Raw genomic sequence first — 72,089 nt, forward strand, 5'->3', positions numbered from 1 at the left:
TATAACTTACTAAAGTTAACTAAACACTCACTGAAGTCACTTTCCAGTAAATTTACAGTCTCCTCCGCCCGAACAGGCCATGAAGGCTCAACGGTACTGACCGGCCGCCGTGTCATCCTCACCGTAGGTGTCACTGGATGGTGATATGGAGGGGCATGTGTTGAGCACACCGCTCTCCCGACCGTATGTCAGTTTCCGAGACCGGAGCCGCTACTTCTCAATCAAGTAGCTCCTCAGTTTGCCTCACGAGGGCTGAGTGCACCCCACGTGCCAACAGCGCTCGGCAGACCGGATGGTCACCCATCCAAGTGCTATCCTAGCCCGAAAGCGCTTAACTTCGGTGATCTGACGGAGACCGATGTTACCACTGCGGCAAGGCCGTTAGCCCATTAATCCTCTTATCTCACACCATATTTAGGACGCTGGGCATGATTGCTGGTCGTTTAGTGTGTTCTGTTCCTCTATGCACTAAATTTCACCTTTCCACATTAATTTCGCTGCACGGCGCATGCAAGACAAAGAAAAATAGCACCAATTCTTGTTTCTATCTATAACAAATGCATACAAAACAGGCGTAACTACCTACCGTTCAAACATTTTACCGGTATGTGTGCTACAAGTGGTCACCTCATAATTGTTTCGGCTTCAACTAACCATTCGCACTGAGAGATCTCGATTCGAGGACAAAGAGGGTTGGCGATATGCCGAGATGTTGCGATCATTATGTATCTGCATGTAACAGCGATCTACTTATAATAAACAAAGAGTCCTTTCGACAAGCTTCCTGTTAGAAACACTCGTATTTAGAAATGAATGTCTCTCTAGAACGCATTTGTATACTCGTATGCATTTGAAAACTGCAATGTTATGGAAGCCTACAGACTGTAGCAAAAATCAACGAATTTTTTTCAAGCTGCGATAGCTCACACATATTCTTTTGAAACGTTGTTTGTGAATTACGTGTATGAATGAGTTGCCATGGTACACAACACACCGCTTGCGAGTTGTAGCTGCTGAGTGACAGGGTACGTACAATAGCCTGAAACCGTAAAACTGAATGAAAGTGATATTAAAACATGGAGATGCGTGTGTGCTACCGCTTATCAGGTTTACTTACGTGCATTTGTTTGCAGTCGATTTTCGAGTGTTAACGAAGCCAAAGACTACAGAAGAGATAATCGCTGAAGAACAACAGCACGTAATAGAAAAAATGACCATGTCTTCTAAATTTCATAATACCGGATGGTTGTAGTTAAATTGATGTTCATTAGTCGTAGTTCCAATTTCTGCCATCAGATGAAAATTTGGCGCTGTAAGCAGTCAGAAAAAGAAATTTTTCCACTTTTGACGTTAGTATACTGCTTGTCGCTTGGCGACGCATATTAATTTTTGTTGTGAAGTAACTAATGGTGTAATGGGTTAAAGAGGTTGAAGTCTGCCGTAAAAAACGCAATGGCTACTGAGAAGAGAGATCACGCCCTGCTGCTAAAATTTTTTCATCACAACGGCAGCAATAGCAGCTCTCTCTTGGGGGAATATCGCCGACGAAAACAACTACGAAGAGCATCCATGTCAATAAATGAGCTGAAGAATATGATCACGATGAAGAAATTGATGGATTAGGTAGTGCAGCAGAGAGAAGGAGGTGGCCCATTCCCATGGCAGTTGTTTATGAAATTACTGCAGCTACAGCCGACGGCGAAGCACATGCCTCATATTCTACGGCAAGTGCTCGAGTTGGGCCGGCCGTTGTGGCCGAGCGGTTCTAGGCGTTTCAGTCCGGAACCGCTGCTGCTGCTACGGTCGCAGGTTCGAATCCTGCCGCGGGCATAGGCGTGTGTGATGTCCTTAGGTTAGTTAGGTTTAAGTAGTTCTAAGTCTAGGGGACTGATGACCTCAGATGTTAAGTCCCATAGTGCTTAGACCCTTTTTTTTTTTTTTTTTTTTTTTTGCTCGAGTTGTGTCATGGGAGTTGTCTCACCCCTGTGAACAGTTTGTGAGTGTGTGGGTTTCATTTTGTCAAGTTGCGCAATGGATTGATCCAACAAGTACCCTTTGGCTCCTGCACAAAACAATTTCCACCTCACACTACTACAGAAGTCAAACAGACGCTCCTAATGTACCAACAAGAACTTCTTGAAAAACATTCAGCAACAAATATCTTCTGGAATCGTCCGATGTAAGGAAAAGACACAAAAATATTCTATATTCTTACGTAACTAGTGGAATACTTGGGTACTAGAGTATTGCTAGTTAGTGTAAGAGAAACATTAAACGAACGAAAACTATTATTTATTGGAAAGAAATTCTGAGAAATCAAGTGAAACTTTTTCTTATAAATTAATAAATTTCCGGGTTCTTTTCAGAACAGTAGATTGCCCATTATGGATAGGAATGCTATTATTTTACAAAGTATGGAAAGGTTTTTTCCTCCCTTTTCTTTAAGAATGTTATTTACTCGGCAGAAGGGCTGTGAGCCACGCCTAGACAACTTGAATAACTTTTCTAGGTACAGTCAAGGCTGTCGCATGATAAATGTAATGTACTATTAGGGAGGAAAAATGGGGCTCGCATACGCTGTAGCGCACAATACTATGAGCTGTGACGACTGCTGGCTGCGTCGTTCACCTATGACAAATAACACAGCTATCTCTTTCTATCTGGATTGACCTTCACCAATCAAACTCTCCCTATGCCTTGATGAAGTCAAGGACTACTATCTGCCCCTAGTCTAACTATTGGCGTGGTACACTGGTCGGATAACCAGTCCACCAAGATGCCACTAAATATTCGCACGCAGGCATTTACCTAGTACTCTGTCCATGTTCACACTGCACAATAAGTGTGGCGGCCAACACAGTGAACAATGCTTAGTCACGAACGATTCAATATAATCAGTCGGACTCGCCAACGATAGAGGTGCTCTCCCAGTGAAGTACTGAGGAGAGACTTTGTTCCTCGCTCTTTGCATACATGTACGAGCGCACTCGCTTTCGTTACGTGTTCCCGCTCCAAGAGCGACAACAGAATGGCCCCTTTTTCTAGAAAAGTTGCAAGGGTGTATTATTTGCTGTCTTCCCTCATTCCTCTGGCTCTTTGCATCAGAAAAATTCCGCCAATCAGCGTTGCTTTTTAAATGGGAGAATGTCGTTTCATTTAAGTCGACCAATGCGGAGATCTGTAGCGTCTCCATTAAGCGTATACTGTCCTCCTGTGAGAACTCCATAACTACATAGTTGGTCCGTCAAAACGCGTCTTCTGGGCGCTCCCATGCAATGTAGTGGAATTAGCTTTTAGGTCGAATATGGGGGTCGTTATCCCTTCCTCTGGCAAAAGCTGTCCTCTCTCTGAGCTGTCGCTCCGGCCGAAGTAAGTGTGTTGACTCACCCCTCTGAAGGGACAGGCCTCCCAGTGGGCTGGATGCCTCTTTAGAACGAAGATTCCTGTGGCCGCCATGTTGTGTACGCCAGCCTCGACTTTTTCAACCTCGGTGCGCACTTGCGATTTATTTATTAGATTTGCATATTGCTTACATGAATTTATACAAAATTGACTCTACCTCATCGAGTTTGGTTTCGAATGAAGCATCTTCATGTGCAGAATACGATTGTGAGGACGGAATATGTAAGAAGAAGTGAAGGTCAGGAGACCACGCCACCTTACAAGTTCAAAAGATTTTGCGGTTCATTTTACAATGGTATCCCTACAAGATTCACAATGTGCGCCAAATGAAGCCCCATACGGGCTACAACGCCATGGCTTTGCCCTTCGTCTCTTGGCACACCTGGAACTGGATGACATGTGGTCTGGTAATATTCTTTGGACAGACAAGGCCCATTTTACTCTGCACAGGGCCATCAATACACTGAACTGTCACTTATGGCGTTCTAGTAGGCCACATGTTGTACAGGAACATCCCCTGCACTTAGTTCATGTTACTGTGGCCTCGTTTCACAAGCTTTTCCATTCTCCATCTGTTATTGTTCAAGGAGATGAGGCCCCACGGGCCTGTAAGGCGAACAGTCACATCTGCACATTATAAGGAGCTCTTTGTGCAACATTAGATTCTAGCTCTGCAAGAACCCAACTGTGTCCAAGTCGCTATTTTGATGCAAGATCGAGCGACACCACATGTCGCTTGCAGTTGCAACATTTGCTTCGAGAAACTTAGGCAATTTAAAGATGTGTGGCCTTCCATATCCGCTGACTTAAAACCGTATTACTTGGGGTTGTGGAGATATTTGAAAGATCGCGTCATCAGGGATGTATCCGAATTGTTGTTGATCTGAAGGATAGCATACAGTGACACATTTCTCCTATTACACTGTATATACTGCGAGTGACTCTCGATCATTCCATGTTAGTGATACAAAGCGTTGCTGCATCAGTAAACTGTACTGAACACATGCTGTAACTTGTGACTGAAACCTGGTAGTCAGGGAAGGCAGGATTCAATTAAGATTGTGAACGGGGCCATAATCAGTTACTATTGATTCCCTTTTACAATTACAAACATTTATTTTTAAAACGTAATTCCAGGCTCAGCAATAAATAAAGATATCACACGTTATTAATGAAGGAATAAACAGCTGTGTAATTAATAGTGCTTTCAGTGTGTTACAATTTTCCAAATGAGCATGAGATACACACACAGCAGAAATGTTTTAAAAACAAGCCATTGCGATCCCAATTAGAATTATAAGGCAAGTAACTATAGTCACAGCTGAAGGCCTTTAACGCCAAGAACGGCAATTATAAAAAAATTTAATAAACATACTGTAAAACAGCAATGCAATAGCAATGGTTAATTTAAAAAGACAGGCAAGTGATCACCAAACAGGTGAGACAAAATGATGGTAAACTTGGTAGCACCATCATTTAAACCTGCTGTAGCGCCAAGAATGGCAGTTATATAAAAAATTTAGAAACATACAATAAAACAGCAAATACAATAATAAAACACCAGGGCCAGTCACAGACGCTGCACCAGGAATCTACCACTGAGTGTCAGGCAAAAAAACACTTTCGCGACCAATGAGATAAGCAGCCAAGAGTTGCATTCACTTCACAAGATGGTAGCTCAGACCTGTGGCAGTCTAACGAATGACTAATGATAATCTTGCTGAGGCTACCTGACGTCCATTGAACCAAATGCAAAGATGCAAAAATACGACAATGCCGGAACCGGCAGACTGCACTACACCCCCGGAATATTGTGCTTAGAGCGTCCGGAACGAGAAAGGAATCACTACCACCAGAGTAGAAGAATCACCGACCGGCCTACAATCAAGAAAGCTGTCAAAACTACACGCCTTACCGGGCACCAGTGCCAAGGCGAGGAAACGTACACTGCCGTTACATACACTAACCTCCAGGGCAGGTAACTGGGGCGTTAGCGGCCACGAGGCAGGAAAAATACCGCTCGTTGAACTTAACAAATTGTAATAAGCTGAACGTAGTAAATAGTAACAAGAAGTCGAGGGAAGCTAATCACATCCGCCTTCCCCGAGCACTCCACTCGCTGCTCTTCGCCTCAGCGACACTGCTAGCAGAAACACGACCCAAGTCATTGGAGAATCACGAGATGTCGCAGAGGTGGATGTTTCTCTACTTGAATTGAAATGCACCCATCTTAAAGCCTGCAGGATCCGGTTTGCGACGAGGTCGTGCACCCTCGTGACCACAGCCCTTCCATCTGGCAGTCCATGTACGCCGCCAGCGGTCCCAGCGTGGTCCCGCACTGCGCGGACCTGGCTCCTCCTGAGTCCCCAAACGAACCACCACACTCACACGACACGGAAAAACAACCACGTCACCCCAAAGATAGGATAACAGTTACTACATATCGATAACCACCGCTGCTGCCACTAGCGGACAGGAAATGCTTGCGAAACGAGTGGCGCCAGTCAAGACGAGGAGAAGAAAAACAACTGCAACCATGCCAACTAAAGTATACGGCCTGGCCTCCAACAGCGGGCGGAAACCTACAAACAGCACCAACGCGAGCCGCAGCACGGCTCGATGACCATATCCTAATAAACGTATCAGAACCACCAGTATCAAGTGTCTGATCGTTCTTCTAGTTTTCCTGCACTGACACCATTTTCTGACTGATTACGTGTACCCATTACTCTTTCAGAATACCCCGTGAGGGCACTGGTTAATGAATATAACTGGTACATTTCAGCGTCCTGCGATATACGCATCAGCTCTCGGAACATCATCAGTTTAAGTGTAACCACCCAGTTCTCGGTCAGAAGTTAAAAATTTCATTGTGACATGGGTGTGGATTATGTGATCCTTGCCATTTTTCACACTGGGCTACTATAGTGCGGACACACACACAAAATGATACAGCATGCCTACATGTTGCCGTAACCTTTTAAAATGTGCATGCTGTTCCACACAACTGTATTTTAACACTTCCTCGAACCTCTTCATTTGTCAGATCTGACATACACTGACGTGACAGAAATCATAGGAGACCTCCTAATACCGCATAGCGCCTCCTGGTGCACGGCGTAGTGCAGCAACTCGGCATAGACTCAAGTCGTTGGAAGTCCTCTGTAGAAATACTGAGCCATGCTGCATCTACGGATGCCCATAACTGCGACCGTGTTGCCATTGCAGGGTTTTGTGCACGAACAGACTTCATGGTTAAATTCCCACAAATGTTCGATTCGATTCATGTCGGGTGATATGAGTGACCAAACCATTCCCTCGAATTGTTCAGTATGTTCCTCAAACCAATCGGGAACAATTGTGGCCCAGTGACATGGCGCATTGTCGTCCCTAAAAATTCCATCATTCTTTGGGGATATAACGTCTACGAATAGCTGCATACGGTCTCCAGGTATCCGAATATACAGAGGACCCAGTCCATTCCATGTAAATACAGTGCGAATCATTATAGAGCCACCACCAGCTTGCTCAGCGCCTTGTTGACAACGTGAGGGAGTCTGCACCACGTCCCAAAACTACCGTCAGCTCTTACCACCTGAAATCGTGTCTCATGCGATCAGCCCACCATTTTGCAGTCGTCTATAGCGCGATCGATATGGTCACAAGCCAGGGAGAGGCGATGCAGGCGACGTTCTCCTGTTACTTAAAGGCTGTCGCGTAGTTCGTCTGTTGTCATAGTCCCTCAAGTCTAATTTCGCCGCTCTGTACTAATGGATAGGTTCGTCTTACGTCCCACATTGATTTCTGCGACCATTACATGCAGTGCTGCTTGTCTGTTAGCACTGACAACTCTACGCAAGCGCTGCTGCTCTCAGTCGTTATGTGAACGCCGCCGGCCACTGCGTTTATAAAATGACCTTTTTTTAATAATACGAATATTTATATATGTGTTTGGAGAGAGAGAGAGGGATTCATTTGTGATTGAGATTTTTACTTTAAGTCGCAACTGGTATCTGAATTTTGATTGCAGCCTCCTTGAATGATCAGCTTCTGCACCAGTTGGTGACGTATTGCAATTTGGAGGAAGTTATTGTTCTTTAAGGTTTAAAATAAGACACTGTCAGTTACTTGGCCGTCTTGTGGATAGCTTTGAGCCCACGTTTACGTAGCTTTTCATACCTAAGGGACCACTGTTGTAAGTAAATAAGATTAAACAGCAATCTGCTTATCTTGAGAAAAGGAGATTGCCTAGCACACAAACTTCCTTCAAACTACATGTCCTGCTACATCAAAATTGGTCAGTGGAGTTCAGCACCATAGTAATATACAAGAACATAATCCAGTCACTGTAATTAAGAAATTATGAGAGGTTGTTACTTATTGAATGAAAACTATAGAGAACGCATTTCTTTCCCTGTATTTTAGTGAACTTTGTACACTTACAATTCTATCGACTGATAGACGGCGACGACAATGAAGTTCACCTCCTTTTCCAAAAACAAGCTATTTCTATTCTTCACTTCCAGAGAATTTGTATACATAAATGTTTGGCAACTCTTACGCATACTTTACTCGGTTTTATCACTAAAATATCAATTTTCATGAAATGTAACGATACGTTCTGAGCGACGGCCTAGCAACATGTCCTCTTTCCACAAGATACAGATTAACAGTTCTTTTTTTTAAAAAAATAAATCGTCTTTTTTTTTACAGTCCATACTCAAAGATTCACACCTACTGTCGTTGCTGGGATTGCGCGCTAAAGAGTTTGTTGCTGTCCAGCTGCGCTTCACTTCACTTCAAGTACTTTTTGGATCACATTTACGGCATTTACATACATTACTGAGCTTCTCAGAATAAAATCAGACACAAATTAGTTTAAGAAAGGGGGGGCAATGAGGTTCACATAACATCGCACGTTGTTCATAGTGAGAGCCGCGCGGTCTGTAGCGTCTCCTCACGGTCCGCGGGGCTCCCTCCGTCGGAGGTTCGAGTCCTCCCTCGGGCATGGGTGTGTGTGCTGTTCTTGACGGAAGTTAGTTTAAGATAGATTAAGTATTGTGTAAGCTTAGGGACAGATGGCCTCAGCACTTGGTCCCATAAGACCTTACCACAAATTTGCAAAAAATTTCATGGTGAGAGGTGATGCTTGAAATGTAGTATTCTCGGCACACTCTTCTCACTGTCGATCTCGGAATACTGAACTCCGTAACGGTTTCCGAAATGCAATGTTCCATGCGTCTAGCTTCAACTACCGTTCGGCGTTCAAAGTCTGTTACTTGCTGTCGTGCGGCCGTAATCACGTCGGAATCGTTTTCACACGAATCACGTGAGTACAAATGAGAGCTCCGCTAATGCACTGCTCTTTCAGACCTTGTGTACTCGACACTACAGCCATCTCTATATGTGCATATCCCATGACTTTCGTCACTTGAGTGTATTTTCACTAGTACTCTATGCATACAATTTTCAACATCCTCGTGTAGCATCACATTTCCATTAGTTCTAGTCTTTAGTTGTCTGGGTTAGCAAAGTCCATATTTCACTTTCTCAGATTATTGGTCCCAATTGTTAATTTCATGTTATTGCTTCATTTAGAGGAGAAAGTGCTGCACATTTATTCAGTTTTCAGGTATACTAAATCAAGGTTTGTGTGCCGTTAGGAGCGGCGGTCGATAAAACGAATTCAACAACCACTCCTTTTATGTCGAAATATACAATCCCGGATAATCTGAAGTTTCTAGCTGTTACTTGCTGCGGCCCTAAAATTTATGAATAATGCTTTACAAAAGAAAATCGAATTTCGCTTAGTTGCAGCTTTAACACGGATCTATACTGAGTGTCATAATAGTTCGGTTGTCGCTCATCAGTCATTCCGGTGACGCGTTAGCGCACATAGTCTCCCAGCAAGCGATGTTCCTGTTCTAGAGCGGACTGCTGCTTGCACTCGGAAGGCGTCCCGCTAAGAATGCGCCAAAGACTAATTAGCGCCATCGTCGCGCATAGGAAGCCGTACTTACTTCCACAAAGTTCTGATAAGTTCTTCATCAATAGAGAATCAGGATATTTCCAGTAATAAATCCTTTAGCCTCCTCTTAAAACTAATAGCTAAAATTATTGCAGTTGGCAGTACGTTGCTGAAACGATGCATTCCTGAATAATGGACAACTTACTGAACTAAAGCAAGTGATTTTCGAGTCTCTGCACAGATTGTTTCTATTCCTAATGATGATTCCGTGGACAGAGCTGTGAGTTTTAAATGTAGATCAATTATGAAGAAAATTCTACTAACAATTAAATACACTGACGCCTAAAAATTGCAAAACCAAAAAATAATTAATGTAGAGTGATGAAATTTATGGAATAAATTTTCGTATATAACATATTTAAGTGATTAACAATGCAATATCACAGATTAATGTGACCCCGTGTAAGTCATTGCAAATATGAACTGCTGGTTCACTAATAAGTGGTGTACCGCCAGAATGTTGAATGCAAGCATGCAAACGTGCATGCATTTTCTTGTAAAGGTGCCGGATGTCAGTTTGTGGGATGGAGTTCTATGCCTGTTGAACTTGGCCGGGCAATACAGGGATGGTTAATGCTGGCTGCGGATGACCCTTGAGTTGTCGTCCTATGATGTCCCATATGTGCTCGATTGGAGACAGATCTGGTGATAGAGCAGACAAAAATAACAGTAGAATAGAGTTGGGGTTATAAGGACACATTTGATATCAAATTGATATGCAAGTTAATTAAATTGATCAATCAATCAGCCCCCACCGCCCACCCCTACCCCGTCCTTGCCCCTGACCACGCCCACCCCTACCCCTGGATGACGTCACGTGTTTTTCTCAGACTGCACCTGGGCCTCTCCCCCCTCCCCCCCCGCCCCCCTCTCCATCCCTCCTTCCCCAACCTACCCTAATGGCGGGAATTTAGAATTTTGGCGGGAATTTATCTGTCCCAAGGCTGTGCCAACATTCCACGCCACCCTCCACCCGGGAATTGGCGGGAAATTACAATTGGCGGTGCCATTTTCGGGATTCAAACCCTGGTGCTCCTGGGCAGAAAGCCAAAGTGCACCCCCCCCCCCAACACAATTAAACCACCAGAGGCATTTGGCATTGACGGGAAATTAAAAATGGCGGCGCCCTTTCTGGGACTCGAAGCCTGATTTTACTGGATGGAAAGCCCAAGTGGACACCCCCCCCCCCCACCACCACCACCACCAACACATGGAAACGGTTCAGATGCTGGAGAGGAAGTTTAGGTTAATGTACTTTATTTATTTTGGTCAAGAAACTGACACAAAGATCGGTCCTAGTTGCGTAATTAATCACAAAGATCGAGCCTAATTACACAACCATATGAATAGCGCGACAAAAGGATGGCATAAAATCGCAATGCAACTCAAAAACTGACGATGCCGTACAACTGGTGTTATGCTGTTGGAAAAATTTTGTAATACCACTCGAAACTAGTGACAGACACACTCAAACTTTACCCTAAAGTTACCGTCTGGTGGGAAAAAGGCAGAGCTGTAATGTACTACATTTATTCTTTTTGGTGGGAAATATGTTCAACTGACGAGATGCTGGTGTTGTACAGAGAGGATTTTAAAAAGTGTATTACCTGTAGCCGCTGTCCTGCACCCGTCCAAGAGCACAAGATGTCTCCAGATGCGCGAATTTTGAGAAGGTTAGCACCCCTTATCAGTGTTTAGTAGATATGAAAGTGTTGTGATGATACAATAGACGGTTAAGAACAAGAAACGGGTAGTTTTTATGCGTGATGGAGCTCCAGATAGACGGAGTTTGTTGCATTTTACGTAAATCAACTGCGCTATCAATTCGAAAGTATTGTTCCAGTGTGTGGGGTCTTTACCAAGGAGGTACTGGTAAGAGAGAAACACATGCTCTCCTAAGAATACAAGGTTCTGCACTTAAAACACACTATAATGTTGTATCGGTGCGGCATCTGATGTATTAGTCGTATGGAATGCAACGCTATTACTATCCCAATGTAAGAAATATAGTTCCAGAGCAGGACATTCTCCTTGCAGGTTCTCTACGATAAACTATGGTGATAAACTGTAAAATGAAAAACTAGTCCCTTAAAACATTGATTCCTTGTGATAAAAGTACAATGTAACTTTCCAGAGTTGTATAGCCCCCACTGTTCACACCTGACCAAAGTTCAGAATTATATTATGCTCCCATCAGTCCCATGTAAAACATCGTTAGTAATGGAGAATGCCTCTTACAAAGAAAACGACAACGCATAGCACCGGTGTTTGACATGTAAAATTACTCGTCATGCTGCCACTAACTCCGTAAACAGGACATCTGCCAAGCAGATGTATATAAGGGGACTGTAGTACCTCAGAAACAGCTGTCGCTAACTTAAAATCACTGTAGTTATGAAACTGAATACTCGATTTTAAGCCCAAGGTGCGGCAGGGGAATGGAATACATTGCATAACTCTTCGTTCGCCTAGAGGAATGTGTCGAAACGGGATGGAAGTCCTCTGATGACCGAGAGGTTTGCTGTTAATGATCGCAAGTAAACAGTGCTCTAAGTCACACACAAAACACGCAGTTGTATGCGAGTCGAACCTTGGTTACGTCACGACAGAACAACGGAAAAAATGAGCAAATGACCAGCAGCAACATGCCCCTCTCTCTCTAGAAGGTATCATCAGTCTACCATTAAATCATACCTCTTTACAGCTCCCCTCAATCGATCACTCCATCCACTCCCTGCCACCCCTTAACGCACATGCAAGTAAGTTTATAGGCAGATGTTTCTCTTTTTTCCTGTAAAGTATTAAAGACAATAGGCAACTCGTGCTTATCACTATTACCTCAATAGACATACAATGGAAAGTTATCTCGACGGAAACTTAAAAGACTGTTTCCCCGGTTCCAAGTGCTTCCCTCAGCGTTTTCTCGTATTGCTCATGCTGTCTTGCACTCGTTCCCTTGTAGCATAAGAAATGTTCTGCACTAATCAAAAGACATGTAAGTACTCCCTGAATTTCCCCGCATTTCGGTGTATTTTCCCTCAATTCATACGTATTTTCCGACATTTTATCGATTTTATGTCACTTCTATCCATGCCATCACTTCTCGTTCCGTGTTCTAAAATTGCTTGTAAATGTAGCACAGTTGCCAACACCTAGCGCAAAAGCACTATTTTCTGGTCGGGTGGAGTAGTATAACACTGTACTCTAATGCATCCAGTTTTATTTGCGCTACCTCACACGTGTTGTGAACAGCACCGACCGGCGATGGTCAACACCGCAAATGTAATCATGTACATGACTGCAAAATGAAGGAACAATGCTTTTCGAAATGGACCACCAGGACATCCGCTACCTTGTCGATGAGGAAGATGAGATTAACCTTCGAATAGCTGTTGGAAGTGCTCTACAATACCGCAAACTCTTCCAGTTTCCATATGTTTTATTTCTACAAGCCTGTGTTGTGGTAGCTGTACAGTTTATACCATGTGTTTTTCATCTTTCTGTGAGAGCCAGAGGATCGAAATGTGTTAATGTCAGTTTAGCAGCAGCTGAAATCGTAGAAAAAACGAAGCGTATGGCTGTGTACACTGAGTGGGTGTGTTACAACCTAAAAAACAATATATTAAACTGCTTATGAAGGAACAATACGGGATCCCTCTTGTGTGATTGATAGTCTGTTGGATTTGGTCATCCTGCAGTGCAGGCGATGAAACTGTACAACTGTCTGTCCAAGCGACTTCGAACACGAGCAAGATGCAGAGGGACTGTCTAAAAAACAGTGCTGCAGTGTTGTTGCAGCAGATAGGTTCGAAAAAGGGGACACGTTTCGAGATATGAGAGTGGCACGAATATGATTCACCAGTGGCTTTAATCATTAAAATACGTCTTTACAGGATCCAATACAAGTACTTGTAAGACTGCACAGAGTTGATTCGAAATGGCAGACAGTATTTCCACACGAAAGCGTAACGCTATCAGCGACTCTTGTGTGTGCCTGTAGACTCAAATGGTTCAATGGCTCTGAGCACTATGCGACTTAACTTCTGAGGTCATCAATTGCCTAGAACTTAGAACTAATTAACCTTAACTAACCTAAGGACATCACACACATTCATGCCCGAGGCAGAATTCGAACCTGCGACCGTAGCGGTCCCTCGGTTCCAGACTCTAGCGCCTAGAACCGCACGGCCACTCCGGCCGGCCCGTAGACTCAAGACTGCTTTGTATGCAGGGGAACGGTAACATAGACGCAACGATCGTGTTTCTAACAGTGCAGTCCTTATGCGAAATGTATGGTGTGGGCTGTAGAATCCCTCTGCGGTCAGTTTCAAATGTCGGTTCTCAATATTGCTCCTCGAAAAGAACATCGTTTTCCCTCCACCGAATAGCATTTGACCTACCTGGTGAGTGTAATACGACCATTGAAAAAAAAAATTAATCGCCATGCAGACCTATCAAATTGATATCAATGACTTGCCACCTGGCCGGTGGAAGAGATGGCTAGGGCACCACAGAAAGATTCTTGACTGGTGTTTCTTTTTTTCGTGGCGGTATCGTTTAACGAAATTTCAATCTCTCACCTACACAGGGCAAGACAGGCTCTCACGATTGTTTCGTAAATGCTAGTATGACAGAGCATCGCATTGGTAAAATGGGACCTGTCATAGTGTACAAAACAGCTACATCCTCTTGAATTATAGCTTCTCGCTGTGGAACATAAACTGAATGTGTTTATTTCCGACATGTAAGCCAACGGAATGAAAGATAGACACTGAACGTGAGAGACGCTCTCAGGTCAAGTAATTTGTTCAAGAAGCTGAAAGAAATTGCTCAATATAAATGTTTTTTCTTCGGAGTTTTTTCTTTACTCCGATGATGGTTTCAAGATAACAAGGACATTCTGTGCAGATTGGTAATTTTCGCAGCAAAATATTTGAATTTTTTTCCTGATTTTACACATGGTGGACATGTCTCTGTTGGTCATTTGTGATCGGTGGCGGTGCACTTAGCTGGACGTCACAAAATAATGAGATGCAAATCGTATCTTGCATTTGAACATAAAAACTATACCAATTTTGATCATAAAACTAAAAGAAAATGGACTTTGCCTATTTTCGTGGAAAGAGGACATTTATTACCATCACGATTATATACACATTTTTTTAATAGTTGCTTTACTATAGGAGTCGTATTGATGTTCAATAGTCTAGCGCAGAATGGCGGGCTGCTGTGGGCGATTTCATTAGGAGACCGCGGCTCTCCCTCGGTCGGGGTGGCAGTCATTTATCACAGTTTCGTTGTGAGGGATGCCAGCGTCACACTTTGTACTGAAGGCACTGCGGTGTGAGGCTGCGCTGGCTTGAGGCGAAAGGGGCTTCCTGTTTCCCAAGCAGGCAACTTTGGAAAAACCATCTGGAGTGTTCTCCGGATGGGCGGGATCGTGCTACTAAATTTCCCTTTTGTGTTGTCTAGGACCATCGCCTCAATGCATGCCGCATAAGCGAGCGACCACAGAGGGTTGCGGAATGCCTGGTGCGGCCAGCGACCATAGAGAGGTATAGTGGGGCTGCGAGACGCACTGCAGAGCATCAAGAGGTTTGAAGAAGCATGTGTCCTTCCCATGGATGGAGAGAGTCAGGGGGGAGGGGAGGCGTGAGGAGAGGTGAGAGGGCCTCGGTTTTCAGCAGTTTGTGATTTACATCATGGAGAATGCTAACTACTGGCCCCTTTGCAGTCTTTTCCCTAGTACATTTGCTGCATTACGATGTCTTCATTACGAGTGCTGTTTCTCTTTCACGACATTTTCGAAGTGTAATTTGAACTGTGATGCATTTTTTCCATCAGTTGTGATAGCGCGTATTGACTTCAATTACCTGGGCTGCAGGATGGTTTTCGAGTAGGCATCTGTAGCGAACTCTGAGGTCAAACAGCAATAGATACTGTATGCTTACAGGTAATACACTTTTTAGACTCCTCTCTGTCCAACACCAGCATCTCGACAGTTGAACATATTTTCCTCCAAAAAGAATAAAGATAGTACCTTAAACCCCTGCCTTTTTTCCTGCCAGCTTGAAGGTGCAGGGTAAAGTCTGAGTGTCTCTGTCACTAGTTTCGAATGGTATTGCGAATTTTTCCCCAAGAGGATAACATCAATTGTATGGCGTCATCAGTTTTTGAGCTGCATCGCGATTTTATGCTGTCTTTGTGTATGCATATGCTTGTATAATTATGCCCAAACTTTTTGATTAATTACGTAACTAGGACTGATCGTTGCATCAGTTCCCCGACCAAAAAAAATAAAGTGTGCTAACCTAACCTTCCTCTCCTGCATCTGGACAGTATCCATGGGTTTGTGGGGGGGGTGGGGGGGGGGGGAGTGCACTTGGGCTTTCCATCCAGTAGAATCAGAGTCAGAGTCCCGAAAAGGGCACCAACGTTTTTAATTTCCTGTCAATGACAAACGCGGTCGCGCGGTTCCAGACTGAAGCGCCAAGAACCGCTCGGCCACACCGAGCGGCGACGGTTGCAGTGCCAGGAATGTGTGGGAGCTCGCGTGCCAGAGTTTGGGCGGCAGACGGGCGACGCCAGGCGACGTAGGCGGCAGCGGCGGCTTCCGGCGGCGCTCGTGTCGGGCAAGACAAGGAGGCAGGGCGCGAGGCGCGTGCCGCACGCCGCACGCTCGCCCACGCACCTGGCGGGGGCCGTCTGGAGCGAGCGCCTCGTCCGTGTCGTTACTCCCTCTGCACAAAGGCTGCTGCGCGCCCTGGTGCGCTGTGTGACGTCACCTATCCCTGACCAGGAGAGGTCCCCAGCGGTGCGATCGACTTTTGTCAAACTATCTGCACGGTGACGCAGCTGAAAATCCCGGGTATCACACACTGGTGGGCCCTCGTTTGCGAGCAACTGACGAAACAAACAAAAAAAAAAACAGTTTTTTGTGTGGTACTCAATAGCGTTGAAAAAGTTGATTTACATAGTCTGGCTGCGTGGTCTTATGGAATGCCGACACTGTAGCTCAGCGTGTTCGGTGAGAGGGTTAGCTGCCCTCTGCAACAAAAAAACTCAGTGAATGGGTCAACGATGAACTTGAACCGGTGCCTTGGGACGTCCATCCCGAACTAATGCAACGAACAGCTTCACTTGTAGGAGGTTGTGGATTCGAATCTCATAAGATGGAGTAAGCTTTTTACTTTTCTTTTGTATCTTTATCGAAACTACCTCGATCATTATTTTTATTCAGTTACTATTTCTTTGTCACTTCATTTTAATCACAGTACTAACTTTTTCATTTCTTTATTATTTCCTTACATCATTCCATTGCCAGTCGGAATTTTTGTGAATGTGAATTTAATTATATTTATCTATTATTCTATTCAATTATTTGAAAATTGCGATCAATCATTTAAAAAACAAAAGATGAAATGTTCTATTTATAATTGTACAATGGTGTGAAACGTGTAGCCGAGCGGTTGTAGGAGCTTCAGTCCGGAACGCGCTGCTGCTACGGTCGCAGGTTCGAATCCTGCCTCGGGCAGGTGGATGTGTGTGATGTCCTTAGGTTAGTTAGGTTTAAGTAGTTCTAAGCTCTAGGGGACTGATGACCTCAAATGTTGAGTCCCATAGTGCTTGGAGCCATTTGAACCATTTGAAACGTGTATTTTTGTTTCCAGATGGGCAATTTTTTCCACCGAATCGTCACACGGAGATTTAAAATATAACCTAAATACCTATTGCTCTACGGACAAAATAACACAGATGAAAATTTGCATGAAAGACGGGTTTAGAAGTAAAACGAAATTCAAGCAAAATGAGAAATCGATATAATGAGTGCAATAATGTGGACGACAAAACCGGTTGATTAAACTAAAGAAAGTAAACCGAAATTAATATATAAAATTAATTAAAAAGGTATGAACAAAGATTTCAAGTTGAGAATGAATGATAGAAAGAAAAATGAAAGGCAGTGAAGGAGTTGATATTTTCATTAAAACTGTATGACGGAGGAATTGAGTTAATAAATTACATTTAACTTAATTAATTGAATAAAAATGATGATGAAAATCAGTTCGATAAAGATTTAAAATGGAAAAAAGATACTCTATCAAACGAGATTCTAAACTACAACCTCCTGCATACTTTGCTGTTAGCCTGTCTGTTATACCATGCAACCACACTACAGCACGCAAGCTTTTAACGCTGTAGAGTACCACACAAAATTCTGAAATTTTTCTTCTTCAATTACTCACAAATGAGGACCCACTGATTCGTGAGCTACAGTGCGAGGACATAAAGAAGAACAAAAATTCTTTGACAATGGGCGAACAAACATTTCAGCTTCCCTTTCTTGAAAGTCGCCTCTCATGTTTTATTACACTATACTCATTTAAAAAATGCCATTCCTTAATTTCAATCATCATAATAGATGTTTTTCGGAACCCTGTAACTCTGTCGTTCATGATTTAAATAATGAAGGACTGCACTAGTTACTTTTTTTTTTTTTGTTTAATACGTGTTTCGACAATTTATTCTCTGTATCAAGAGGAAATATTTACACAGGTATTTCATGTAGTGTTCGTATGTATGTTGTTCTGCCTCCCTTGCCCTGAAATTGCGTTTTTATAGTTTACTTCAGTAGGAATGATTCAGTTCGCCTGATTTTCCGAAACAGCATAAAATACCTATGTAAATATTTGTACTTCATCATGAGAATAAATTCTCGCAAAACATAGTGCAAGTAATGGAAAAATATGTAACCATTGCAGTGTTTCATCATTTAAATCACGAAAGCTGTTTCTGCTAAAGATCGCGTGGTGAGTTAAGATTTTTAGCAACAGGCGAAAGCTATTCCAGCTTGCAATATAGTATTCGAATCATATGGTGTACCAATACATGTATTATTAAATAAACCTGTGAACTACCATATAATTCACGTAAGGAGAAATTTATGAAGGATAAGTTAGGTTGTTTAGACTACAAATAAATACATTTATTTCACTTATACAATTTGAACATTCTTGGCTTTTCACATCGTCATGTCTTTCCTTTCTGTTTATATGCAAGCTAACATCATCCACTGATTGTTGAATCTATCTATTTCTAAGATTACATCTGCTTATTACGGTGTCCGCATTCAGCGTGCTTTGTGTTATGAAGAATTTCGTGTTCTTTGTACTTTACAATGATCACTGCGGTGGTAGCCACGCAGCAAATACACTTGTCATTTTACAGTCTAAATGTACTAAAGCAAGTGAAGCTACACTAATACAATGGCGAACTATAATGAAAGCTAGGCCCTCGTACTAACTTTTATCAAAGATCTTTGCTAAAATCTTATCTACTACAGTGTCAAAGATTTGACTGAAGGGATTAGATAGGTATTTATCGTTGGCCACAAACACTGCGTGATGCCGGGATTGAGAGATGGTCATGTCAACCAAATTCATTAAAGAAATCCGTGTTAATTTGGCTAATACACTCAATTCCCCCTTTAACTACCACAGTTCCTATCAAGCAGCAGAAAATTTATGGAGGAAATTATGATAGACCCTATTTGTGATCAATTTAAGAGTTGCGCCTTCGACATAATTCCATTTGTAATAAATTAATAGCTGATCAGTCGTATCTGGTAAAGGCCCTTGATAATAAAGGTGAAATTCAACTACTAAATAATGCAAAGATTTTGGTATCACAGACTGATTTATTGCGAGAATTCCTAAAGTATTACCAGACACAAATATTGACTGGGGTATACAGACTTAAAAAAGAGACAAAGAAACTGGTACACCTGCCTAATATCGTATAGAGCCCTCGCGATCACACAGAAGTGCCCAACATGATGTGGCATGGACTCGACTAGTGACTGAAGCACTGCTGGAGGGAACTGATACCATGAATCCTGCAAGGCTGTCCATAAATTCCTAAGAGTACGAGGATGTCTTTTGAACAGCACGTTGCAAGGCATCCCAGATATGCTCAATAATGTTCATATCTGGAGAGTTTGATGGTCAGCGGAAGTTTTTAAACTAAGACAAGTGTTCCTGGAGCCACTCTATAGCAATTTTAGACGTGTGAAGTATCGCATTATCCTGCTGGAATTGCCATCTGAATGCACAGTGGACATGAATGGATGCACGTGATCAGACAGGATGCTTACGTACATGTCACCTGTCAGTGTCGTACCTAGACGTAGCACGGGTCCCAATCACTCCAACTGCATACGCCTCACACCGTTACAGAGCTTCCACCAGCTTTAACAGTCCCCTGCTGACATGCAGGGTCCATGGATCCATGAGGTTGTCTCCATACCCGCACATGTCCATCCGCTCGATTCATTTTGGAACGATACTCGTCCGAGCAGGCAACATATTCCCTTTATCAGCTGTCCAATGTCAGTATTGATGGGCCCAGGCGAGGCATAAAGCTTTGTGTTGTGCAGTCAGCAAGGCTACATGAGTGGGCCTTCGGCCTCCAAAGACCATATCTACGATGTTTCGTTGAATAGTTCGCACGCTGACACTTGTTGATGGCCTAGCATTGCAATCTGCAGCAATTTGCAGATGGGTTGCTATTCTGTCAGGCTGAACGATTCTCTTCAGTCTCCGTTGTCCCCGTTCTTAAAGGATCTATTTCCGGCAGCAGCGATGTCGGAGATTTGATGTTTTACAGGATTCCTGATATTCACGATCACTGGTGAAATGGTCCTACGGGATAGTGCGCCGACTACAACACCACGTTCAAACTCACTTACATATTGATAAACTGCCATTGTAGCAGCCGTAACCGATCTAACAACTGCGCCAGACTCTTGTTGTCTTGTCAGAGGCGCTGCAGTCATGGACTGTGCGGCTGGTCCCGGCGGAGGTTCGAGTCCTCCCTCGGGCATGGGTATGTGTGTTTGTCCTTAGGATAATTTAGTTTAAGTAGTGTGTAAGCTTAGGGACTGATGACCTTAGCAGTTAAGTCCCATAAGGTTTCACACACATTTTAACATCTTTTTTCTTGTTGTCTTACATAGGCGTTGCCGACCGCAGCGCCGTATTCTGCCTGTTTACATAGCTCTGTGTTTGAATACGCGTTCCTATACCAGTTTCTTTAGCGTTTCGGTCTATAAGAACAATGAAACTCGGGTAATGAGATATTGGGTGGATTCGCTTACAGGAGTGGGATCAACTTTCACGTTATAGATTCCTACAAACATTGTACCCCCGACTGTTACGAACAATAACGATCGGGAATGAGAGCCCTTGATAGAGAGCACACATGCAGTCTGTGGCTGTGTATGGCGGCCAGGTGGCAGCATAATTTGGGATATATTAAATTAATTAGCCTCTTGCCAGTGCTGTGAATACACTATCACTTGCAAGACTGGTCTGGTGCAGGCAGCTCGGAGTAAAGGGATAATGTTGGAGCTGCTCTCAGTGGCCGTCCGCGCCCATGGATAAAGAAGGGGACAAGCTACGAGACCTTGGCGTCTTTAGAAACTACCTTGCTGACTTCTTTCGAAACTACATTGATGACGTCAGCGAAACATGTTCTCGGGCCTGTATTTATCGCCAGCCACGTGCCTGAGTTCGATAAAAGTAAAGTCCAGCCCACATTGAATGATCCCTGGGATGAACACGGATATTATTCGTGTGATAAAGATTTATCAGCGCCTGAGAGAGACTGAGAGGGGCCTCATTGTGGGTCCCCATTTGGCAGGCTGGTCGAGTCTTGCAGTATCCAGATTTATGGAGCATTTGGATGTGACAGTGACCCAGTGTTGGACTGCGAGAGAACATGAGGGTCATGTTACGGTCGACCACGTCCGAACACCACAATAGAGGTGTCTCGTATTGCCCACCAAGCACATCGTAACCCCTTCGCACCTCGGCCTGCTTTCAGACGACGTGTAAAGGTCTCTTTGCAACATTATGTGTCGTCATGCCACATTGGCCAAAGACAATCACCAGCCGGACTAGGAAACTACCGCCCCATACGTAAGTTGGTGTGAGTACCGCAACACGAACGGTTGCGTCTGGTGTGGTGAGGTTACTGGTAAGCGTGGACTTGTGATAAATGGCGTCACATTCTGATCGCATGATGAATCGTGGTTCTGGCCTACCTCGGATGACGATCGTCGGCGAGTATGGTGGCTTCCTGCAGAGAAGTACCATTCATCCAATACTTTGGAAAGGTACAGCTGTGTTGCTCCTGGCGTCATGGTGTGGTGAGCCATCGGGTGTGACTTCACGTCACGGCTGGTAGTGACTGAGGGAACTCCGACGGCACAACGGTGGTCATGGACGCCCTACGTCCTCATGCGCTACCTCTTATGCAACAATATCGTGGTGATATTTTCCAAACAATGCTTGTCCATACGTCACACTAGTCCCTACGAACTGTCTGCGTGATATTAAGGTACTCCTGTGGCCTGAAAAATACTCAGATCAGTCGCCAATAGGATGTGTGGGACCATCTTGGACGTCAACTGCGTCCCAGTCACAGTAACCAGGATACCAATAACCAGTTAGAGGACTTGGGCCCCAGTCTTCCTGAGAAGAAGAACGGACAGCCTTCAGCGTCTTTGTGACACCCTACGTAACCGATCAGTGCACTCATCCTGTCTAGAGTGGGTGCAACGTTATAATGATAACTGAGTTTCTTGGTAAATTTTATTCTATTTTGTAATCACTGAAATAACACCACATACCCTCTAAACCTGTGAAGCTTCATTTGATTTCCTCCTCCCCCTCCGAATGCTTCACTTTCTTGGTCAGGCAGTGTATGTTCTATGTAAATACCGATAAGTCACAAAATTCCCTCATGTATTTCATAAACAAAAGACGCTCACTGACTTCGTGCTACGCCGGAGATCTTCGCAAAAGCGATCGGCAACCCTTCGGGCACCTCAGGCACGCGTGCAGCCTACATGGCCCCTGCACATCAACGTCGCAAACTCGCCCGGTCGCAGTAACGGACGGATACCAGGCGACGCTACCAGGGGTCGCGACTTCCAAGGGGACTACTCGCGTCCACCTCTCACGTGACCAGAAGATAGTGCCGAAAGTGTCCGCTGCCGGACGCTATAAAGGTCGGCGCCAGAGCTGCACAGGTCCCTCCTTGGTCCCCCCCCCCTTTTCGTTTTTTTCCTCTCCACCCTCCTTGTTTTTCCCCCTCCTGCAGGTCCCCCCCCCCCTCCAATCTGCCTTTGGCTCGGGAGTGTCGTCTTTGTGCTGCCACTTTCGTGCAGTGTTCTACAGTGAGTGTTCTACAGTGCGTGTTGTGTTTTTGGGACCTGTTGCGAACGGCCATCATACTGTCGCTGGGTGTGCCTTTTATCTCTTGCGAACAGAAACCAGACTGTCGCCATGTTTTTTAATTGTGTGTTTACTATGTTACTTGTCTGATTCCTGTGTCTTTTATCTACATTGCCAACCCCTTTTGCTTTCTGTTTTAACTTTCCGCAATTTTACGCCATTTTACACTTTAAATCACCATTTAATGGCCTGTTTTACTTTGTTTCTTTCTTCTTCCTTTATTTAAAAAAGTCTGTAGGCTGTAGAGCAGCGTAGTAAGCTGCTGCCAGCCCGCCCCCTTCGGGGGGAATTGAAAATCAATACAGAATAAAAAAAAACTGCACAGGTCAGTTCTTCCCATTCCGATAGTCTCTCCTAGCCTCCGGGAGGGTACGACTCATTCCATCGCCTCAGGACGCTCGCGAAGTCCACAGTACGGACCGACGCCTCTATATTCAGTATCTCTCCTTGTTTTGCAATCAGACTATACTCAGGACAGACTCTCCTCTTCCTATGCTGGTATTATTCAGGACAGCTTCATCGTACCTAGAATCTTTTCAAGAAATTGTTCAAATGGCTCTAAGCACTATGGCACTTAATATCTGAGGTCATCAGTCCCCTAGACTTAGAACTACTTAAACCTCACTAACCTATGTACATCACACACAACCATGCCCGAGGCAGGATTCAAACCTGCGACCGTGGCAGCAGCGCGGTTCCGGACTGAAGCGCCCAGAACCGCTCGGCCACAGCGGCCTGCAATATTTTCCATAGAAGTGCTTTTGCCTATGAAGATCCTAATAGTGTTACTTTGTCAGACTCTGGTACCACCATATTGTCGAGTTTTCATCCTTGTAAGACACTATAGTTGTGATTTTGTTATTATTGTCGAAGCCAACGTTTCTTTCCTTGGTCAATAAACTTTTGTAAACTTTGTTCACTGTTTCCACCATGTCAGTGTGAGCAACACCTCACATCGGACATGTTTAAGCACTGTTGGTAGCCGACATTTGGGTGCCGTTCACAGATATTAAATGTATTAGAAGTCTACACGACCTACCAAGACTTAAATTCACTGTAAAGTGATTCCCGTCGTCTCTCTAAAATGTGTTTAAAGACATCCTTCTCCTCACCACTTTGGGGTTTGTGAGGTCACAAAACGAAGTATTTATAACAGAGTTAAGCTGCCTGAAGGCTAGCGCCAGTTTAATTTATAGCAGTATTAACTTAAAGAGTTTTCTATCGCATATTAAATTTGCTTTAATGGGTATTAATGAAGTAGTAACCAGAACTGAGTTCACTATTGTTTCCATAAACCTGTCTGCCGTCTTAACAAAATAAAATAAATAAAATTTTTGCGAAATGTAAAACGACTGAGAATTTAATTGTAGGCCTTAAGTGTGTCATCTTAAAAGAATTTTCATACAGACTGCAAAACTTGTCTTAAATTTTGCTAGTTAGTAATATTTCAGAACTTAAGGAGATTTTAATATTATTTTTCATATTTTATATTACTAGTTCACCTGATTCGTTTGCGTAAAACAAGATCTTTGTCCTCTATCTTCTGCTGAATGTATATGTTACTTGTCAAAACCGTCGTTTAAATCAATTTTATTACTGCGTAACAGCGTCCTTTGTTGATATGTTATATAATTTTGGAATTAACCAAATAACGAAGATCCCCATGGAACCTGTTATCCTATTCGGTTTTTAGATGTTATACAGCCCTAATTCATTGTAGCAAATTTTGGGGTGATAAACAGGTTTCAAGATCGAATATTGGATTTCCAGCAGAAATCCTAAAATATAATTTCAGAAGAACATCAAGCAATAAGCAATGTTGTTCTGTTGTTATAAATATGTCTTACGTAAAGAAAAACTGGAAATTACTTGATATAAATTTAGATACGGATCAAAGAGATTCTTGTTAGGTGTCACAATCGACTTTACACAATAATCCATAACTGATTATGAAATTATATCACAACTGACACACCGCCAGAAGACTTACACTACGTGATCAAAAATATCAGGAAACCTGGCTGAAAATTACTTACAAGTTCGAGGCTCCCTCCATCGGTAATGCTGGATTTCAATTAGTTTTGGCCCAACTTTAGCCTTGATGACAGCTTCCACTCTCGCAGGCATACGTTCAATCAGGTGCTGGAAGGTTTCTTGGGGAATGGCAGCCCATTCTTCACGGAGTGCTGTACTGAGGAGAAGTATCGATGTCGGTCGGTGAGGCCTGACACGAAGTCGGCATTCCAAAACAAACCAAATGTGTTCTATAGGATTCAGTTGAGGATTATGTGCACGCCATTCCATTACAGGGATTTTATTGTCATGTAACCACTCCGCCACAGGCAGTGCATTATGAACAGGTGCTCGATCGTATTGAAACATGCAATCGCCATCCCGAATTCCTCTTCAACAGTGGGAAGCAAGAAGGTGCTTAAAACATCAATGTAGGTTTGGCTGTGATAGTGTCATCCAAAACAACATGGGGTGCAAGCCCCCTCCATGAAAAACACAACCACGCCATAACACCACCGGCTCAGAATTTTACTGTTGGCACTACACACGCTGGCAGATGACGTTCACCGGGCATTCGCCATGCCCACACCCAGCCATCGGATCGCCACATTGTGTAGCGTGATTCATCACTCCATAATTGTTTTTCCACTGTTCAGTCGTCCAATGTTTACGCTCCTTACACCGCCGTTTGGCATTTACTGGCGTGATGTGTGGCTTACAAACAGCCGGTCGACCATGAAATCCAAGTTTTCTCGCCTCCTGCCTAAGTGTCATAGTACTTGCAGTGGCTCTACATACAGTTTGGAATTCCTGTGTGATGGTCCGGATAGATGTCTGCCTGTTACACATTACGACCCTCTTTAGTTGTCGGTGGTCTCTGTCAGCCAAGAAACGCGGTTGGCCTGTACGCTTTTGTACTGTAAGTGTTCCTTTACGTTTCCTCTGCACTATCACATCGGAAACAGTGGACCTAGGGATGTTTCGGAGTGTGGAAATCTCGCGTACAGACGTATGACACAGGCGAGACGCAATGACCTGACCACGTTCGAAGTACGTGAATTCCGCAGAGTTCTGCTTTCTCACAATGTCTAATGACCACAGAGGTCACTGATATGGAGTACCTGGCAGTAGGTGGCAGTACAATCCACCTAATATCAAAAAATATGATTTTGGGGGTGTCCGGATACTTTTGATCACATAGTGTATATCGACTCTCTCTCTCTCTCTCTCTCTCTCTCTCTCCCTCTCTCTCTCTCTCTTTACGAAAGGTATCGGTTTGTTAGGTTTGGAATCGTGGATGAAAATATTTATAAGTCGTGACGTCGCGTATATTTCGCACACTCGTAGTAGCAGCTAAAATATATGCTAACAGCAGTCAATGTCGGTACGTAGCCAAATAATTCTGAGTAAACGTACTAGGTTAGGCTCTAACAATTTACTTATGTTGTCAAGAAACACGACTAACTCAAAAACACGCGTGGTTTGCTTAAAACCATAGCAGTTAATGTCCGATAAATGAATATTGTTGCAGAGAGACACGCGATTTAATCAGCTACTTAGCTGCACTATTACTGTCAGTCTGACGTAAATTTTTTTGTTAAACACTGACCTCTTATTCTGTTAATTGGGATCTGAATAAAATTTACAGCAGTGAAAACAAGATTTTTTTACCAGTCAGCGATTTACTCATACACAAGCCTGAGCCTCTTAGTATTATTTATTATCTTTTCGTTCGTCGTGTACATTTAATGAAAACTTTTCTGCAAAAGTATTTGTTTCCCAATAGCAAGAGCATTTAAAGTATTTCTTACTGTTATCTTGTGGGTGAAGTCTGAAAAGCGTGTGATGAATTATATTTCACGTAATGGCTGCCAACGCGCCATTACGACCACAGAATAGCGATAAATATATTCACATGGAGAGAGAGATATGTAATGAGATTACAAGGGTTCTGAAAAAAACTTGGTACAATCAACAAAATCGTGCGTTAAGGAGCAACCTCGTACAAAAGCGTTTAGTAGGTTCGAGAGCTGGCACCAGTGTGATCAATTTATTCATCCGTTATCACTCGATTACGTAGAAATTCCATGAAGTGATACAGTTATCGCCTTTGTTATACTTAGTATTTGTTACACAGAAATATATCTATTATTAATATTATTATGTTAAAAAAACGTAAAGGTGGAGAGTTTTTCTCTTTCCAAAATTATATTCCATCACTGATAGAACACTTACATACTTAAAAACGCATAGTTTTCTTCTTTGTTGACATTGTTCACTTGTGTTTATAGTGTTTATAGTAATATTTTTGGAAGGTTTTCCAGGAGACGGCACAGACTGTAAAAAATGGTTCACATGGCTCTGAGCACTATGGGACTTAACGGCTGAGGTCATCAGTCCCCTAGAACTTAGAACTACTTAAACCTAACTAACCTAAGGACATCACACACATCCATGCCCGAGGCAGGATTCGAAGCTGCGAACGTAGCGGTCGCGCGGTTGCGGACTGACGCGCCTAGAACCGCTCGGCCACAACGGCTGGCAAGCACAGACTGTAGCGAGGCTGTTCATCCAAATCTGAATTGCATCAGTATGTCTTACAATAACATCTTAGTGACGCTGAACCTTAAGACGCACATTCCATACTCCCAAGGTACAATGAATCACAAAATTTTAACTGACAGCTGAGCAGCATGGCTGTCCTCAAGACAAATTTACACAGGTGGGTTTAAGCAAAGGAAACTGAGCTGCCGCCTAAATAAGACTACCATTATATTCTGGCTGAAGCCGCACGGCTGAATAAAGGGAAATGAGAAGTAGATACTTTGTGCAAGAAAGCTGTGTACACGAGTTTAGTCTAGTATGATAAAGTTCCACCCGACGATTTCGTACATACCATAATTCATGCAGCGTAAGTACCTAATCTCCCATCACGTGCTTGGCACCAAAATGACACATACAGCAGAAACCTTATAGTGACAATGACACGATTCCGGTGCAATCACAGGAGATTTCGAAAGCATTTCTGTCGACTCAACGTGATCCCATTTTCCTCACAAGAAAGCTGTAGTGAGGAAGACGTTAACCACCTTTTCTTTGGCGGCAATAGAAAATACGATACTATTGCAGCGTGTTATGTATACAGCAATGCATTATCAACGAGCTCTTAGTAAATTAATAAGTATGCTTTGTGTTATCAAACCTTATTTTAGTTTTTTTTTTTTTTTTTAGATCATTGACTTAATTTCAGGCAAAACTGTAACTGTTGTTACATCTAGCGTTTCAATGTATACAGGCTGTTACAAATTTGAATGTTAAAAATCATTCACAGATTGGACGTATGGGTAATATCCAACAGCCATTAATAAATACACAAAACGAAAAAAAAATAAGTTTTCTTGCACGGCTATCTTCCGCAGTAGCTTTCAGAATCAGTTATTATTGGTTTTTCCGTCTTGAGCTTACTGTAATTTAATTACAGAGAGCTTGTACGTCAGACGCGTTTCGTTTATATTTGTAAAGCATCTTCCGTGGTTATTGGTGTTTCTCCATATATTCTTCAGATCACTGCTTCTTCTCTCCATGCTAGCAGCGGATGATCTCCAAAGTCTTCATTCACATTCAGACTTGCCAGTTTTTGTCACAATGGGGTATATCTTGCTCTGAATTTTAGTATTTTATACTGTGCCTTTGTCATTCTGCACAGAATGGGTGAGTAACACACACAACTACAGTCCGATTTACCAAAGCAAAGCATAAGAAACCAAAATTTAGATCAAGAAATATTGCAGCCTGGCAAAAAATTGCCAAGTGTATATGTGAAACGAACTCTTTCGACGTCAGCCGCTGTTAGCAGGTAGGGAAGAAGCAATGGTTTGGAGAATATCTAGAGAAACACCAATAACCACGGGAAGGTGCTTTATAAATGAAATCAAAACGCATCTGCTGTAAAAATTCTCTTTAATTTAATCGCAGTAAGCTGAAGATGGAAAAACAAATAATAGCTGAAAAAGAAAACAATAAATATCCTAGGAAATACAGAAAGACCTGCTGGTGCAGTTGACATCAAATGTAAGTAAGTGTAATTTATTAGGCATAAACACCAAAGACATAAATTGATGTTTATTTACACTATTGACACTATTGGTTACAGTACCTTTCAGTGGATACAGTATAAATCGTTGCCTGCCGGATTTGGGTGGGAGTGGAGTTGGCGTGGGAATAGTGTAAGCGTGAATCTTAATCAAGAATTTTGATTTATTACCAAATACTTTCAATGACATAGCGTATGTATAAGCAGACTAGTCAAGCACTACTCTTCCAAATTAGCCAAATTCTGATAAAGCAATGTAAATTTGAAAAAATAATTACTTATTCCACAGTCAAAGAGGCACCAATGAACATACAGTAGACAGCTTAACCTTATTTGCATGTCATTCATAAGAAACATTACTTCATCCCATTAAAACTAGCTTTACAGAGTGGGCGCTGATATAATTCTGAATCAACATTACTAGCCCACCAGACAGTACAACATCTTAATCGCACGTTGGACAGACAAGATAACAAAATCTACAGTGACACACAAATTAACTTATAATCAGTTACGCAGGTACATAGACTGGCGAAAGATTCACTAAAGCTTATCACTAGGATACAATATACAACACCAAACACTCGCCGTACTTTATAAAATCAACTACAATTGTAAAATAATCAGAGCACACCGATCTTTTCAAGCATAGGGCAGCGCGGTGCATCTGGTGCGGACGATGCTTATGAAAACCGAAAATTAGACGCGAACTGATAAGAAATTAGGATCTCCCCAGAATCGAGAGAAACGTATGGAAAACACTAACAAGAAGAAGGTAGACGTTGAGAGACGGCAGTGAATAGCTAAAGGAGCTGCAGAGGTTAGAAACTGTAGGGGAGCAGAGACTGGGATACATGGAGCAAACAGTTGTTGATACTGGGTGCCGGTATTACTCTGAAATGAAGAGGTTGGCACAGTAGAGGAAATCTTGTCGAGTTGCATCCGAGTATTAAAGAAACTGCCGGAAAGCGTAGTTTTACCTCACAGTATTGTTTAATAAGCTCGTGAGTTTAGTAAGTTTATGAAGATGCTCGACAAACTCCGGCCTTAGCTACAAGAGAGATAGTTTTACTGCTAAAGTTCTGGAAATTCAAGAAGACTCATGCAACATATTACTTCATTCGAAATATGTACAGCGAAATGACGACAAGGTGAAGAGATCAGGCGTATTGGAAGTTTCTCATCCGACGCACCATGCGTGAATAGAGCAGGCAAAAATGGGGTGGAGAGATTGTGGTACCAAAACTGTCCTCCGCCGCACATCGTAAATTGGTTTTCGGAATATAATTGTAGTTGTAGGGCTGTTAAAGCTGTCAACAAAAAATGGTTCAAATGGCTCTGAGCACTATGGGACTCAACTGCTGAGGTCATTAGTCCCCTAGAACTTAGAACTAGTTAAACCTAACTAACCTAAGGACATCACACACATCCATGCCCGAGGCAGGATTCGAACCTGCGACCGTAGCGGTCTCGCGGTTCCAGACTGCAGCGCCAGAACCGCGCGGCCACTTCGGCCGGCAGCTGTCAACAGCCATAAAGTCTATCCGAATGCATAGACACTCGGATAATGCGTGAAACAGTGTACCGCCAGTAATTGACGGAGGCTGCGCACACTCTCGACGTTTAACTGTTGTCCAAAGTCGCAAAACAGCGCGTCATCAATCCCAACACTAACACACAACTCAATCTGTCGCACTAGCAGATGTGTATACATACGACCTGTGACCAGACTTCACGGAGAAAGGTCTTTATGGCAGCAGAGTGACGTAGAATGTCATTACCCTGTGAGGGTAATGACATTTTTGCTTTTTTGGGGGTTGGTGATGGAGGAGGTTTCCAACCGGGCTTTGCTGTTTGCTCTAAGCTTACTTTTGAAAGAAACTCCGGATCTTCCTCTATCACTAACTTCAACCACGAGCAGACATGTGTGCTGATATTATTCTGTTCCTGATTCACCAGTCTTGGAACCCACCGTCTCATTCGATCACGAACTTCAATAAATCTTCAGTATTTCAGAAACTATTTGCTAGATTATTTGTCAATCGTCTCTCACAATTACAGCAGCGGTGTTGATGTAACTGGAGTGTTGGTACCACCTTCCATTGAAACCCAGTCTCATCCCTCCTTAAACAATTCACATCATCTTCGAGCTGTGTTGCAGGGAAGAACAGACTCTCCATAGGTCTCCTATAACATTGCATTAGCCTCGACTAAAGATTAGGTGAGATGAAAGCAGAATTTCAAAGCCGCATATTCCTCATCGCTCGTAACCTCCATTGTTGCGGTTGGCTGTGCTCAATATGTCTCCAGTTGCCCAACTCTCAAGAGGCGATAGCCAGCGGTGTCAACAATGAAATTAGTACGGCGTGTGTGTCACAGATTTAAGTAACAGAATACCATAAGACTAAATTCTAGCGTGAGCAGTTATGATCTTAATAAATTATGTCATTCCTTTTTGAACAGCCCTCATTTAAATATCGAAGCAGAAGAAAAGAGGACATGCAGGTTGACCCAAAACTGTATTAACATTTGATAATTCAATACGTCACAGAATAATGTAGTTAGAGAGATATACATTGATATACATGCTTCAAATGACATTGACTTTAACTGAAACCAAAAAATGTACACAAAATAACCTAAAAACGGGGCGTCATAAGACACAAAAACAAAAATTAGGTTAACAATTGATTTTTAGCAAAGATGATGCACAAGAAGTCGGCCGTCAGTCACCAAGAATACCTGTAGTTGAGGGACAATATTTTGAACAGGACTGTACAGCATATCAGTAGGTAGAGTGAGAAACTGCCATCCGATGTTGTTTAGCATCTCTAATGAAGTCGGAAGATAGCAATAGACTTGCGCATTCAGATAACCCCCCACAACCTACAATCACACCTGGGAGGCCAAGCGTCACAGACGTGGCAGATTGGCACGCGATCCTCACAAACGATGTGCGCATGTGTAGCAATGAGGGCTGCCAAACAACCCGTTTGAGCCGGGATTGTCCCTAATTTCCAGTAGACAACCCGACTCCTGATTGAACTTTGTCGAGGTAGGTAAAAATCGCAATCGAACATAAATGGACAATGTTACGCAACATATAAATGTCTGCACAATAAATTATAGGTTTAACATTGAGGGACCGTCTAGTAAAAGTTACTTAAATTTAAAATTCTGCTTTTAGAGTTAGAGTGCTTAATTGGCAAACCTGACTCAACAGTTGTTGCTTTCGAGTAGCGAGCCACAATTCGATAATGGCATTGCTTAGTCATTCTCTCCAAGAACAAGTAAGCAGGGTTGTGCAGTTTTCTTCCTGTATGGCATCCTCGGTCGTCTTGAAGTCAGTAAACGTGGAAACATTCAAAAAGTTACTTGCGGCATGGTACAGACTGTCTTGACAAACAATTTGAGTTTCAAGATAGAGTTTTCAGTTTCAGAATTCATAAAAGCGACTTATCGATATGATCTTCATGTAGACGAGGATTTGAAGTTCGAAGAATGTTTAGAATTAAACACCTTCCTCAAGGAAGAAGATGAGAACTTTTTTAAGTTGAAGTCTGATGATAAGTACATGACATTGTTTCGTCGTTGAGAAACCTGTTGTCTGTCTCGTTTCAGAGCTGCTCCAGAACGAATTTTCAGCCTGATGAGGAGCATTTGGCGGGCTGGGAGTAACCCTTTGCCAATGACTACATTAGTAGCTAAATTAATGGTGAAGATGATTAAGTCATCTACGTGTCTGTAGTTTTTTTTTTGTTTTCTCGACGAGGAAGAAGGGAAGATAATACTAAGAAGGTTGAAAAGTGAGCAAAAATATCAATAAGGTAAAACACAGTGCTTTGGTATATTGTGTTTTATATTTTAGCCTATGTGTATTTTGACTAGGTTTTGTTAAACAAAAATCCCGATTTTGTACAGAAAAAACCTGGCAACAAGAAACCTGGCAACCCTGATAGCAATATTGGGTGGAGCTCCATCCTGCATAAAATTCCTACTTTCCAGTAGGTGTTTATCCGACAGGCTAGAGATGGTCTGATTACTGCTTTCAGTACAGCTTATTTTATACACAATTCTCACGCGGTGTAACTGACGAATTGCTGTCCAGCTCCATCTCTTGGCCGCTTTTTCATTCGTTTCTGGTTTCAATTAAAAAAGAAAAGTAATTTCTGTCATGTGTATCAATTTTTATCTCACTACCTACGTTATTCAGTGGATTAGTGCACTTGCAAATGTTAACTGACTTACTACTCACCCTGTATTACACAACAGATAAGTTCCCTCAACAAGCCGTATCTTGTGTAAGTAGGCTGTTTAGGTTTTTATGTTGGTAACGCCACGTAGCGCTCTGTATGAAAATCACTGACTGTGCTGTGTGCAGTCTGTGGCTGGTTGACATTGTTGGAATATTCGCTATTGTAGTGGTGGGCAGCTGGATGTGAAAAGTGCGTAGGGTTGCGCAGTTGGAGGTGAGCCGCCAGCAGTGGTGGATGTGGGGAGAGAGATGGCAGAATTTTGAGAGCGGACGATCAGGACGTGTGTCCATCAGAAAGAGTAAATATGTAATATTGTATATCATGAACTTATATATATGATGACTTTTGAACATTATTAAGGTAAATACATTGTTTGTTCTCTATCAAAATCTTTCATTTGCTAACTATATCTGTCAGTAGTTAGTGCCTTCAGTAGTTCAAATCTTTTATTCAGCTGGCAGTATTGGCGCACGCTGTATTGCAGTAGTTCGAGTAACGAAGATTTTTGTGAGGTAAGTGATCCATGAAAGGTATAGATTATTGTTAGTCAGGGCCATTTTTTTGTAGGGATTATTGAAAGTCAGATTGCGTTGCGCTAAAAAAAAATATTGTGTGTCAGTTTAGTGATGATCAGAATAAGTAAAGAGAGAAATGTCTGAGTACGTTCAGTTTTGCTCAGCTGTTTGAAAATCAAATAACGTAAGAGGTTTATCAGCACAGTAATTCATTAATTTTTCTAAGGGGACGTTTCACTAGTAGAACTTTAAGCGAAGAAATTCCGCTAAAGAAAGCGTGTTTTTGCCATACCTATACACATTATGTGACACACCTTCATCCGAGTAAGGACTTCTCCAGCGCTGCCACAAGAGACGGCCAGACCGTGAGACTAGGAGAGCGCTTGCTCGCTTCCCAAAGCCCGCCCTCTCCGCTCTAGCAACCGCTCGCTTCCGTTAGCCGCGGAGCTCTTATTCCAGACAATACGAGCCGCCCCTCAGAACCGTCATGTGAAAGTCGGCGCCTGCGACTGCCTGGAGGCCATTGTTCGCCCGCGGAGGACTGCGGACTTCGGTGGGAACCAACTCCGCGCCGGCCCGCGTGGAGAGCCGCCAATCTGCGGGTCCTCGACCCTCGCGCTGTTGCGTCACCACCAGCCGGGCCTCCATTGTCCACCTGTCAGTCTGGCGACGCCATCGACGCATGTACCGATACACACATTGTTCACATTGGTATTCGCTGCTCCAGGGACCAATCTACCAACGCCATCTCACTCGTGACACGAGTCGCTCCGAAAGATTGTGAGATTACGGCTGAGCCTCGTCAGACCCCCTTGGATGCCATAGAGAGCTATACTGGGTGACAGCTCGTTCCCCATAGAATAAAGGAAATTTAATTACAGGTGTTGCCCAACGGATAACTTAATGAATTAACTTTATTAAACAGCGGTGGCTTCAGCGTGCGCAAAACATTGGTGCTCTAAGTCACAGTGTATTAAAATAGGGAGTTCCATCAAAGTACTGAATGAAACAACGGTCACTATAAAACTCTGTGCACATCAGGTAAAACCCAAGTGCACAAGGACATGGATTCGTTACGTTCGTTAAGTATTACTACAGATTACAAGGGAATTAAACTACAAAATCTTGGGAAAGGTTAGGTAATGAGGTTGAGGTGAATATGTTAGTCAGGTAAGCATCTGGGCGAACGATTAAATTCGCGGAAATCGCACAGTGATTGCCAAACGTTAATCAGAGACGAAAGATGGTTCAAATGGCTCTAAGCACTATGGGACTTAACATCTGAGGTCATCAGTCCCCTAGACTTATTAAACCTAACTAACCTAAGGACGTCACACACATCCTTGTCCGAGGCAGGATTCGAACCTGGGACCGCAGCAGCAGAGCGGTTCCGGACTGAAGTGCCTAGAACCGCTCGGCCACAGCGGCCGGCAGAGACGAAAGAAAGAACTACATAAATAAACAAGCATCCACCCACTAACTGAGTCTATATTAGGTTCAATGTGCTTGAATCAGAAACGTAAAAAGCCTGACGTCTATGTGAAAACTCTACATACATCCTATCATTCGATTTGTGAACGCTGCAGTTGCTGCGGTTGAATGCAACTGGCGCCTGTGCGTGGCTGAAAATTCTAAGTTATCTGGACTGTGTAATTCACCATATAGAAAAGTCAAAACAACATTCGTTGGAATTAAGAGCAAGTATGATAACATTAAGAATGCAATGGGAATTTTATTGTTAAATTCAAAGCAGATAAATGGAAAGAGTACACTGAAGGTCTCTGTTACAGCGAAGACTTGTCTGAAGGCATGTTAGAAGAAGAAATTGGAAGCTGTAGGAATGACATACGGTATTAGAATTTAAGAGAGCTCTGGGAGACTTGAGATCAAAAAGGGAGAAGAAATAGATAACATTCCATCAGAATTTATTAAATTATTGGGGAAAGTGCCAACCGAACGACTACTGAAGTTGGTGTTTAAAATCTGCGAGACTGGCGACGAACCATCTGACTTTCGGAAAAAAATATTATATACACAACTCCAAAGATAGCAAGAGCAGGTTAGTGCGAAATTTATCACACAATCAGCTTAACAGTTGACACATCCAAGCTGCTGACAAGAATAAGTACGGAAGAATTGAAAATGGGGATCTGTTAGATAACGACCAGCTTGGCTTTAGGTAAAGTAAAGGCACGACAGTCAGCTCACACGTTGTGCTTGGTAATGGGAGAAAGGTTGAAGAAAATTCATTGACCTACAAAAAGGGTTCTACAGTGTAAAGTGGTACAGGATGTTCGAAATTCTGAGATAAATTGGTATAAGCTATAGGTAACAAGATATTCAACATGTAAAAGTACCAAAAGGGAACAATAAGATTAGAAGACAAACATCGAAGTGCTCGGATTAAAAATGTTGTTAGACTGGAATGCAGTCCTTCGCCCCTTCTGTTTGATCTATGATGCCTCGACGGAAATGAAAGAAGAGTTCAAGAGTAGGATTAAAATTCGGGGCGAAAGGATATTAGCAATAAGATTCGCTGTTGACATTGTTGTCTTCAGTAAATCTTGTTGTTCTAGATGTCGTTGTGGTCATCAGTCCAGCGACTGGTTTGACGTGGCTCCCCATGCTACTCTATCCTGTGTAGGCTTCTCCATCTCCGAAACTGCTTACCCTCCACGCTTCCCTCCAATATTAAATTGGTGATCCCTTGATGCCTCAGAATTTGTCTTACCAACCGATCCCTTCTTTTAATCAGGTTGCGCCACTAATTCCCCTTCTAGCCAATTCTATTCAGCACCTTCTCATCAGTTATGTGATCTACCCATCTAATCTTCAACAGTCTTCGGTAGCACCACATTTCAAAAGCTTCTATTCTCTTCTTGTCTAAACTATTTATGTTTCACTTCCGTACATGGCTACACTCCGTAAAACTACTTTCAGAAAAGACTTTCTGACACTTAAATCTATACTCGATGTTAACAATATTTTTTCAGAAATGCTTTTCTTGACATTGCCAGTCTACATTTTATATCCTCCCTGCTTCGTCTGCCATCAGTTATTTCGCTTATCAAATAGCAAATCTCATCTACTACTTTAAGTATCTCATCTCCTAATCTATTTCCTTCAGCGTCACCTGATTCAGTCCGACTACATTCCATTATCCTCGTTTTGCTTTTGTTGATCTTCATCTTATACCTTCATTTCAAGACAGTATCCATTTCGTTCAATTGCTCTTCCAAATCCTTTGCTGTCTGACAGAAATGCAGTGCCATCGGCAAACCTCGAAGTTTTTATTTGTTCTCCATGGACTTTAATTCCTACTCCAAATTTTCCTTTTGTTTCCGTCGGGCAGACCGTTCGCCGGATGCCGATCTTCCAGTTTGACGCCACTTCTGCGACCTACAGTCGATGAGGATGATGGTGAGGACAACACAACACCCAGTCTCTGGGCGCAGATAATTCCCCGACCCAGCCGGGAGTCGAACCCGGACCCAGAGGATTGATAATCCGTCAAGCTGACATTTCACCTACTGGGGACGGACAAGAGCTCAGATGGAAAACATTTCTAAGCAGAGAAGGGAAACCAGACATATGTAAGGAGTATATAGAGCGTTTATACAAGGGCGATGTACTTGAGGGCAATATTATGGAAATGGAAGAGCACGTAGATTAAGATGAAATGGAAGATATGATGTTGTGTGAAGAGTTTGACAGAGCACTCAAAGACCTAAGTCGAAACAAGGCCCCGGGAATAGAGAACATTCCGTTAGAGCTACTGATAGCATTGGGAGAGCCGACCATGACAAAACTCTTCCACCTGGTGAACAAGATGTATGAGACAGGCAAAATACCTTCAGACTTCAAGAAAAATATAATAATTCCAATCCCAAAGAAAGCAGGTGTTGACAGGTGTGAAAATTACCGAACAATCAGTTTAATAAGTCTTGGTTGTAAAATACTAACACGAATTCTATGCAGATGAATGGAAAAACTGGTAGAAGCCAACCTCGGGGAACATTAGTTTGGATTCCGTAGAAATATTGTAACACGTGAGGCAAACTGACCCTACAAATTGTTCAAATGGCTCTGAGCATTATGGGACTTAACATCTGAGGTCATCAGTCCCCTAGAACTGAGAACTACTTAAACCTAACTAGCCTAAGGACATCACACACATCTATGCCCGAGGCAGGATTCGAACCTGCGACCGTAGCGTTCGCGAGGTTCCAGACTGACTGACCCTACAACTTATCTTAGAAGATAGACTAAGGAAATGCAAACCTACGTTTCTAGCATTTATAGACTATGAGAAAGCTTTTGACAATGTTGTTTGAAATACTCTCTTTCAAATTCTGAAGGTGGCATGGGTGAAATACAGAGAGCTATAGGCTATTTACAATTTGTACAGAAACCAATTATACGAGTCGATGGGGATGAAATAGAAAAAGTGGTTGGGAAGGGAGTGAGACAGGATTGTAGCCTATCGCCGATGTTATTCAATCTGTATACTGATCAAGCAATAAAGGAAACAAAAGAAAAATTTGAAGTAGGAATTAAAATCCATGGAGAAGAAATAAAAACTTTGAGGTTTTCCGATGATATTGTAATTCTGTCAGAGACAGCAAAGAAAAGAGCAGTTGAAAGAAATGGACAGTGTCTTGAAAGGAGGATATAAGATGAACATCTACAAAAGCAAAATGAAGATTATGGAATGCAGTCGAATTAAATCAGGTGATGCTGTACGAATTAGATTATGAAATGAGACACTTTAATTAGTAGATGAGTTTTGCTATTTGGGGAGCAAAATACCTGATGATGGTCGAAGTGAAGAGGATATAAAATGTAGACTGGCAATGGCAAGGAAAGCTTTTCTGAAGAAGAGAAATCTGTTAACATCGGGTGTAGACTTAAGTGTCATGAAGTCTTTTGTGAAAGTATTCGTACGTAGTGTAGCCCTGTATGGAAGTGTAACATGGACGATAAATAGTTTAGACAACAAGAGAATAGAAGCTTTCGAAATGTGATGCTACAGAAGAATGCTCAATATCAGACGGGTAGATCACGTAACTGATGATGAGGTACTGAATAGAATTGGGGGGAAGAGAAATTTGTGGCACAACTTGACCAGAGGAAGGGATCAGTTCATAGGGCATGTTCTGAGGCATCATGGGATCAACAGTTTAGTATTGGAGGGCAGCGTGGAGGGTAAAAATCGTAGAGGGAGATCAAGAGATGAATACAGTAAGCAGATTCAGAAGGATCTATGTTGTAGTAGGTACTTGGAAATGAAGAAGCTTGCAAGGATAGAGTAGCATGGAGGGCTGCATCAAACCAGTCTCTGGACTGAAGCCCACAACAACAACAACAGCAACAAATTTCTCTTTTCCAGAAACACTTTCCTTGAAATAGCCAGTCTGCATTTTATATCCTGTCCACTTCGACCAGTAAATCTTAAGAAGATTAAAGGATCTATTGGATGGGATCAACAGCGTTATGAGTATAGAATATGGACTGACAGTAAACAGGGATGAGTCAAAGCGAATGAGATGTAGCAGGAACGAGAATGGCAAGAAACTCAACATCAAACCTGGATACCAAGAAGTACACGAATTTAAGGAATTCTACTACTTAGACAGCAAAATAATCATTGATGGACAGAGAAAGGAGGACACCAAAAGCAAACTATCAATCGCGAAAAGAGCATTCCTGGCCAAGAGAAGTCTTCTAGTATCATAGGCCTTAATTTCAGAAAGAAATTTCTGAGAATGTATGCTTGGAGCACAACGTTGTATGGTAATGAAACACAGAATGGTTCAAATGGCTGAGCACTATGGGAGTCAACATCTGAGATCATCAGTCCCCTAGAACTTAGAACTACTTAAACCTAACTAACCTAAGGACATCACACACATCCTTGCCCAAGGCAGGATTCGAACCTGCGACCGTAGCGGTCACGCGGCTTCAGACTGAAGCGCCTGAACCGCTCGGTCTCACCGGCCAGTAGTGAAACACAGACTATGGGGAAAACAGATCAGAAGGGATCAAAGCATTTGAGGTGCAGTGTTAAAGAATAATGTTGAAAATTAGGTAAACTGCTAAGGTATGGAATGATTAGGTTCTCCACAGAATCGACGAGGATAGGAATATGTGGAAAACGCCGACTAGAAAAAGGAATAGGACGGTAGGACATCTATTAAGAATTCAGGGAATAATTTCCATGGTACAAAAATATAGAGGAAGACAGTGACTATGATACATCCAGCAAATTATTGGGGACGTAAGCTGCAAGTGCTGCTCTGAGACGATTATAATAATAATGGCGTGTGACGAGGGCCTCCCGTCGGGTAGACCGCTCGTCTGGTGCTAGTCTTTCGATTTGACGCCACTTCTGCGACTTGTGCGTCGATGGGGATGAAATGATGATGATTAGGACAACACAACACCCAGTCCCTGAGCGGATAAAAATCTCCGACCCAGCGGGGAATCGAACCCGGGCCCTTAGGATTGACAGTCTGTCGCGCTGACTGCTCAGCTACCGGGGGCGGACTCTGAGACGATAGGGTTGGCACAGGATAGGAATACGTGATGGGCCGCATCGAACCAGTCGGAATGTCTCACAAGAAGCAGTATGTATTTAGGGAGTTGAGCTCTTCAGTTGTCGAGGTGCACCTCCCATGCGACGCTGTAGCCATTCACAACGGAGCCAACTATCCCCCCCCCCCCCCCAATCACCAACACCGCCGCTCTGGTCACCTGCTGTGCGGGTAGAGGACAATTTATTTTGTGTGCTCTGTACACTCATGTCTTTTAACTGAATGTATGCCAATACTCGCTCACTGGAAATACTTTAATTTGTGAAGGAAAAGATAAAAGGTTCGAAGTGCACTCCGTGAGATGGGAGGCTTCCCTTCTGTCGGCGCCAATGTCGATGGCTTTTCCTTCTATCCGGAGTGCTTTGATTTGCCTCCGCTTGGCGGTAGTCACACACCACTCTGCCATCCGCACCCTCCACCCATTCTACTGGTCTTTACACGGCGGTTGTGCAGACCAATTTCCGACTGCAGAGACGCCCTCGGTACTTTATGGAAGGAAAATAAATTTAGCTTCCCCCCCCCCCCACTCCCCTGTGGCAGAATATAGCGGCTGCGTGCATCCAAGTTGGCTGCGGAGCACAAAGGCTGAGGATGTGCGGAAAGAGGACGGGGAGACAAAGGGAGCCGACAGCCGGCGCCGAGCGGGCCGAAAATAATGAAGGCGCCGGCCGAGCGACAGAGCGACAGCGGGGGCGGGCGGTCTTGGGCGCCGCCGTCGCGAGTGGGGTGCGGCTAGGGGGTGAGCGGGCGAGTCAGAGGGGCGGAAACCCGATTACGTAGCGGCCTAGCTGAGCGTGGCAGAGTCGCGACGAGTTGTGCCTCCTTCCCCAAAGTGGCGCTGAGCTGGTTACCGCGCGGCTAGGTGCAGTCCGTGCTGCGCTCGCTAATGAACTGCAATAACCGCGTGACAGTTTTATCTCGCTTCAGAACCTCGAACTGCAGTGTCACGACGTTTCCATTCCCCAAAAGTCCTCATAAAGACAGGACGTTGTGTTTGATAGGCAGACAAAAGCTACATCGGGAAGGTTTTAATTTAAACGAGGAGGTACAGGTAGATCCCTTTACAAGCGGATTCGTCATCCGCGTCTTCGCATATATGCCATTTATTTAGGAGACCAGTGTTACCAGGTGTTAACAGGACGCACTGTAAGACGCACTTTTCCTTTGAAATATTGCCTCCAAAATTCAGGTGCGTCTAGTAGTCGAAATTTTAAAAAATGTCCAGTGTGCTTTAAAATTCCCGCCACTCTTAAAAATCGCCATACGAGGTGCGGCTAGAAAAAAACCGGACTGATGCTGGAAAAAACGTTTATTTACAATTATTTACAATTTCATGTTATCTCCTTCAATGTACTCTCCTCCTCGGTCTCTACACCGCTCCATACGAATTTTCCACTGTTCATAGCAATGCTGCAGATCATTTTCGGTAAGTCCATACATTACTTCCGTCGCTTTTTCTTTTACTGCTTCAACAGTCTCAAATCTAGTTCCTTTCAAAGCTGACTTGACTTTAGGGAAAAGAAAAAAGTCACAGGGGGCCAAATCAGGTGAGTAGGGTGGATGATCTAAGATGGGAATGTTGTGTTTTGCCAAAAACGTCTTCACTGACAACGCACTGTGAGCTGGGGCATTGTCTTGGTGAAGGATCCATGACTTTTTTCTCCACAAATCGTTCCGTTTTCTCCGTACTCGCTCACGTAGGGTAGCCAGGACGCTAATGTAGTAATGCTGATTCACTGTTTCTCCCTCTGGTACCCAATCAATGTGCACAATCCCTTTGATGTCAAAAAAACCAATCATCATTGCCTTGAATTTCGATTTTGACATTCGTGCTTTTTTTTGTCGTGGAGAACCAGGAGTTTTCCAATGCATCGATTGGCGTTTAGTTTCGGGATCGTAAGTAAAAAACCACGATTCATCGCAAGTAATAACATTTTGTAAGAAGGTGGGATCACTTTCAATGTTTTCCAGGATGTCAGAACAAATCATTCTTCGGCGTTCCTTCTGTTCAATTGTGAGACACTTTGGAACCATTTTTGAACACACTTTGTTCGTGTTGAAACTTTCATGAAGAATCTGCCTAACACTTTCCTTGTCAACTCCTGTTAACTCAGACACTGCTCTGATTGTTAAACGGCGATCTTGTCGAACAAGTTTACCGATTTTTTCAATGTTTGCATCAGTTTTTGCTGACAATGGTCTGCCAGTGCGAGTGTCATCACTGGTGTCTTCACGGCCATCTTTAAATCGTTTAAACCACTCAAACACTTGTGTTCGCGATAAACAATCATCGCCGTACACTTGTTGTAACATTACAAACGTTTCACTTGCAGATTTTCCTAGTTTGAAACAAAATTTGATATTAACACGCTGTTCTTTCTGTACACTCAACATTTTCCGACGCACAGACAAAACGTCAACTACTTAAAACAGACGCCACGGACAGACTGAGTGCAGGAGGCAGATGAAACTCGAGCAGTAGGCGGAGCGAGAGTCACGTGACAGGCCACGCGACTTTCAGCCTTATTGCATTCGTTTTATTGTTTCACCAGTACTAGTCCGGTTTTTTTCTAGCCACACCTCGTATATTCGATGCTGTGGAAACATACACTGAAGAGGCAAAGAAAGTGGTACACCCGCCTATTATAGTGTAGGGCCGCCGCGACCACGCAGAAGTGCCGCAACACGACTAGACTGATGTCTGAAGTAGTGCTGGACGGAACTGACACCATGAACCCTCCAGGGCTGTCCATTAATCCGTAAGAGTATGGGGGAGCTGGGGGGAGTGGTTGGAGATGCCTTCTCAACAGCACGTTGCAAGGCATCATAGATATGGTCAATAATGTCCATGCCTGGGGAGTACCGTGGCCAGCGGAAGTGTTTAAACTCAGAAGAGTGTTTCTGGAGCCACCCTGTAGCAATTATGGACGTGTGGGGTGTTGCATTGTCGTGTTTGAATTGTCCAGGTCCGTCGGAATGCATAATGGACATGAATGGATGCAGGTGATCAGATGCGATACGTATGTCACCTGTCAGAGTCGTATCTAGACGTATCAGGTGTCCCATATCACTCCAACCGCTCACACTCCACGTCATTACAAAGCCTCCACCAGCTTGAACTGAACCCTGCTAACATGCAGGATCTATGGATTGATGAGATTGTCTCCATACCCGTACACGTCCATCCGCTCGATACAATTTGAAACGAGCTTCGTCCGACCAGGCAACACGTTTCCAGTCATCAACAGTCCAATGTCGCTGTTGACGGCTTCAGGCGAGGCATAAAGATTTGTTTTATGCAGTCATCAAGGTTACACGAGTGGAACTTCGGCTCCGAAAGCTCATATCGATGATGTTAAGTTGAATGGTTCGCACGCTGACACTTTTTGGTGGCCCAACATTGAAATCTGCAGCGGAAAGACTGCACGTTGAACGATTCTCTTCAGTCGTTGGTCCCGCTCTTGCAAGAACCTTTTTCCGGCCGTAATGATGTCGATGATTTGATGTTTTACCGGATTCCTGATATTCAAGGTACACTCGTGAAATGGTCTTACGGGAAAATCCCCACTTCATCGCTACGTCGGAAATGCTGTGTCCCATCGCTCTTGCGCCGACTGTAACACCACGTTCAAACTCACTTAAATCTTGATAACCTACCATTTTAGCATCAGTATCCGATCTAACACCTGTGCCAGACACTTGTCGTCTTATACAGGCGTTGCCGACTGAAGCGTCATATTCTGCCTGTTTACATATCTTTGTATTTGAATACGCATGCCTATACCAGTTTCTTTGACGATTCAGTGTATCTCTGTCTAGCAACATAGAATCAACTGGTAGCAGCAAGCCGGCCGCTGGTGACCGACCGGTTCTAGGTGCTTCAGGCTGGAACCGCGCGACCGCTACGGTCGCAGGTTCGAATCCTGCCTCGGGCATGGATGTGTGTGCTGCCCTTAGGTTAGTTAGGTTTAAGTAGTTCTAAGTTCTAGGGGACTGATGACCTCAGATGTTAAGTCCCATAGTGCTCAGAGCCATTTGATTTTTTGGTAGCAGCAGTGCACCGATGCGAAGAACATGATTTGCGAACATTCACAACCTTGTTTGATGATGATGTTTTGGTTTGTAGGGGCTCAACTGCGCGGTCATCAGCGAAGGTACAAAGTCCCAATTTGTACACAACCCTTTTCTTTTCACAATACAATTTAGCTACTTTCGCAAATGATGATGATGAAATGATGAGGACAACTCAAACACCCAGTCCCAGGGCGGAGAAAGTCACCAACCCAGGCGGGAATCGAACCTGAGACCCCGTGATCAAGAGGCAGCAGCGCTATCCCCTAGACCACGAGCTGCGGATTAGATGCGTTTTTGCAGTTTACGGTGTCAGTTAACTTGAACTCCAAGCGATTTGTGTTATCGGTAACAGTACAATATTTTTGTTAGCAGGTACTTTCGTAATAGAATAAAATAAAAGTTTATCATATGCCACTGGCTATAAATTGAAAGTAATAGCATATGCAGAAGAACACTGAATCATACACTCCTGGAAATGGAAAAAAGAACACATTGACACCGGTGTGTCAGACCCACCATACTTGCTCCGGACACTGCGAGAGGGCTGTACAAGCAATGATCACACGCACGGCACAGCGGACACACCAGGAACCGCGGTGTTGGCCGTCGAATGGCGCTAGCTGCGCAGCATTTGTGCACCGCCGCCGTCAGTGTCAGCCAGTTTGCCGTGGCATACGGAGCTCCATCGCAGTCTTTAACACTGGTAGCATGCCGCGACAGCGTCGACGTGAACCGTATGTGCAGTTGACGGACTTTGCGCGAGGGCGTATAGTGGGCATGCGGGAGGCCGGGTGGACGTACCGCCGAATTGCTCAACACGTGGGGCGTGAGGTCTCCACAGTACATCGATGTTGTCGCCAGTGGTCGGCGGAAGGTGCACGTGCCCGTCGACCTGGGACCGGACCGCAGCGACGCACGGATGCACGCCAAGACCGTAGGATCCTACGCAGTGCCGTAGGGGACCGCACCGCCACTTCCCAGCAAATTAGGGACACTGTTGCTCCTGGGGTATCGGCGAGGACCATTCGCAACCGTCTCCATGAAGCTGGGCTACGGTCCCGCACACCGTTAGGCCGTCTTCCGCTCACGCCCCAACATCGTGCAGCCCGCCTCCAGTGGTGTCGCGACAGGCGTGAATGGAGGGACGAATGGAGACGTCTTCAGCGATGAGAGTCGCTTCTGCCTTGGTGCCAATGATGGTCGTATGCGTGTTTGGCGCCGTGCAGGTGAGCGCCACAATCAGGACTGCATACGACCGAGGCACACAGGGCCAACACCCGGCATCATGGTGTGGGGAGCGATCTCCTACACTGGCCGTACACCACTGGTGATCGTCGAGGGGACACTGAATAGTGCACGGTACATCCAAACCGTCATCGAACCCATCGTTCTACCATTCCTAGACCGGCAAGGGAACTTGCTGTTCCAACAGGACAATGCACGTCCGCATGTATCCCGTGCCACCCAACGTGCTCTAGAAGGTGTAAGTCAACTACCCTGGCCAGCAAGATCTCCGGATCTGTCCCCCATTGAGCATGTTTGGGACTGGATGAAGCGTCGTCTCACGCGGTCTGCACGTCCAGCACGAACGCTGGTCCAACTGAGGCACCAGGTGGAAATGGCATGGCAAGCCGTCCCACAGGACTACATTCAGCATCTCTACGATCGTCTCCATGGGAGAATAGCAGCCTGCATTGCTGCGAAAGGTGGATATACACTGTACTAGTGCCGACATTGTGCATGGTCTGTTGCCTGTGTCTATGTGCCTGTGGTTCTGTCAGTGTGATCATGTGATGTATCTGACCCCAGGAATGTGTCAATAAAGTTTCCCCTTCCTGGGACAATGAATTCACGGTGTTCTTATTTCAATTTCCAGGAGTGTAGTATCTGAACGGCATTATGGCTCTCACCAACAGAAAAAACTAATCGCGGTTGGCACGCTAGTAAAATAGAACTGAAAAAGTGAGGAAGACAAGATATGCAAATAGAGAACTGAATGCAAAATGGGCAAAATTAGAAGATGACGTATTGAAATGGATTGGAGGACACCATGAAATTGCCACTGCAATTAACGCTCGTATGTTTTTTAGTCTGGCTATGCAATGTAATAATAAAAATGGTAAAAATGTTGTTGTTGTTGTTGTGGTCTTCAGTCCTGAGACTGGTTTGATGCAGCTCTCCATGCTACTCTATCCTGTGCAAGCTTCTTCATCTCCCAGTACCTACTGCAACCTACATCCTTCTGAATCTGCTTAGTGTATTGATCTCTTGGTCTCCCTCTACGATTTTTACCCTCCACACTGCCCTCCAATGCTAAATTTGTGATCCCTTGATGCCTCAAAACATGTCCTACCAACCGATCCCTTCTTCTAGTCAAGTTGTGCCACAAACTTCTCTTCTCCCCAATCCTATTCAATACCTCCTCATTAGTTACGTGATCTACCCACCTTATCTTCAGCATTCTTCTGTAGCACCACATTTCGAAAGCTTCTATTCTCTTCTTGTCTAAACTGGTTATCGTCCATGTTTCACTTCCATACATGGCCACACTCCATACAAATACTTTCAGAAATGACTTCCTGACACTTAAATCTATACTCGATGTTAAAAAATTTCTCTTCTTCAGAAACGATTTCCTTGCCATTGCCAGTCTACATTTTATATCCTCTCTACTTCGACCATCATCAGTTATTTTACTCCCTAAATAGCAAAACTCCTTTACTACTTTAAGTGTCTCATTTCCTAACCTAATCCCCTCGGCATCACCCGATTTAATTACACTACATTCCATTATCCTCGTTTTGCTTTTGTTGATGTTCATCTTATATCCTCCTTTCAAGACACTGTCCATTCCGTTCAACTGCTCTTCCAAGTCCTTTGCTGTCTCTGACAGAATTACAATGTCATCGGCGAACCTCAAAGTTTTTACTTCTTCTCCATGAATTTTAATACCTACTCCGAATTTTTCTTTTGTTTCCTTTACTGCTTGCTCAATATATAGATTGAATAACATCGGGGAGAGGCTACAACCCTGTCTCACTCCTTTCCCAACCACTGCTTCCCTTTCATGCCCCTCGACTCTTATAACTGCCATCTGGTTTCTGTACAAATTGTAAATAGCCTTTCGCTCCCTGTATTTTACCCCTGCCACCTTCAGAATTTGAAAGAGAGTATTCCAGTTAACGTTGTCAAAAGCTTTCTCTAAGTCTACAAATGCTAGAAACGTAGGTTTGACTTTTCGTAATCTTTCTTCTAAGATAAGTCGTAAGGTTAGTATTGCCTCACGTGTTCCAACATTTCTACGGAATCCAAACTGATCTTCCCCGAGGTCGGCTTCTACCAGTTTTTCCATTCGTCTGTAAAGAATTCGCGTTAGTATTTTGCAGCTGTGACTTATTAAACTGATAGTTCGGTAATTTTCACATCTGTCAACACCTGCTTTCTTTGGTATTGGAATTATTATATTCTTCTTGAAGTCTGTGGGTATTTCGCCTGTCTCATACATCTTGCTCACCAGATGGTAGAGTTTTGTCATGACTGGCTCTCCCAAGGCCATCAGTAGTTCTAATGGAATGTTGTCTACTCCCGGGGCCTTGTTTCGACTCAGGTCTTTCAGTGCTCTGTCAAACTCTTCACGCAGTATCTTATCTCCCATTTCATCTTCATCTACATCCTCTTCCATTTCCATAATATTGTCCTCAAGTACATCGCCCTTGTATAAACCCTCTATATACTCCTTCCATCTTTCTGCCTTCCCTTCTTTGCTTAGAACTGGGTTGCCATCTGAGCTCTTGATATTCATACAAGTGGTTCTCTTCTCTCCAAGGTCTCTTTAATTTTCCTGTAGGCAGTATCTATCTTACCCCTAGTGAGACAAGCCTCTACATCCTTACATTTGTCCTCTAGCCATCCCTGCTTAGCCATTTTGCACTTTCTGTCGATCTCATTTTTGAGACGTTTGTATTCCCTTTTGCCTGCTTCATTCACTGCATTTTTATATTTTCTCCTTTCATCAATTAAATTCAATATTTCTTCTGTTACCCAAGGATTTCTATTAGCCCTCGTCTTTTTACCTACTTGATCCTCTGCTGCCTTCACTACTTCATCCCTCAGAGCTACCCATTCTTCTTCTACTGTATTTCTTTCCCCCATTCCTGTCAATTGTTCCCTTATGCTCTCCCTGAAACTCTCTACAACCTCTGGTTCTTTCAGTTTATCCAGGTCCCATCTCCTTAAATTCCTACCTTTTTGCAGTTTCTTCAGTTTCAATCTGCAGTTCATAACCAATAGATTGTGGTCAGAGTCCACATCTGCCCCTGGAAATGTCTTACAATTTAAAACCTGGTTCCTAAATCTCTGTCTTACCATTATATAATCTATCTGATACCTATTAGTATCTCCAGGATTCTTCCATGTATACAACCTTCTTTTATGATTCTTGAACCAAGTGTTAGCTACGATTAAGTTATGTTCAGTGCAAAATTCTACAAGGCGGCTTCCTCTTTCATTTCTTCCCCCCAGTCCATATTCACCTACTATGTTTCCTTCTCTCCCTTTTCCTACTGACGAATTCCAGTCACCCATGACTATTAAATTTTCGTCTCCCTTGACTACCTGAATAATTTCTTTTATCTCGTCATACATTTCATCAATTTCTTCATCATCTGCAGAGCTAGTTGGCATATAAACTTGTACTACTGTAGTAGGCATGGGCTTTGTGTCTATCTTGGCCACAATAATGCGTTCACTATGCTGTTTGTAGTCGCTAACCCGCACTCCTATTTTTTTATTCATTATTAAACCTACTCCTGCATTACCCCTATTTGATTTTGTATTTATAACCCTGTAATCACCTGACCAAAAGTCTTGTTCCTCCTGCCACCGAACTTCACTAATTCCCACTATATCTAACTTTAACCTATCCATTTCCCTTTTTAAATTTTCTAACCTACCTGCCCGATTAAGGGATCTGACATTCCACGCTCCGATCCGTAGAATGCCAATTTTCTTTCTCCTGATAACGACGTCCTCTTGAGTAGTCCCCGCCCGGAGATCCGAATGGGGGACTATTTTACCTCCGGAATATTTTACCCAAGAGGACGCCATCATCATTTAATCATACGGTAAAGCTGCATGTCCTCGGGAAAAATTACGGCTGTAGTTTCCCCTTGCTTTCAGCCGTTCGCAGTACCAGCACAGCAAGGCCGTTTTGGTTAATGTTACAAGGCTAGATCAGTCAATCATCCAGACTGTTGCCCTTGCAACTACTGAAAAGGCTGCTGCCCCTCTTCAGGAACCACACGTTTGTCTGGCCTCTCAACAGATACCCCTCCGTTGTGGTTGCACCTACGGTACGGCCACCTGTATCGCTGAGGCACGCAAGCCTCCCCACCAACGGCAAGGTCCATGGTTCATGGGGGGAGGTAAAACGCACCTTAATTTTTAAACAATTTAAAAAAAGTAAAAATGTTATTTTTTTAAATTGTTTAAAAATTAAGGTGCGTCTTATAGCCCGTAAAATACGGTAATGCGCTAGCTCATCCCATGGCGCATCTGCCGTGTTTACCGAGACGTGACTCGTCTGTTCACGTCAGTCGAGCTGTGAAGTTGCACTTGTCGGGTAAAAGGAAAGGAAGTGTGCCTGTCAAGGGAAAGGAACCTTTACGAAGCTCCTATTCATTAAAAACAAAGGTGGGACTTTGGATCGCTATGGGAAATATGTGCGTATTGTTGACAATGATAGTGCTTTGAGATTTGGTGAATCCACTGTGAGAACTGTTTGTGACAATGCGGAATCCATCCAAAAAACTGTTCATTATTCATTGTTCAGCTGCGCTAATGTGTATAGAGTGACCATATCTTGCCCTGGAGCTGCAGCACTAGAGTGTGTTACGATGGAGTACGACTTCAGGTATTTTGTATGTGACATAAAAGAATGTGATGAACGCAGTATGTAATACATCACATAGCAAATGCACTTGATAATGATTCACCGCCTAAAATAGCTAACAGCACGATTTCAATAAAGCACAATACAGCCTGCAACGTACAATGTTTTCTTTTATCTGCCACGAATTCCTCTCCCGTGCCAACCTCTCCATCTCATAGCAGTACTTGCAACCTACATCCTCAATTATTTGCTGGATGTATTCTAGTCTCTGTCTTCCAGTACAGTTTTTACTCTCTAAAGCTCCTTCTAGTACATGGAATTTATTCCGTGATGTCTAGACAGGTACTAAGAGTAATATCATCTTGTCCCTTTATCTTTTCAGTGTTTTCACTATATACCTTTCTTCGTCGATTCACCGAAGAACCACCTCGTTCCTTATGTTATCAGTCCACCTAATTTGCAACATTGTTCTGTAACACCACGTCTCAAATGCTTCGATTCTCTTCTTTTCCTTGCCGGACAGAGTGGCCGTGCGGTTCTAGGCGCTACAGTCTGGGGCCGAGCGACCGCTACGGTCGCAGGTTCGAATCCTGCCTCGGGCATGGATGTGTGTGATATCCTTAGGTTAGTTACGTTTAATTAGTTCTAAGTTCTAGGCGACTGATGACCTCAGAAGTTAAGCCGGCCGAAGTGGCCGTGCTGTTAAAGGCGCTGCAGTCTGGAACCGCAAGACCGCTACGGTCGCAGGTTCGAATCCTGCCTCGGGCATGGATGTTTGTGATGTCGTTAGGTTAGTTAGGTTTTAAGTAGTTCTAAGATCTAGGGGACTGATGACCTCAGAAGTTAAGTACCATAGTGCTCAGAGCCATTCAGAAGTTAAGTCGCATAGTGCTCAGAGCCATTTGAACCATTTCTTCTTTTCCTTCCCCACAGTCCATGGTTCACTACCATATAATGCTGTGCTCCAAATGTACATTCTCCGAAATTTCTTTCTCAAATTAACGGCTACGTTTGATACTAGTGCATGGTACTTGCTTTCTGCAAAACCTTGGCAGGCATTCTCAATTTTTAAAATGGCACCTGTGCCTTTTGTGAAAGTCGCCTATGTCAGTTTGCATGAGCAAACATCAGTACACAAATTTTCTACTCGGTGGTTCACTTTTAAGTTGAAAGGAGAGTTAATTATTTAATTGAGCTGTAAGACCATCATACAGAGTATTAATAAAAAATGAAAATACACACATGTATGGATCATATAAACATAATTAGTTACACTGAACATTTTATTGAAAAATAGATTAAATTTTGAACAACTTAATTGAAATGATAAGGGAAATATGCTGTTGCTATGAGAAACCAAGTTAAGAATTTTATGTAACAACAACATTTATTTCCTAGAAAACATGAAAATACCTATTATGCACTCACTTTACTGAATAATGTGATTCTATGGAATGCTGGCCCACCATAAGCAGTACAGAATAAAAAAAGTAATTTTATACAACCTGCCAGTCATATAACCAACACGTGGTACATAATATTACAATGGCTTTTCTTAACTTAAAACTCTGCTTATAATCTCAAAATCAGTGAATTACAAATGGTTCAAATGGCTCTGAGCACTATGGGACTTAACTGCTAAGGTCATCAGTCCCCTAGAACTTAGAACTACCTAAACCTAACTAACCTAAGAACATCACACACATCCATGCCCGAGGCAGCATTCGAACCTGCTACCGTAGCGGTCGCGCGGTTCAAGACTGGAGCGCCTAGAACAGCTCGGCCACCACGGCCGGCTCATTGAATTACATACGCACTAGCGTTCACACTACACATCCATACAATCAGAAAATAGAATAAACTTCCCACACCAGATTGGACTGCACTTGGGGGGGGGGGGGGGGGGTGGAGGACTGGTTCTAACGGTCACCGGGTCAGGAACAAGTCCCGTTCAAACACGTAAGATAAATCTCCTAGGTTTTCCGGCTAACACGAAAGAACATTATCAAATCACTCGCGTGAATCTAACTAGAAGGTTCAGCTCGAACATGAGATGTTGGGTTGGGTTGTTTGGGGGAAGAGTCTAAACAGCGAGGTCATCGGTCTCATCGGATTAGGGAAGGAAGGGGAAGGAAGTCGGCCGTGCCCTATCAAAGGAACCATCCCGGCATTTGCCTGGAGCGATTTAGGGAAATCACGGAAAACCTAAAACAGGATGGCCGGACGCGGGATTGAACCATCGCCCTCCCGAATGCGAGTCCAGCGTGCTAACCACGAACATGAGATGTGATTATGTCGAGCTGTAGCTTCTCACTAGCAAGAAACGCAAGTAGGTTGGATGACCATGTGTTATCAGTTCTCTCCACAATTAACATTGAATAAACAAAATTTACAATAAATACAAATTACACACGTACTTCACATTCACACCGTAAAATACCAGTTTAAGTAAAACTAACCATTACTTGGCGATGAGCGCTTCTTCACTACTAAGTGCTGTGAACGAAGACTGGTTTGAAATTAGGTGCTAAACACCATAGTGTCTCGTGGTCGTGCGGTAGCGTTCTCGCTTCCCACGCCCGGGTTCCCGGGTTCGATTCCCGGCGGGGTCAGGGATTTTCTCTGCCTCGTGATGACTGGGTGTTGTGTGATGTCTTTAGGTTAGTTAGGTTTAAGTAGTTCTAAGTTCTAGGGGACTGATGACCATAGATGTTAAGTCCCATAGGGCTCAGAGCCACCATAGTGTGTTTCATTAGCACGGAAGCTGCTGGAAAGTTCAACGTGAGCATGAATGCCTCAACATTCGCTAACTGTAAGAGCAATCACGCAGGGCGTCCGTACTCGCCAGTCTAAGCAGGGAATGCCTAATCGTCTCTCCTCGCCCGGCGTCCACACACGGTGGTCCGAAGGGCTCAAAGAGTGCGCACAGCAGCTATTTGCCAACCTGACGGGACCTGCTAACGCGCGGCGAGCTTATGTCTCTCTGGTCCAGTGCAGTCGCACTCAATACAAGGGTTGGTTAAACTGTCTCTACACAGTGATAGAACACACAGCAGACAGTCCGCGCATACAGCAACAGACGACTCTCATTCACATTTGCAGACAGTATTAAGAGTAATAGTATTAAAATAATTACTTATACTAAATATAACTCCGAATAATAAATATTACACTGACCTTCACTGAGTGTCAGAAGAGCATTCAGGTGTGTTTAGAGTATAAAACTGCTATGTCGAGCCATGTAGCGGCTCACATGGAGCCGTTACATATATCTTATCAGTCCACATAATTTCAGCATTGTACTGTAACACAACATCGCAAATGCTTCGATTCTCTTCTTTTCCGATTCCCCACAGTCCACTCTCGTATAATGCTGTGCTCCAAACGCACATTCTTAGAAATTTCTTTCTCATATTAACGCCTATGTTTGATACTGGTAGACTTCTCTTGGCCAGGAATCCTCTTTTTGCCAGTGCTAGTCTGCTTTTTATGTACACCGTGCTCCGACCGTCGCTGGTTACTTTGCTGCCTACGTAGCAGAATTCCTCACCGTCATCTACTTCGTGGCTGTCAATTCCGATGTTGAATTTCTCACTGTTCTCATTTCTCCTACTTCAATTACTTTCGTCTTTCTTTGATTTACTCTCAATCCATATTCTGTACTCATTAGACTGTTCATTCCATTTAACAGATCCTGTAATTCTTCTTCAATTTCACTGAGGATAGCACAGTAATCAGGTAATCTTATCATTGATATCCTTTCGCTTTGAATTTTAATTTCACTCTTGAATCTTTCTTTTATTTCCCCTCATTACTTCTTCGATGTATAGATTGAATAGTAGAGGCGAAAAACTACATCCTTGTCTTACACCCCCTTTTAACCCGAGCACTTCTCGCTTGGTCTTCCACTCTTATTGTCCCCTCTTGGCTCTTGTACATGGTGAATATCACCCGTCTTTCCCTATACGTTACCCCTACTTCTCTCAGAATGTCGAACATAGTGCATCACTTGACATAATCAAAACCTTTTTCCAGGTTGACATATCCTTGATTTTTATTTAGTCTTGCTTCCATTTTCAACCGCGATGTCAGAATTGCCTCTCGGGTTCCTTTACCTCTCCTAAAGGCAAACTGATCGTCATCTAATACATCCTCAGTTTTCTTTTCCTTTCTTCTTCTGCAGTTTAAGTTAATACCAAGAGCTTGTATTCAGATTTACCGAAAGAAGAAGACTATCTCCGTCGGCTCAGGTGGGTTTTTATCGCTTGAAGCACCGTTTTGGCTTTCACAGCATTAAAATGACAGGAGAGGCAGCTGTGGCAGACGAAGTTGGAGCCGAGAAATTTAAAAAGAGATTTAAAGAAATTGTGACAGAGAAAGTCTATACTGCGAAGTAGGTCTCCAACCTACATAAGAAGGGCTTTTTTTGATAACCAATTCCTATCCGCACGTTAATTTCTACTGAAGAAAAATCGGTCCGGATATAAGGCTGCCAAGGACGGATGCACGCTTCTTATCGGAAGAACTGCAGCAGGGAATTGCAAATTGAAGCCCCTTATGATATACCATTCTTAAAGTCCTACCGCACTGAAGCGTTGTGTCGCGAACAGGCTGAGAGTTCATTGGATGTGGACAAATCATGTTAGTGTGTTATTATGTGTTTCAATATTAAAGTTTTAGTTGTATAAATTTTTTATTATAATGCGTTTCAGAAAAATGGTACAGGCTACTTTTGGCAAAAGTACTAAGACAATCTGCTGCTTTAAACTTAGTGTGTGAGTAAACAAGAACCTTAGAACATGTAGCCCCCCCCCCCCTCAAATGTTACAGCTGTGAACGCGGTACTGACACCATTCGAGCTAAACTGCAGTCCGAGTGTGGTAGCAGTTGCATGTCACCGAGTCGGAAAAGATCATAAATTTGGTAAGTTGTACTGATGTGGTGTCTTCACTCAAAGTAGTTGTGCCACGGCATTAAAAAAGGCTAGGTATCGGATCTTCAGCAGACACTGTTGGCTGAAATCGACTGCTGCCGCATGTGTCTCGGATACTTAGCCTCAGGTGCACTGTTTGGTCACACGATCAAGATTTAAAAAGTGATGCCAGTTGTTCTGCTCAGAAAGTTACCGTTCGTTAAAGTAACAAAGCCAGAGTCCCTACAAATCTGTGTACTAACATCGATAAGCGATCTGCAAATACACACGCAAAAGTAATGCGTATATGTAATAATTTCAGACACTAATCAGCAATATATAAAACCTGCCGTAGTATGTACAGGGTGTTTAAAAAATGACCGGTATATTTGAAACGGCAATAAAAACTAAACGAGCAGCGATAGAAATACACCGTTTGTTGCAATATGCTTGGGACAACAGTACATTTTCAGGCAGACAAACTTTCGAAATTACAGTAGTTACAATTGTCAACAACAGATGGCGCTGCGGTCTGGGAAACTCTATAGTACGATATTTTCCACATATCCACCATGCGTAGCAATAATATGGCGTAGTCTCTGAATGAAATTACCCGAAACCTTTGACAACGTATCTGGCGGAATGGCTTCACATGCAGATGAGATGTACTGCTTCAGCTGTTCAATTGTTTCTGGATTCTGGCGGTACACCTGGTCTTTCAAGTGTCCCCACAGAAAGAAGTCACAGGGGTTCATGTCTGGCGAATAGGGAGGCCAATCCACGCCGCCTCCTGTATGTTTCGGATAGCCCAAAGCAATCACACGATCATCGAAATATTCATTCAGGAAATTAAAGACGTCGGCCGTGCGATGTGGCCGGGCACCATCTTGCATAAACCACGAGGTGTTCGCAGTGTCGTCTAAGGCAGTTTGTACCGCCACAAATTCACGAAGAATGTCCAGATAGCGTGATGCAGTAATCGTTTCGGATCTGAAAAATGGGCCAATAATTCCTTTGGAAGAAATGGCGGCCCAGACCAGTACTTTTTGAGGATGCAGGGACGATGGGACTGCAACATGGGGCTTTTCGGTTCCCCATATGCGCCAGTTCTGTTTATTGACGAAGCCGTCCAGGTAAAAATAAGCTTCGTCAGTAAACCAAATGCTGCCCACATGCATATCGCCGTCATCAATCCTGTGCACTATATCGTTAGCGAATGTCTCTCGTGCAGCAATGGTAGCGGCGCTGAGGGGTTGCCGCGTTTGAATTTTGTATGGATAGAGGTGTAAACGCTGGCGTATGAGACGATACGTGGACGTTGGCGTCATTTGGACCGCAGCTGCAACACGGCGAACGGAAACCCGAGGCCGCTGTTGGATCACCTGCTGCACTAGCTGCGCGTTGCCCTCTGTGGTTGCCGTACGCGGTCGCCCTACCTTTCCAGCACGTTCATCCGTCACGTTCCCAGTCCGTTGCAATTTTTCAAACAGATCGTTTATTGTATCGCTTTTCGGTCCTTTGGTTACATTAAACCTCCGTTGAAAACTTCGTCTTGTTGCAACAACACTGTGTTCTAGGCGGTGGAATTCCAACACCAGAAAAATCCTCTATTCTAAGGAATAAACCATGTTGTCCACAGCACACTTGCACGTTGTGAACAGCACACGCTTACAGCAGAAAGACGACGTACAGAATGGCGCACCCACAGACTGCGTTGTCTTCTATATCTTTCACATCAATTGCAGCGCCATCTGTTGTTGAAAATTGTAACTACTGTAATTTCGAAAGTTTGTCCGCCTGAAAATGTACTGTTGTCCCAAGCATATTGCAACAAACGGTGTATTTCTATCGCTGCTCGTTTAGTTTTTATTGCCGTTTCAAATATACCGGTCATTTTTGAAACACCCTGTAACTGGAATGCATTGCTTAGGGAGTTGCTGCACGAAAGACGTTCCTACAGGCTACTGACCAAATCTGATATTTAACCGGCTACCGTGCTTACAGTGAGGTGACAAAAGTCATGGGATACCTCCTAACATCGTCTCGGACCTCATTTTATCTGGCGTCGTGCAGCATCTCGACGTGGCGTGGACTCAACAAGTCGTTAGCAGTACCCTGCAGAAATGCTGAGCCATGCTGCCTCAACAGCCGTTCATAACTGAGAAAGTGTGACCGGTGCAGGACTTCTTGCACGAACTGACTTATCGATTATGTCGTAAAAATGTTCGAAGGGTGGCCAAATGGGTCACTCGAATTTTCCAGAATGTTCTTAGAACCAATCGCAAACTGCCGTGGCCCAGTGACATGACGTACAGTCTGAGCCGTGAGCGGCTCGCGTTGGTAGGTTGGCATCGTGTAATAGGGATAGTGGCGTCTTGTTTTCTTCTTCTGTTTACTGGTGCCACTACGTTTGCTTGCGTAATCTGTCCGTGAGTGGTAGCAACAGCGTTTATCGATATCTAGTACCCATACTATCTTTGGAAGGACATGAAGGATTTTCAGGGTCGGGTGTGTCGGTAGTTCGGTTCGGACGGAGCAGCAGACAGGTCCGGCAGTGCCAGGACATGCCGGGACCGCCGGCAGCACGCAGGCACTGCCGGATCGAGGGGCTGTAGTTGCGAGGGCCACAACCTCGTTGTCCACCGGACCGAGCGCGTTTGAGTTGAGTGAGCATTGACCCAGTGGTGAGACCTCCACTATTTTGTGATCAAGCCGTCTGTTCATGCGTTGATGCTCGAGGGTCGCCGTGAGACAAAAGCAGCAAGTGGAGCGAATCGAGTTCGCGGAATCTATTAGCTGTCTTCTAATGCCTGTTTAGTTTTGAATTCTGTGTTATTATTTGGTGAAGTGCAACCAGCGGTATTTTACTGCCTAGTGGCCGCTAACGCCCCAATTATCTGCCCTGGAGGTTAGCGCATTTTTGCGACAGTGTACTTTTCCTCGTCTTGCCGATGCTGTCCAGCATGAGTAAAACTGAAGTGATATCAGGTGTTCCCCAGGGAAGCGTCCTGGGACCTCTGCTGTTCCTGATCTATATAAATGACCTGGGTGACAATCTGAGCCGGCCGCGGTGGTCTAGCGGTTCTAGGCGCTCAGTCAGGAACCGCGCGACTGCTACGGTCGCAGGTTCGAATCCTGCCTCGGGCATGGATGTGTGTGATGTCCTTAGGTTAGTTAGGTTTAAGTAGTTCTAAGTTCTAGGGGACTTATGACCACAGATGTTGAGTCCCATAGTGCTCAGAGCCATTTGAACCATTTGACAATCTGAGCAGTTCTCTTAGGTTGTTCGCTGTTGATGCTGTAATTTACCGTCTAGTAAGGTCATCCGAAGACCAGTATCAGTTGCAAAGCGATTTAGAAAAGATTTCTGTATGGTGTGGCAGGTAGCAGTTGACGCTAAATAACGAAAAGTGTGAGGTGATCCACATGAGTTCCAAAAGAAATCCTTTGGAATTCGATTACTCGATAAATAGTACAATTCTCAAGGCTGTCAATTCAACTAAGTACCTGGGTGTTAAAATTACAAACAACTTCAGTTGGAAAGACCACATAGATAATATTGTGGGGAAGGTTGCGTTTCATTGGCAGGACACTTAGAAGATGCAACAAGTCCACTAAAGAGACAGCTTACACTACACTCGTTCGTCCTCTGTTAGAATATTGCTGCGCGGTGTGGGATCCTTACCAGGTGGGATTGACGGAGGACATCGAAAGGGTGCAAAAAAGGGCAGCTCGTTTTGTATTATCACTTAGTAGGGGAGAGATTGTGGCAGATATGATACGCGAATTGGGATGGAAGTCATTACAGCAAAGACGTTTTTCGTCGCGGCGAGATCTATTTACGAAATTTCGGTCACCAACTTTCTCTTCCGAATGCGAAAATATTTTGTTGAGCCCAACCTACGTAGGTAGGAATGATCATCAAAATAAAATAAGAGAAATCAGAGCTCGAACAGAAAGGTTTAGGTGTTCGTTTTTCCCGCGCGCTGTTCGGGAGTGGAATGGTAGAGAGATAGTATGATTGTGTTTCGACGAACCCTCTGCCAAGCACTTAAATGTGAATTGCAGAGTAGTCATGTAGATGTAGATGTAGATGTAGATGTAGATGTAGTTCAACAGCCTCCTTGATTGCGGTGTGGATTGTGGTTTCCTTTGACTGCCTTGATTGTAATGGTTACTTCTGCCTTGCGATGTTTTAAACACTGGTTTCTGAAGACGCAGTGCTATCTGTCACTTCGCCCTCCCTTGAATTATTCCATCGTTGTACTGGTTATCACACGTTAGGTGGATTTGGTAAGAGGATTGATAGGCGTTTAAACTGTCCCTAGTTTGAGTTGCCGTCCTGTTAGGTGAGCATAACTCTTGGCTGCCTGTTTCACCGCTTACGCAGCTGTAGGGACTTTGCTCAGGTCGATCCTTGGAGCAATGTATGTGGATCACTCCCCTTTTTTAATTGGTCTGATTGTGTCAATTGTTTAAAAATAATCTTTTGTTTAAATTATTCCTATTGCTTGTGGCCTTCAGCCGACACAATTTTGAATTCTTTCTTAATAAGGCCTTCAGCTGTCAGTGTAGTTTGTGTTACAGTCAGTTTTTTTAATGATTGTTTTAAAAATTATCTTGGTATTTTTAACGAGTAATTGTCTTCCTCATTTGTAATTCAGGCCTTCAGCCGTTAATTGTTCCGAAGTATTGCTCGTGGCCTTCAGCAGGCAAACCATTTTGAATTCTCTCTTAATAAGGCCTTCAGCCGTCAGTGCAGCTTGTGTTACAGTCAATTTTTTAATGATTGCTTTAAAAATTATTTTGGTATTTTCAAGATGTAGTTGTCTTCCTCACTTGTATTTAGGTCTTTAGCCGCTAATTGTTCTGAAGTATTGCTTGTGACCTTCAGCCGACAAATAATTTTGAATTCCTTTTTAATAAGCGTCAGTGTGGCTTGTGTTACAGTCAATATTTTTTAAATGATAGTTTTAAAAAAATTATTTCCTAAAATAAAGTTTATGTGCTTACTGTTCAACCAACGGTAACTGATTAGGCCCCGTCCACACCTTTTCCTGCTTGCCTTAAGTCCCACTTTTCACAGTCATCCATAACAATTCCACCGTTATCTGGGCAGTGAAGTCCATTAATGGTTGTAAATAGTCTCCAAGAAGCTGAACATAAATGTTTCCAATCAATGATCTGTTCAGTTGGACTAGATCTAGTTCATTCCATGTAAACACAGATCACACCATTAAGGAGCCACCATCAGCTTGCACAGTGCCTTGTTGACGACTTTGGTCCATGGCTTCGTGGGGTCTATGACACACACGAACCTTACCGTTAGATCACACCAAATGAAACAGGGACTCGCCTGATCAGGTCACGGTTTTCCAGACGTCTAGGGTCCAACCGATATGGCCAATTGACCAGGAGAGGCTGTTAGTAAAAGCATTCTCGTTGGTCGTCTGCTGCCATAGCCCGTTAGCTCCAAATGTCGCCGGACTGTCCTAACAGATACTTTCCTCATACGTCTCGCGTTGTTTTCTGCGGTAATTTCACGCAGTGTTGCTTGTCTATTATCATTGACAACTCTACGCGAATGCCGCTGTTCTCGGTCGTTAAGTGAAAGCCGCTGACCACTGCGTTGTCCGTGCTGGGACGTAATGCCTGAAATTAGTTTTTCTCGACGCATTCTTGACATTGTCGATCTCAGAATACTGAATCCCCTAACGATTTCCGAAATGGAATGTCCCATTCACTTAACTTCAACTACCGTTCCGCGGTTAATTCACGTGGTGCGGCCATAATCACATCAGACACCAATCGACAGTAGTTATGGGGAGATTAAGAGGCTTTCACAGTGTGCACTAGCGCGAAGAGTTACATCAAACAAGACTTCTGACTTAAGACCACAACAACAACAACTTATTATTATCTGTACATCTGCAGCGTCTTCTGGTTTTTTTTTTCTTTTTCTCAGTAGTTGGACACATCCCTTCCTAGTTTTCTATTATGAGGAACCTTACTCCTAAGCTATTCCATGGATAATACTAACACTTTACCCTCTTTCTGAGCTCGACATCTCACTCATTACAGATTAGCAGTGGTAAGTTGGGTCGTACGAAGTGAAATCAAATAGCGTTGCTGTGGTACTGATTAATATTCAGCATGAAAGGATACCAATGGTAAGATGCGCTTATAACATTGCTGTGCTCAGTGAAAGTCAAGAAGAGCCTGCCCCTGTGGCCGAGCGGTTCTAAGCGCTTCAGTCCGGAACCGTGCTGCTGCTACGGTCGCACGTTCGAATCCTGCCCGGGCATGGATGTGTGTGATGTCCTTAGTTAGATTTAAGTAGTTCTAAGTCTACGGGACTGAATACCTCAGATATTATGTCCCATAGTGCTTAGAGCCATTTGAACCATTATTTGAAAGTCAAGAAGATTTCGGAATCTACTGAGTAGAATGAACAGTTTAATGACTACAGAAGATCGATTGAGTGTAAATCGCAGACGAAAGTAATGAGGCGTCATAGAAATGAGAACAGAGAGAAACTAAACATCAGAATTGGGGATCAGTGGACGACGTTAAGGAATTCCGATGTTTAGTGAAATTAAAAACTTTTCGATTGATAGGCCGCGTCATATTTCTTCAATCGACGTTCCAACCCCTCCGCTGGGATCTTCTTTAGGATCTTGTGCTGTCCACTGTAAATAGAGCACTATTAGAAATCCTGCTACCTAGGCAGAAAAATAACCACGGAGCAAGGATGACTTTAAAGCGGGCTATGACAAAAAGTGCATTCCTGGCCACAAGAAGTCCAGTATCAAACATAGGCCTTAAATTGAAGAAGAAATTTCTGAGAATGTACGCTTGGAACACAGCATTATATGGTAGTGAAACATGAACTGTGGATAAACAGGAACAGAAGAAAATCGAAGCGTTTGAGACGTAGTGCTATAGAAGATTTTTGGTTCAAAATGGTTGAAATGGCTCTGAGCACTATGGGACTCAACTGCTGAGGTCATAAGTCCCCTAGAACTTAGAACTACTTAAACCTAACCAACCTAAGGACAACACACACATCCATGCCCGAGGCAGGATTCGAACCTGCGACCGTATCGGTCGCGCGGTTCCAGACTGTAGCCCCAGAACCGCTCGGCCACCAGCGGCCGGCGAAGATTTTTGGAAAAAATGGTTCAAATGGCTCTGAGCACTATGGGACTTAACAGCTATAGTCATCAGTCCCCTAGAACTTAGGACTACTTAAACCTAACTAACCTAAGGACATAACACAACACCCAGTCATCACGAGGCAGAGAAAATCCCTGACCCCGCCAGGAATCGAACCCGGGAACCCGGGCGTGGGAAGCGAGAATGCTACCTCACGACCACGAGTTGCGGACAAGATTTTTGAAAATTAGGTGGAATGTTGAGATAAGGAATGAGGTGGTTCTCCACAAACTCGGCAAGGAAAGGAATATATGGAACAAATAGACAAGAAGAAGGGGCAATTGTTGAGACATCAGGGAATAACTTCCATGGTTCTGGAGGGAGTCGTAGAGGATAAGAACTGTAGAGGAAGACAGAGGTTGGAATACATCCAGGAAATAATGGAGGACGTAGGTTGCAGTTGCTTCTCAGTCTGCAGACTGATCGGGTAGTGCTACATTATGAAAAATTTTGTATATGTAGTGTGTACAGTGTGAAGAACTTCTTCGCAAAACAATATAGTACAGTGGGGAGAAACCGAATACGGTGACACCCTTTTAAACCTACTATTCTTGTATTCGGGAGAGAGGAGGCTGCAATCTTCGTGGCCGGCCGAAGTGGCCGTGCGGTTAAAGGCGCTGCAGTCTGGAATCGCAAGACCGCTACGGTCGCCGGTTCGAATCCTGCCTCGGGCATGGATGTTTGTGATGTCCTTAGCATAGTTAGGTTTAACTAGTTCTAAGTTCTAGGGGACTAATGACCTCAGCAGTTGAGTCCCATAGTGCTTAGAGCCATTTGAACCATTTGCAATCTTCGTCAGACAATCCGTAGTCACTCTAACCTACTTCAGGCAAATGCCGGGATGCTTCCTTCTATAAGGCCATGGGCAACTGCCTGTCCCATCCTTGCATATTACATTTACAAGTATATAAATGCACGCATAAACGAATAACATTATTTTTGTTGTTCTCGAATTACAACGGCGAGATACATACAGAATCCTTGTGAGAGTGACCTACGGATGAATAATACTACTAATACTATTTACGAAGTCGTTCTCTTTTCTGTTGTCTTGCCTATTCGTATTGACATTTCGGAGTTGCCATATCAGCATGTGGTCTCGTACTGCAAGTCTTCTCCAGAAAGGTGCTGAGACTAAGGGAAGCCAAGACAATTACAGTAGTGGACGAGACATGCAAGGGACATCAGCGTCAAGCCTGACGAAAACCCCAAGCAAATCAGCTGTCTCTTATCACTGCCTCGATTGTAATCATGAAATTAAATGCGATGAGACCAATATTGTGGTAAAAACGCAAAGTTTGTCTGACAGCATAATTAAGGGGTCTGTAGAAATAAAATTATCAAAATATCTAACAGACGGGCACCGCGGCTGCAATTTATACAAGGCTTCGGGCCCAGCACTCAATTAACATCCCACCGGCCACGCTGAATGTGCGTTTCTCGGAATATCTCAAAAGTAAAAGGGTATTATTGGGCGTAATGGGCATCGGGAATCGGAACGTCTAGTACGAAAACAGTAACTCCACACCACTGAACACCCGGAAGCACACGATCAGCCAACAAACAGTTACGTATCGCATACTTGTGTAGGCGTGTGCCAGGTGGCCACTGAAGTCAGGGTTCATTATGTACCAAGCGTTTATAATTAAAGTTCAGCAATTAACAGATGTACAGTGTGGGCCGTAATTATCGTATGGTAGCGAAACTTGGTAGATATTCAAGTAAGTCAATGCGAGACGCATTTATACTGGAAAAATTAGTTCCACCAGGCGATAGGCGCAAACCTAGCACTGTGAATGCAAGAAAGACGTATTAAAATATTTCCATATGTAACGGATTAGGCAGAAAAGTTCAATCAAGAGAGTAAGGCATAATGTTTATTCTGTTATTAACTGCCGCTTACATAATTTCCACTCCATACAATATCATCAACTTCGAACCATGCCAGAAACCGAAGAGCTAATTCAGAACGTTGCTGCGAATCGTGAGGTATCAATTTCTGCACCCTCTCGATCTTATACGAGTGTCTACGTAAAGTCAGAAAACTATCCGCACTGTGGATCATCTGATGGACAACTCTCGTGGCACTGCACGGCCACCAGCACTACCCGGGGCGCGTGCTGCATGGTCAGTTACAGCAACAGCGACCTCGTCAGTAACACCCCCGGCAATAGGACGCGTTGCTCTTCCAGGCGCCTCACCGAGATCACTCTCGTTTTCAAGTTTTATTATCATCGTCTTTAAACCATTTAATAACACCGGACCTCTCCTCATACCTTTCAGCTGGCGATACTCTCCTGGTGCACCACTGTAATTGCTGCCGTTCACAGAAAACAGTATCACTAACAGACCACGATCTCCTTTCTCGATGGCCGTACTGTTCAGTCGCGTATTTTTTTTTTAAGTCATCAGTCTTCTGACTGGTTTGATGCATCCGGCTAAAAATTCCCCTCCTGTGCCAATCTTTTCATCTCAGAGTAGCAGTTACAACTTACGTCCTCTACAGCTCTCTCTAATACCTTTCGTCGCAGATTCTCCAGAGAACCTCCTAATTCCTTGCCTTATCAGTCCGCCTAATTTTCAAGATTGTTCTGTGACGCCACATCTCAAATGCTTCGATTCTCTTCTGTTGTACATTTCCCACACACCATGTTTCAGTAACATATAATGCTGTGTTCCAGAAGTACTTTTCGTAAATTTCTTCCACTAATAAAACCCTATGTTTGTTATGACTTATCTTGGCCAGGAATGTCCGTTTTGTCAGTGCTAGTCTGCTTTTTGTCCTCACTGTTCCGTCAAATATGGGTTGCTTTGCTGGTTAGCTAGCTGAATTCCAAATATGACGTTAAGTTTCTCGGTGTTCTCATTTCTGCTACTTTTCGTCTTTCGTATTTCTACGATTTGCTGTCAGTCCATATTCTGTACTCATTAGGCTGTTCATTCCATTCAGCAAATCCTGTAATTCCTCTCCACTTTCACTCAGGACAGGAATGTTACCAGCGCGAATCGTAACATTGACCTCCTTTCGCCTTGGATTTTAATCCCACTCTTGAACTTTACTTTTGTTCCCGTCATTGCTTCTTCGATGTAAAGATTCAACAGTAGGAACGAAAGACCACATCCTTGTCTTACACCCTTTTTAATCCGAGCACTTCGTTTTTGGTCTTCCAGTCTTATTGTTTCCTTTTGGCTACTGTACGCCAGCCAGGGTGGCCGAGGGGTTCTGGGCGCTACAGTCTGGAACCGCGTGATCGCTACGGTCGCAGGTTCGAATCCTGCCTCGGGCATGGATGTGTGTAATGTCCTTAACTTAGTTAGGTTTAAGTAGTTCTAAGTTCTAGGGGACTGATGTCCTCAGAAATTAAGTCCCATAGTGCTCAGAGCCATTTGAACCAAGTTACTGTACATATTGTATATTACCGTCTCTCCCTATACCTTACCCCTATAATCTCTAAGAATTTCGAACAAAAAAAAAATGGTTCAAATGACTCTGAGCACTATGGTACTTAGCTTCTGAGGTCATCAGTCCCATATAACTTAGAACTACTTAAACTTAACTAAGCTAAGGACATCAGACCCATTCATCCCCGAGGCAGGATTCGAACCTGCGACCGTATTGGTCGCGCAGTTCGAGACTGTAGCGCCTAGAACCGCTCGGCCACACCGGCCGGCGAATTTCGAACATCTTGCACCATCTGACATTTTCGAATCCTTTTTGCAGATGGTCAAATCCTATGAGAGGGTTTTAATTTTTCTACAGTCTTCCTTCCATTATGAAATACATCAGAACTACCTCTCTGGTGCCTTTACCTGTCATCTAACAGGTCCTCAATTTCCTTTTCCATTTTTCTGTGTATTATCCTAGTCAGCAACTTGGATGAACGTGCTGTTAAGATGATCGTGCGATAATTCTCGCACTTATCGGCCCTTACAATTTTCGGAAATCTGTGGATTATGTTTCCCCGAAAGCCGGATGCTATATCGCCGGACTTGTACATTCTGCACACCATCATGAATAGTCGTTTTAGATAAGATATCTGTATGGTGCGAAAAGTGGCAATTGACCCTGAATAAAGAAAAGTGTGAAGTTATTCACATGAGTACTAAAAGAAATCAGCTAAATTTCGATTATGTGATAAGTCACACAAATATGAAGGCTGCAAATTCAGCTAAATACTTAGGTATTACTATTACAAATACCATAAATTGGAACGATCACATAGATAATGTTGTGGGTAGAGCAAACCAAAGACTGCGATTCATTAAGAGAACACTTAGAAGGTGCAACAGGTCTGCTAAAGAGACTGCTTACACCATGCTTGTCCGACCTACTCTGGAGTATTTCTGTGCGGTGTGGGGTCCACGTGCCGTTCGAGAGTGGAACGGTAGAGAGACAGCTTGAAGGTGGTTAATTGCACCCTCTGCGAGGCACTTTATTATTTAAAAATTATTCAAATGGCTCTGAGCACTATGGTACTTAACTTCTGAGGTCATCAGTCCCCTAGAACTTAGAACTACTTAAACCTAACTAACCTAAGGACATCACACACATCCATGCCCGAGGCAGGATTCGAACCTGCGACCGTAGCGGTCGCGCGGTTCCAGACTGTAACGCCTAGAACCGCACTTTATTGTGAATAGGAGAGTAATCACGTACATGCAGATGCTTTGTTGCCACTTCCACCATATATTTTAGAGATTATAATGGAATGTTATCTATCCCTTCTGCGTTATTCGATCTGAAGCCCACCAGAGCTCTTTCCAATTCTGATTCGAATACTGGATCCGCAATCTCTTCTGTATTGACTCCTGTTTCCTCTTTTATCATGTCATCACACAAGTCTTCGCTCACGTTATCGCTTGTCAAATGACGGCTCGGATGTCATACCGTTATACAAGTAGTGCATAGCGCCAGATTTGCACCCGGCGACCAAAAATGGAACTAATTTTTCCTGCGTAAATCCGTTCCGCATTAATGCATTAGAATGTGTGCTAAGGTTTCGCTGTCATACGAAAACTACAGCCCACACTAGACGTCCGTGAGTAGTTTCACTGTAATTCTTAAGTAATAGATCCCCGTACGTTGTCCTCGATGGTGAGTGTGCATCGGAGGTGAGGGTATCATCTGGAGTGCCCCAGGGAACTGTGGTAGGTCCGCTGTTGTTCTCTATCTACATAAATGTCTTTTGGATAGGGTGGATAGCAATGTGCGGCTGTTTGCTGATGATGCTGTGGTGTACGGGAAGGTGTCGTCATTGAGTGACTGTAGGAGGATACAAGATGACTTGGGCAGGATTTGTGATTGGTGTAAAGAATGGCAGCTAACTCTAAATATAGATAAATGTAAATTAATGCAGATGAATAGGAAAAAGAATCCTGTAATGTTTGAATACTCCATTAGTAGTGTAGCGCATGACACAGTCACGTCGATTAAATATTTGGGCGTACCATTGCAGAGCGATATGAAGTGGGACAAGCATGTAATGACAGTTGTGGGGAACGCGGATAGTCGTCTTCGGTTCATTGGTAGAATTTTGGGAAGATGTGGTTCATCAATAAAGGAGACCGCTTATAAAACACTAATACGACCTATTCTTGAGTACTGCTAGAACGTTTGGGATCCCTATCAGGTCGGATTGAGGGAGGACATAGAAGCAATTCAGAGGCGGGCTGCTAGATTTGTTTCTGGTAGGTCTGATCATCACGCGAGTGTTACGGAAATGCTTCAGGAACTCGGGTGGAAGTCTCTAGAGGAAAGGAGGCGTTCTTTTCGTGAATCGCTATTGAGGAAATTTAGAGAACCAGCATTTGAGGCTGACTGCAGTACAATTTTACTGCCCCCAACTTACATTTCGCGGAAAGACCACAAAGATAAGATAAGAGAGATCAGGGCTCGTACAGAGGCATATAGGCAGTCATTTTTCCCTCGTTCTGTTTGGGAGTGGAACAGGGAGAGAGGATGCTAGTTGTGGTACGAGGTACCCTCCGCCACGCACCGTATGGTGGATTGCGGAGTATGTATGTAGATGTAATTATAACAACCTGGTACACCTGCTGTGGCCGGCCGGAGTGGCCGAACGGTTCTAGCCACTACAGTCTGGAACCGCGGGACCGCTTTGGTCGTAGGTTCGATTCCTGCCTCGGGCATCGATGTGTGTGATGTCCTTAGGTTAGTTAGGTTTAAGTAGTTCTAAGTTCTAGGGGACTGATGACCTTAGAAGTTAAGTCCCATAGTGCTCAGAGCCAATTTGAACACCGGCTGTGGCTAGGTAATTGTGGCCAACATCGGCCCCTCCTATTGTAGGGCGTGTGTCTACGTGAGTCACAGGAGGACCCCGTTGTAAGCAGCTAGAAGCAGCTCCATGGTACTCAGTTGCAAAGTGACAGGCTGCCAGATGGAGCCGCATTCCACGCGTCAGCGGCCACTCCCGGCCGCTGCAGACCGCAGTCACCGCCCGCCTATGACGATATGACTCACGCGCAGCGCCGCTGCGACTGGGAATGCCAAGTGGAATGCCGATCCCAGCGACTATCAGCGGACTAAGGCGATTTTTTTCGTTTGCCTATAAGCTCAGGGAGAGATTGGCTCATACCAGTTTGCATCTCTCCCAGGGAAGTCTATAATCAGATCTTCGACCTGAGGCATATTTTAGAAAAGACAACTGAACTCGACATTGCCACACATCACATTTTCATCAAATGCAAACCAGCATATAATAGCATAGATTGTGAGCAAATATACCGTTCTTTGAACTAGGAACTCCTGCAGAATTGTTAAGACTTGTGAGAAAATGAGTCAGAACAGGAGGAATTGTCGTTGGTCCACTAGACATACAAAATGGTTAAAGACGAGGAGATGCACTGACGTGTCTCATTTTTGTTGTTGTCTCGGAAGAGATCGTGAGGGACGAAAACCTGCTGAACAGAGAAACAATCTTTTACAAATCAGTGTAGGTGCTCATTTTTGCTGATGACACAGATGTACTGAAAAATTGTATGCTTTCGTCTGCAGTCGCAGTTTATTTACTTTGCCGACTGGTTCCCGGTTTCTGTACATGGAACCATCTTCAGGCCATTCTATGATTAAATAATTCGATTACATAGTTAGAAAAATAGTGGAAGAGCAATTTTCAGAAATATTACCCTCTACGACGGCAAACCTATGGTAATAGCGAACCTAAAAACGTGTACATAGACTCTTACCCCTGGTAAGCAGTAGGTGTGTCAAATACTAAAAGGAAAGGTAAATGTTGAGCATTACATAGACGTGAATTGCTACCTGCAGTGATAAGAGTGTCCCATATGTACAGATTTATTTCATTTATTTTTCTTTTTTCTCTAAAAATAGCATAAAACTTTAAGTTACCAAATTACATAACAAAATAGTCCCCACTGTACAGCACTGTACTGCCTATCGAAACGTAGCTAGTAGGGAAAATAGATTAAAACGCTTGCTTATTCAGTATTGCATTGATCGTTGTTCCACCGATAATATGTAGGAATATGTGACATAGATGTAGTTGCAAAAAGGGAGGAGACATTCGTAGCACCCGAGCAGGTCAGTAGGAATATTGGACTGAATATCAGCCAATAGAAAACAGATATACGGTTGCTGGGAAAGTACTTAAGGAGGACATGCCACCCCCAGTAATAAACTTCAGCAGTGTAAACACCTGAGATCGACAGTCATCTATTCAATTGACACCTATGGTGTAATTAATAAATAAATAGTGCCATATTTTGGATATGAACATAGGTGAGCAGATACAGTAATCCTACAAGCTCCTAGTGGAGGTGGTTTGTCAATGCCTTCCTCCAACCTGTTAATAAGTGTCAAATGTGTACCTGTGTTGTGTGTATGATTTTGATGAGTGTTTTCACAGTGCTGTTTTGGGCTGGTGTCGTTATGGAGCTAGCACGTAACCAGCTTGCGAGTAGCACCACGGGGGCCGCCGAGCTCAACATACCCATCCGATAGACGGATAACCATCAAGAGAGCCAGATGCGCTCGCTTCATGAGACATATCGGAGGGATTTAGAATTTAACCCAGGACATTGGCGCAAAGACTGGTGAACAGGAACTTCACCTAACCACTTGTCCTTCCCTTTCTGGCCAAATAACGGCAGCGAAAATATCGCCTACCATCAGAACTCGAACCGGGTTACCTCCTAATCGAGTGCTACCACACAGGAGTGCGGCAGCGATCTCCACCACGGAGGCGGGTCTTATCAAATTATACGGAGATTAATAGTTGCCAACGGAACCTACTTTATACCGAAAAAACTCTGGGACATTTTGTATATCGAAGGCCACTAACTCTGATTTGTACTTTCACTCTTCAAGTTGCCACCACTTGTCCCAAACCTTGAGTGTTCTTAAAACTCTCGTACACGAGGCACATACAGTGTCGGATGTTGATAGTTTACCTAAAGAGCTTGCCCATTTAAGAACAGTGTTTAGAGACAATGGATATTCCACCCGGCAAATTAACAGGGCATTCTCTGCTGGATATTCCACCCGGCAAATTAACAGGGCATTCTCTGCTAAAACGAAGAACCGAGAAGTGGATAAAGAGGAGAACGCGCCAGCAAAGTCCCTAGATTTTTCCCTTCGTTGAAAACTTTTCCTTAAAAATAGCAAGGATCCTTAGTAGTTTTCAGATGAAAGGGATTTTCCGTCCACCATCTAAGATTCCGGACCTTCTGGGATAGGTGAAGGATATTTATTTTTGCGGAAGGCCTGAATTTACAAAATACCTTGCAAGCATGGTATGGCCTCTATAGGATAAACAACACTCATAGTGAAAGAACGTTGTACAGAACATAATCGTTGTACTCGCCTTCTGCAACCCAGCAAGTTTGCAATGAAAAAACAATTTTGGGTACAGCAACATCTTTTTGGGACTCCATAACAAAAGAATCCGTTGAAATACGCACAGCGGAAAATCTGATGTACCATGACAGCGGCCACTAGCAGGTTAATGTGTGAAATCCCGTCATCTCCGAGATTTGCTCCAGATGAAGATGCGATCATACTCCGATTTTCCCGGCGAGAGGCAATGCCGAAGACAGCTGATCCTTGCAGTTCCACCATCGAAGGCGCTGCCGCAGGGCAGTGTGGTCCTCTTGTCACCGTGACTCTGACGCACGCGCTACGTAAGGTGGAGCAGAGAACGTCTTCGTCAGTCTTCGATGGCTCACCTGAAGACGACTGGCAGGCATCCAGACAAAATATCGTGCAGTGAATTTTACGAAGACCGGCTGCAATCCCCAAATCTCTTCGAACACTGAAATACTATCTTCCTCAAGGGTCTTAACTCGTATCACTAGAGTAATGATTTATTCACACTTACGAGACCACGGTTTACGTACGCCTCGGAAATTTGGTTCAAACTGGTTCAAATGGCTCTGAGCACTATGGTACTTAACTTCTGAGGTCATCAGTCCCCTAGATCTTAGAACTACTTAAAACCTAACTAACCTAAGGGCATCACACACATCCATGCCCGAGGCAGGATTCGAACCTGCGACCGTAGCGGTCGCGCGATTCTAGACTGTGGCGCCTAGAACCGCTCGGCCACCCCGGCCGGCCCGGAAATTTGGTCATTAAATGGTTCAAATGGCTCCGAGCACTAAGCGACTTAACTTCTGAGGTCATCAGTCGCCTAGAACTTAGAACTAATAAAACCTAACTAACCTAAGGACATCACATACATCCATGCCCGAGGCAGGATTCGAACCTGCGACCGCAGCGGTCACGCGGCTCCAGATTGTAGCGCCTAGAACCGCTCGGCCACTCC

The sequence above is a fragment of the Schistocerca nitens genome, chromosome 2 (genome assembly GCF_023898315.1).
Source record: "Schistocerca nitens isolate TAMUIC-IGC-003100 chromosome 2, iqSchNite1.1, whole genome shotgun sequence".
Classification (NCBI taxonomy): Eukaryota; Metazoa; Arthropoda; class Insecta; order Orthoptera; family Acrididae; genus Schistocerca; species Schistocerca nitens.